The 72,089-nt window shown below is 41.2% G+C and overlaps 1 protein-coding gene across 1 annotated transcript; it reads right to left on the bottom strand.

Moving 5' to 3' along the window:
* Nucleotides 1–13,837: 13,837 nt before the first annotated feature.
* On the bottom strand, nt 13,838–67,365 carry LOC116761163 (thymidylate synthase-like). The gene is given in 7 exon segments (XM_032646934.1): nt 13,838–14,153; nt 14,155–14,327; nt 14,329–14,468; nt 31,824–31,999; nt 66,269–66,456; nt 67,019–67,105; nt 67,231–67,365. Coding segments are annotated over 7 exon segments (1,215 nt in total).
* Nucleotides 67,366–72,089: the final 4,724 nt, after the last annotated feature.

The raw sequence follows: 72,089 nt of genomic DNA, 5'->3' as shown, positions 1-72,089 counted from the left end.
TAATAGAGACTGAACATGGAACATGACCTGAGGTGCCCAGCATGAACACTATAAGGAAGAGACCACACTTCTGCCATTTCTGTTATTTTTTCCCTGGCAGCATGGTCCTGTGGGTGGAATTTTTTCCCTCATGGTAGCTGTAGTGGAGACTCTTCCCAAACTTGATGGGTGTTGAGAAGCAGGATGTGGTGGCTTAGATAGGTGGTTCTTTGAACACAGCTGTTGAGGTGGGGTCTACCCAATTCCCTGACTTCCTGATCGTGGCAGCTGTGTTCCTTTTGGTGGACTACTTTTGTTGCCTCGTTCTGGGAGCTGTTCCTGGAGGCCCAGAGAGTCAGTTCAGGTAGGCTGGGAAGCAGATGGCAAGATAGAGTTAAATGTGTTAGAGATTTACTGGGGGAAGAGCTTGTGAAGAACCAAGGGTGAGGTAGCCGGAGTGGGCAGGGAGAGCTTCAGACCACGATGAAGTTCTGACATCTAGAGGGAAGGAATGGGGAGCTTTAGACTACAGCATAATGCTGAGAAAGCCTCGGCCAGGCCGATGGGGCGTCCCTGAGCAAAGACCGCTCCTTAGAGGAACCAGGACTGGGCAGGAGGAGCCTAGTCTAGAACCCCACTGGGCTCAGTCAGGGGCTGGGAGCAGCCTGGAGAATGTGTGGCCTCCTGTGTGCACTGCAGTGAACCCTGCAAGTGGCAGCTGCCAGCTAACTACACTCCTCGAAGTCAGTTTTTCTCGAAGAGACATCTGAGCACACACTCCCTTGTCTGCCTTGCTTAGCCTGGAGCTTTGCTCCAGCTTTGCTCTCTTATCTTTCTGATGATGTTTTAGGGGAGCATCTAAATTCTTTTAAAAATTATTCTCTGTTTAAACTAGCTGGTATAATTTCTGTTATCTGCAGCTTTATACCCTGACCAGTAGTACAACCCCCAAGCTTATCAGAGTATCTGGCATATTGTAGATGATCAGTATGTATTTCTTTATGAATGAATTTAAGTGGAGTGGCTAATAGTCTTTTAAGAACAGGATATTTAATAGCCGACTGTTTGGGTTATTGCAAACAATCCTTTCAGCAGAATGTGATAGACTTGTAGAACGAGGTGTGATGCGAGGGGTGATGCGAGGGGTGATGCGAGGGAACAAAGGGGTGGGCAGCAAAGGGAGATGTGGCTGTCCCACTCCCCAGCCCACTGCTGCTGTGTTGAGCAGCAGGTCCAGGGCTGCAGGCTGTGTCTGGCAGTGAATTACAGTTGCTCCTGGTGTACAGAGCAGCTGCAGCTTGAATTCCATGCAGGAGCCGATGAAAGGAAAATTCATCGAGGGAGGTCACTTCTGAGTGGGTGGGCGGGTGGCAGAGACTGATATCTGGGTTTAGATGCAAACCCAGAATTCCGCATATATCTGAGTACATAGCTCTTCCTCTGAGATTTAAAAAACCAACTATAAGAGCCACCTCCTTTTCTGTCTCTTGCTGCCATCTCAAGGGGTCTTCCACTTTTTATTACAGCTGAGCAGCCCACTTAATTTAAAAGGAAGGATTAGGGAAATCACCCCAATTCAGTCTGCCCTTGGGAAGGCTTGATGTGTTTATAAAATCTCAGCTATTTCCTGAGAACTAGGTTTAGTAAACTTTGACTTCTACTCTCAAATTCCCAAAGAACAGTGAATATCACACAGCAAAATATTTCTGAAAGAGGTAGATGCCAACGAAGTTTTGCTGAAAAATTCCTGAAGAAAGGAGAAAACATACTTAAAACACTGAGACTTCTAAAATTAAAATTTAGTCAGCACTTGCCTAAAAACACTCACCTTTTTTGCTGAGAAAAACCACAAGAGACTTAGGGGGAAGTTGTAATTTGTCCAGATAATAAACACGAACAGGAGTGGTAATCGAAGTTTCTCCTCAACCATATCTCAGGCTAATGGAGCAGAGTGTTTTCTATTTGGACATTCTTCACTCCTGCATACCTGGAACCACCCAGGCTGATGAAAGAAACCGATCTAGTATTTAGCTTTGCCAAGTGTTTAATATTTCAACTGGGGAGCTGTGGAATCTCACTGGAAGAGGAGGACAATTTTAAGCCGGTGTCTAATTCTCAGCCTTCCTGTTTTCTTTTCCTTATGGTGACCAGGTGCTCCCTGCAGGCCAGGGCTTCTGTTCATTATCGTGTCTAATGACCACAATTCAGGGACTGTGCCCTCTGTACAAAAGCACTTAATTTAAACACTTAGGAAGATGCCATTAATATACTTCAATAAAAGTATACATATAAAATTTGGACTTTTAATTATTTATTTATTTTAGAGTTAACATTAAAAAAAATCATAAGATATCCCATGAGTGTTAAAGCCCAATTATCTCTTAAATCCCAAAGGATTTTTAGTCTTACTGTTTGTTCAAATCAGGATCTAGATAAGGTCCAGGCATTGCGATTGGTTGATGTGTCTTTAAGCCTCCTTTTATCCACAGATTCCCCCCATCCCTCTCTCTCTGTCTGTGTCTCTCTTTGCAACCTATTTGTTGAAGAAATGAAATCATTTGTTCTGTAGATCTTCCGTTGTCTGGATCTTGCTGATTGCACCCCTGTGATGTATCTCAGCCTATTCCTCTGCTCTTTATTTTCCTATAAATTGGTTGTTGGATGGAGGTTTGATCCCATTCACAGCTGCCTTTTGGCAAGACTCATTCATGGAGGGACTTATGCTTCCACCAGGACGTATATGATATCCAGTCATCTGTCTTTTTGTGATGTTAGCAGCCATTGGAGATCCCTGACTAGATTCATTAATTCATTAGGTGGACCCTGAGTTTTGTTTTGAAATAATTATAAACAGAAAGTTGCAAAAATAGTATAGAGAGTCACATGTATCCTTTATCCAACTTCCTTTAGCTATTAAGTAACATATAAACCTAGTTCAATAACAAAACTGGGATATTGACACCATCACAATAATAATACACTTTTAAATGTGCTCTGATAAGAATATTTTCCCTTTAAAAGTCTAGTGAAAGAATCATAATCAAAACTGTTCATGATTTGGTTAATTATATATGAGCTTCACAGTTTTGTTTCAGCTCAAAATACAGGTTTTTCTCTGAAAGTTAATTTATGAACCTAGGTTAAAAATACATCAAAGCTAGCTTTATTTTGGGCTGAAGGTAGCATGGCACTGTCTGATCCTGTTCCAGGAGATTTATTTGTAATTCAACAGTATAAATTTGGATTTTGGGTGTCCTGGAAAAAAATGCCAAAGGCCCACTTTCTTTCCATTAGATGCAAAAGAAACAGCTTTTCAGAGGTGAGATCACCTTCCTTTCCCTTGAAATTCAGGGAATGTACTTATATAATGACTTCATGGAAAAACAGCACACAGTTAACAGGAATGACAGAAATGTTTTTTAGTGCTTTCTGATTTACAAAGGACTTTAGTTAAATAAAGCTACACCTTAATTAGGTGTGGGAGTTTAATAGTCAGCGGAGGGCATATCTTGCTTGGAATCTGGATCCTTTCGTGATGGCAAAAGAAAACTTGGCAATTTTGACATGTTCACAGTGCTGCTTACAATAGTTTAAACATCACTATTTGTTGGGACATTTCTGAGGACTCTTTCCTCTCTACTTTGGCAATTTAAAAGTGTTCTCCAGATTTATAACTTGCAAGAGTTGGGAGAAATTTTAGAGATCACGCGGGCTACCTTATCATGTTATAGATGAAGGACTGAGGCCCGGAGGGGTGAAGTGATTCCCTCAAGCTCACCCATAGCCATTGCCTGGGTCAGCCAATGACCCAGGGCAGATGAGGAAGCAGGTGTGGAGGTACAGAGGCCAAGGAGAGCGTGCTTTATTCAGGCTCCTGCAAGGGCGCTCTAAGTTCCGTGAGTACTGGGCCATGCCCTCTGGTTCACTCCTGTATCTCTGCGGCTCACTACAGCATTTCACCCAGCAAAGGTACACATGGTTCTCAGAGTTAGAATACGTGTCTAGGATAGGATTTGTGTGTAGGGAGCGATGGGACATGAGACCAAAAAGCCTGGAAGAAACAGATCATCACACACTTTGTTCACCGTGTTAAAGGGTTTGAACTTTGTGTTGGCAGATAATAGCACTGAAGAATTTTAATATAACATAATCAAATGGCCATTTTAGAAAGGGCATTCAGAAGTAGTAGAAAGATGAACAGCTAGAGGCTGATGAGACTGGAGCAGAGACACCACAGAGCGCTATTGCTAAGGATCTGAACAAAGGCAGCAACAGGGCCCACGGAGTTTGCAGAGTTGCATTTTTAAGATGCTCAGGAGGTAGAATTGGTCAAACGGGGACTCACTGTACAGAAGTGAAGGCTGACTCCCCTGTTTCTGGTGAGGGTAGTGGCTGATGGTGTTTTATTTGCCAAGATAAGGAAGGCAGATTTGCTGGGTGAAGATGAGGAGATTAACTCTGGTGATGATGGATGTAGGTCTGGAGCTCAGTAGAGAAGTGCCAGCCCCTCAGGGAAGAGATAGTATAGTGGAAATTCACAAATTTAACTTAATGCTTTTGAAAAGTATTTTGTCTACATATTATGGACTTCAGTGTGTTTCTGGCCTTAACAAGAAACTCACTTAGTTTGCAGTTCCTTTGCGGCAATGATTAAAATAAAAGTGCTTCTCAGCAAAAGAAACCGTAAACAAAATGAAAAGACAAGCTACATACAGAATGGGAGAAAATATTTGTAAACTATGTGACCAACAAGGGTTTAATTTCCAAAATATACAAACAGCTCAAAAAAACAACCCAACTGAAAAATGGGCAGAAGAACTAAATAAACATTTCTCCAAAGAAGACATGCAGATGGCCAACAAGCACACAAAAAGATGCTCAACATCGCTAATCATTAGAGAAATGCAAATCAAAACTACAATGAGATATCACCTCACACCGGTCAGAATGGCCATAATTAAAAAGTCTACAAATAGGGCTTCCCTGGTGGCACAGTGGTTGAGAGTCCGCCTGCCGATGCAGGGGACACGGGTTCATGCCCCGGTCCGGGAAGATCCCACATGCCACGGAGCGGCTGGGCCCGTGAGCCATGGCCACTGAGCCTGCCTGTCCGGAGCCTGCGCTCCGCAACAGGAGAGGCCACAGCAGTGAGAGGCCCGTGTACCGCAAAAAACAAACAAACAAAAAGTCTACAAATAACAAATGCTGGAGAGGGTGTGAAGAAAAGGGAACCCTTTTCTCTTCGGGTGGAATGCAAATTGATGAAGCCACTATGGAAAACAGTAGGGAGGTTCCCCAAAAAACTAAAAATAGAGTTGCCATATTATCCAATAATCCTACTCCTGGGCATATATCTGGACAAAACTATAATTAAAAAAGATACCTGGGGCTTCCCTGGTGGCGCAGTGGTTGAGAGTCTGCCTTCCGATGCAGAGGACACGGGTTCGTGCCCTGGTCCGGGAGGATCCCACATGCTGCGGAGCGGCTGGGCCCGTGAGCCATGGCCGCTGAGCCTGCGCGTCCGGAGCCTGTGCTCCACAGCGGGAGAGGCCACAACAGTGAGAGGCCACCGCAAAAAAAAAAAAAAAAAAGATACCTGCACCCCTATGTTCATAGCAGCACTATTCACAATAGCTAAGACATGGAAACAACCTAAATGTCCATCAACAGATGAATGGGTAAAGAAAATGTGATATATATATATATATATATACACATGTACACGCACAATAGAATACAGTCATAAAAAAGAACAAAATCGTGCTATTTGCAGCAACATGGATGGCACTGGAGATTATCATACCAAGTGAGGTAAGTCAGAAAGAGAAAGACAAATATCATATGATATCACTTTTATGTGGAATCTAAAATATGACACAAATGAACTTATCTACGAAACTGAAACAGACTCACAGACATGAAGAACAGACTTGTGGTTGCCAAGGGGGAGGGGGTTGGGGGAGGGATGGATTGGGAGTTTGGGGTTAGCAGATGCAAACTATTATATATAAGATGGATAAGCAACAAGGTCCTACTGTATAGCACAGGGAACCATATTCAATATCCTGTGATAAACCATAATGGAACAGAATATAAAAAAAGAATGTATATATATGTATAACTGAATCACTTTGCTGTACAGCAGAAACTAACACAACATTGTCAATCAATAATACTTCAGAAAAAAATAAACCAAAGTGCTTCTACGACAACTCTGTCTCCTGATGCTTTGTCCCCAAAGTTTGGAGGAGAGGCTGAGCTGCACAGAGAGGAGAGCAAAAAGGCAGGGCCACCAGGGGACAACACCTTCAATCACACACACCACTGAAGGAGACCGCAGCGCGGGTTAGGGGGTGGTTAGCAACCCACCACCTGCCCACAGTTAAGTTGCTTGCTCCAGTTCTCATCTCCTTCTTTCCCTACCCCCCTTACTCTCCCCAAGGTTGTCTTCCAACCTTACATATAAACTTTGAGAGGAGTTCTGGAAAATACAGTTTTCTGTCTCATTACATTTCCACCCTGTTTTTTTTTTTTCGGTACGTGGGCCTCTCACTATTGTGGCCTCTCCCGTTGCGGAGCACAGGCTCCGGACGCGCAGGCTCAGCGGCCATGGCTCACGGGCCCAGCCGCTCCGCGGCATGTGGGATCTTCCCGGACCGGGGCACGAACCGGACCGGGGCACGAACCCGCGTCCCCTGCATCGGCAGGCGTACTCTCAACCACTGCGCCACCAGGAAAGCCCCATTTCCACCAGTTCTCATCTCCTTCTTTCCCTACCTCCCTTACTCTCCCCAAGTCTGTCTTCCAACCTTACATATTAACCTTGAGAGGAGTTCTGGAAAATACAGTTTTCTGTCTCATTACATTTCCACCCTTTTAAAGCTGGTTATCCATTTGATTAAATTCATCTATTTTTACTTCTATATCTCTTAACCGAATTACAAGCTTTTTGTGGGGAGGAAGTACAACTTACTCATCTTTTTGGAACCCAGCTTCCAGTTTCGTTCCTAGTTCATCTCTTAATAAATGGAATTGAAATGAAAAGTATTTTATAGTTTCACGTTTATAATTTTTTTTTACAAAATAAAGAAGTTTCTATAAGAATTATTTTAAGGACTTTTATAAAAGAAACAAGTTCCCTACTCTTTCTCATTTATTTCATATAGAACATTTTCTTACATTGTAAAGAATGCTCAGAATATAGAAATACATTCTATAAAAGCTATTTTTTGAACTATACTGTCTATTTTTCCAGTGATCGTTAGATTTGGTAACATCTTTGATTTTATACATATGGTTTTTAAAATAAAGAATGATTGCATTTGAGGCAGATTGAATTTATACAAAAGTGCCTAGGTCTCCCATGGGTGTCAGCAAGGGTGAGTATAAGAGAATGCATTTACAACAAACAATTCAAACAATAAATAAGCTGGCTTCTGAGTTGCCCAGTTAGGAAGGCTGAGGTGTGTGGAGATCAATGCTGTGTAGTCTAACATTCTTAACGAAACTTGTTAACAAGAGAAATAGGACTTTACAAGGGATTTCAGTTTTAAAGGCATGGCAATGGCCAAAGTATCTTGTCTGAGTGGTTTTGTTTTCTTCCTAGGAGCCAGAAATTGATTGGATTATAGAGAAAAATTTTTTTTTCTCCCTTTGAATAAAAAAAAAAATACAAGCCTTCTTCTAGCTCATATTCTCTTTCAGTGTTCAGTTCTCTCACTTATACAGCTTATATTTTTTTATGAAAAGTAAATTTTTAAAGAAGTAATCCATAAATTATTGTGTGTTCTTAAGAATTCAAACGATACAGAAATAAGTTCATAGAGCAACTAGAGAAGGTCCTTTTAAACACAGCCTCTTTCTAAACCACCTCTTCCTCAGCAGTGACTGCTGTGAAGGAGTTTGATGTATATTTTTCAGACCCTTTTCTGTGTATTTATGTATATACATACGCACCCAAACTTGAATTTCTTATTTTTTAAACAAGTGAGAATATTATATATATTGTTCTGCCATTTGCTATTCTTTTTGAATGATCATCTTAAATTTTTTTTCATGTTACTACATATAAATCTACCTTATTCTATTTGACCTTTGCCCAGTATTACAGAACATGTGTGGTAGACAACACAGTTATACATGCTTTGCCAGTAACCTCTTGATTTGTCCATGTAGAGGGCAGATATCTCTTGATCTCAGGGACGGTAGGCCTTTTCTCCAGCCAGTCTTGGTCCCCTTGGCAGGTATTTGTAATAGCTAGAGTGACCATGTGACACTGTCTGGACTATAAGATGTAAGGGGAAGTTGACAGAGAGGCTTCTGGGAAATCTCTTTATTCCTTGATAAAAAACGAAAGCATTGGGCTTCCCTGGTGGCGCAGTGGTTGAGAGTCCGCCTGCCGATGCAGGGGACACGGGTTCGTGCCCTGGTCCGGGAAGATCCCACATGCCGCGGAGTGGCTAGGCCCGTGAGCCATGGCCGCTGAGCCTGTGTGTCTGGAGCCTGTGCTCTGCAACGGGAGAGGCCACAACAGCGAGAGGCCCGCGTACCGCAAAAAAAACCAAAAGCATCACAAGGAGGTTACTCTCTGCTCTGGCCACTCTTCTCACATCCCCAACTTCCTGCTTTGAAGACAACTGCAATTTCTGCAGCTTGAAACTAACTTGAGACCACAAGGCCACGGGCATAAGGATGGAAAGTCAACATGCCAAGTTTATTAGTTAATTTTTCTGTCTAACAAACAACCTTGAAATCTCAGTGGATTACAAGGATAAACATTTGTTTTCTTGCTCATAGGTATGCGAGGTATCTCTGGCTCTGCTGGGCTCACCTGAGGTCGGCTGGGCGTGGCTCCAAGCTGTGTGTTAGGTTCAGGTCTGTTCTATGCATTTCCTCATTCTTCTTGCATCACTGGCTCTCTGAGGTAGTTCTTCTTATTATGGATCACAGGAGTGCAAGAAAGTGAGTAGAAACACGAGATAACTCTTAAGACCTTAGCTTAGAACTAGCACACACAGAGTTACTTCCACCCACATTCAACTGGCTGATCCAGGTTGCAAGGCCAAGTCCTACATCAGCCCTTTCTAGCACACTGCAAGGTTATACTACAGAGGAAGAGAGTGCAGAGCTGAGAACAATAATCCAGTCGGCACTCAAAGATGGAGGAGCAGAGGGATGAAAAGATGCTGGGTCCTTGGTGACAACATGGAGCAACTGAGCAAACAGTGGCATGAGTTTTATTCAGAGCTTGTTATGTGATTTAGAAAAGAGCCCTATTTATTTAAGGCACAATTTCTGCTTGTACCTGAAGACATTCCAAAATGATAAAACGCAGTTGTGTTCTAAATAAACTATTTCTTTATCGATGGGCATTTAAGCTGTTTTCAATTTTCCATTATTAGAAATAATGCTACAGTGAACGTTTTATATACAACGTGACCAAAATGTATTTCTATCAGATAGGTTCTTAGATACAGAATTGCTGAGCAGAAGAGTATTTACATTTAAAATTTTGATAGATAATATCAGATTGCTCTCCAAAAGACTTTGTCAGTTCATTCTTCATACCTTACTAATCCTGCTATTATCACATTTTAAAAAATGCTTCCAGTTTGATGGGTGAAATATAGTTCTGTTTCATTTGCACTGATTAGTGAAGTTAAATGTCTTTTCATATATTATTGGCCATTTGTATTTCTTACTGTGTGATCTGCATGTTCTTATCCTTTGCTCGTTTTTCTATTGTGTTTTCATTTTCTCTTAGTAATTAGTAGAGGATCATTTTATTTTGTTTTTAAATTTTTTCTGTTTTACATATGTGATAGATATTTTCTGTCATTTATTTGTCTTTAAAATTTTTTAAATTAAATATTTCAGAGATATAAAACAGTATATATGAAATATGTTTAAATGCCAAAGAATGACAATAGAATAAATTCCCAGGAATTCACGACCCAGTTAAAAAACTTGTACTTTCTCATTACTCATGAGGTCTCGTTCCACCCCCTTCTCTCCACATTCAGAGGGATCACAACCCTGAACTTTGAGTTTATCATTCCCTTTTTTTAAAATTTTTAAAAAATTCTATAAAATTCTTTTTTTAAAAAAATTTTTCATTGGAGTATAGCTGATTTACAATGCTGTGTTAGTTTCCGGTGTACAGCAAAGTGAATCAGTTATACATATACATATATCCAGTCTTTTTTTTTTTTTTTAAGATTCTTTTCCCATATAGGCCGTTACAGAGTATTGAGTAGAGCTCCCTGTGCTATACAACAGGTTCTTATTTGTTATCTATTTTATACATAGTAGTGTGTATATGTCGGTCCCAATCTCCCAATTTATCCCTCCTCACTCTTATCTCCTGGTAACCATAAGTTTGTTTTCTACATCTGTGATTCTGCTTCTGTTTTGCAAATAGGTTCATTTGTACCCCCCCTCTTTTTTGATTCCACATGTAAGCAATATCATATATTTGTCTTTCTGTGACAGACTTATTTCACTCAGTATCACAAACTCTAGGTCCATTTTTTATGGTTTTACTACATAAATCTCTGTCCACAAATAATATACTATTTAGTTTACATGTTTCTGACTTTTATATAAATGGAATCATAAGGGTGAGCCTGCTCTGATGACTTCTTATATTCAACATGTTTCTAAAGTTCATCCATTTTTTTGTAGCTGTAGTCCATGGCAGCACAGAATTCCATTACATGAAATAGCATAATTTATCCATTCCTCTGTTGATGCCCCTTTGAGTTAGTTCTGGCTTATACCTCAGCAAACAGTGGTGCTCTGAACATTCTTGTATGTGTTACTTGGTGCCCATGTGCAAGAGTTTCTCAAGTTTGTCTAGGAATGAAGTTGATAGGTCCTATGTTGTGTATACCTTCAGACAAACTAGGTAATGCCACAGTGATTTTTTTACCAATATACACTCCTACCAGCAGATATAACTGATTCTGTTATCCCACATCTTTGCCAACACTTGATAACATAATCTTTAAATTTTTGCAAATCTAGCAGGAGTAAAGTCATACATTATGGCTCTAATTTGCATTTTCCTAATTACTCAAGAGATTGGTATCTTTTCCTGTGCTTGTTGAAGGTTCTTATCTTCCTCTTCCATGAAACCTCTGTTCATATCTTTGCCTATTTTTCTATCAGATTGTTTGTTTTTTTCTTATTTATTTGTAATACTTATATGTATAGTCTAGATCTGAGCACCTCGTCATTTTGTCAGTTTCTTACTCTGCCTTGCCTTTTCACTCTCTTAATGGTATCTTTTGGTGAACAGAAGTTCTTTTTAATGTACTCAAACTTATCCATCTTTATGGTTAGATGTGGGTGTGTGTGTGTATACAGGTGTATGTGTACTTTACTTAAGAAATCCTTCCCTACCCTAAGGTAATAAAGATAATCTTTGAGACTTTCACCTAAACATTTTATGGTTTACCTTTTACATTTAACTTTTTAATCCATGTAGAATTGAGTTTTGTGGGTGTGGTGAGATTCCTCACCCCCTTTTTAAACATGGATAACTAATTGTGGAGGCATAATCCAACAGAAGTCCAGCTTTCTCACACTGCCCTGTGCTTCCACATCTCTGCTATAAATCACATCCCAAGCACATGGGTTTTTTCCTGGGTTTCCATCCTGTTCTAGTGGTATATTTGTCTATTCCAACACAAATGCCACAGTATATCAATTAATATAGCTTTATATGTAACTTAAAAAACAACTTCTCCCACCCAGTTCTTCTTCAGGCATACCTGAGGCTTTATGGGCTGTTTTCTCTTCCATATGTATTTTAGAATCAGCTTGTCAAGACTCATAAGACTCTTCAGAGTTTTGACTGACTTGAATCTATAAATTAAGTTGAGGAGAATTGACACCTTTATAATAATGACTCTCTTTATACATTAACATGGTCTCAATTTATTTAAGTATTTTCAATGTCTATTAATAAAGTTTATAATTTTTTCTCATAAAGATCTTTTGGTATACTTATTCCTAGGTTCGTCACATTAAAAAAAATTTATTTATTTATTTATTTTTGGCTGTGTTGGGTCTTCATTGCAACGTGCAGGCTTTCTCTAGTTATGGTGAGCGGGGGCTGCTCTTCGATGCGGTGCTTGGGCTTCTCACTGCGGTGGCTTCTCTTGTTGCGGAGCACGGGCTCTAGGTGTGCGGGCTTCAGTAGTTGTGGCTCGCGGACTCTAGAGCGCAGGCTTAGTAGTTGTGGCGCACGGGCTTAGTTGCTCCGTGGCATGTGGAATCTTCCCGGGCCAGGGCTCGAACCCATGTCCCTGCTTTGGCAGGCGGATTCTTAGCCACTGCACCACCGGGGAAGTCCTATTCACATTTTTAACTGCTGTAAGTGATACCTTTTTCAAAAAGTACACTTTTTAACTCTGCTGTTGTTGGTTTAGAAGGACGACTGATTTTACATTCAGATCCCATGTTGAGCTCTACTATTTATTCAAAAAATCTATTGATATTTTTTAAGAGAGGTTTCTATATAGATAATATATCATATGCAAATAAAGTTATGTTTCTTCCTTTCTAGTACTTAAATTTATTTCTTTTTCTTGCCGGGAAGATCCCACATGCCGCGGAGCGGCTGGGCCTGTGAGCCATGGCCACTGAGCCTGCGCGTCCGGAGCCTGTGCTCTGCAACGGGAGAGGCCACGGCAGTGAGAGGCCCGCGTATCGCAAAAAAAAAAACAAAAAAAAACTACAGTGAGGTACTACCTCACACCAGTCAGAAGGGCCATCATCAAAAAGTCTACAAAGACTAAATGCTGGAGGGGGTGTGGAGAAAAGGCAATCCTCCTGCATTGTTGGTGGGAATGCAAATTGGTGCAGCCAGTAGGGAGAACAGTATGGAAGTTCCTAAGAATAGAGTTACCATATGATCCAGCAATCCCACTCCTGGGTGTATATCTGGAAAAGATGAAAACTCTTAATTCAAAAAGATACATGCACCCCATTTTCATATCAGCACTATTTACAATGGCCAAGACATGGAAGCAACCTAAATGTCCATTGACAGATGAATGGGTAAAGAAGGTGTGGTGTATATATAATGGAATATTACTCAGCTATAAAAAGAATGAAATAATGCCATTTGCAGCAACATGGATGCAATTAGAGATTATCATACAAAGTGAAGTAAGTCAGAAAGAGAAAGACAAGTACCATATGATGTCACTTATATGTGGAATCTAAAAAAATGATACAACTGAACTTATTTACAAAACAGAGGGGACTTGCCTGGTGGCGCAGTGGTTAAGAATCTGCCTGCCAATGCAGGGGACACGGGTTCGAGCCCTGGTCCATGAAGATTCCACATGCCGTGGAGCAACTAAGCCTGTGTGCCACAACTACTCTCTAGAGCTCGAGAGCTACAACTACTGAGTCTGTGTGCCTAGAGCCCGTGCTCCACAACAAGAGAAGCCACTGCAATGAGAAGCCCATGCACCACAACGAAGAGTAGTTCCTGCTCGCCGCAACTAGAGAAAGCCCACCTGCAGCAACGAAGATCCAACACAGCCAAAAATAAAAACAAACAAACCAGAAATAGACTCACAGACATAGAAAACAAATTTATGGTTACCAAAGGAGAAAGGTGGGGGAAGGATAAATTAGGAATTTGGGACCAACAGATACAAACCACTATATGCAACATAGATAAACAACAAGGGCTCACTGCACAGCATAGGGAACCATATTCAATATCCTGCAACAACATTCAATGGAAAAGAATCTGAAAAAGTATACACAACCAAATCACCCTGCTGTACACCTCAAACACTGCAAATCAACCATACCTCAATTAAAAAAAAATAGCACTCTAAGTAGCCATTTCCATTTTAATAGTGGGATGGGGACTGTAGCCTTCAATCTGAAAGTCTTCAGCCGTGAAGTCATCAATTTTCTCAACTTTTCCAAGGATTTTGAGCTTTGGGAAAGGCCTTGATTCTCCCTGAAGCTGCATTTTCAGCAGCTCAATGTGATCCAGGTAAATGTGTGCATCTCCCAAAGTGTGTACAGAGTCACCTGGCTTCAGGCCTGTGATGTGTGCGATCATGTAGGTGAGCAGGGCATAGCTGGCGATGTTGAAGGACACACTCAGGCCCCCGTCTCCTGACCTCTGGTACAGCTGCAGGACAGTCATGGTTCATCGCATAGAAGTGGCAAAGGGCATGGCAGAGGGGCAGGGTGGTGGGGTATGAGAGGAAGATCTTTCGATTCCAAGCACGTAGAATGATTCTTCTGTCTTCAGGGTTGGTTTTGATTGTGTCAATCACCTTTTGCAGTTGGTCTACTCCTTGACCTGAATAAATTTAAATCCACATCTTTGTATTCGGCCACCAAAAGCCTCCACTGAAAGCTATAAACTAGGCCTAAATCCCCTTCTTCTCTGATGGAGAGTACCAGGCTGTCCAAGAAGTCTTGGGACCTGTAGGCATCCGAGATTTTCACTCAGGAGACCCTGGCTCTTCCTGTGACCACTAAAGTCTTTTTATTCTTAGTCACAGTTTCAATCTCCCCTTTTCTTTCTTTCTTTCTTTTTTTTTTTTTTTTTGCGGTACGCGGGCCTCTCACTGCTGAGGCCTCTCCTGTTGCGGAGCACAGGCTCCGGACGCGCAGGCTCAGCGGCCATGGCTCACGGGCCTAGCCGCTCTGCGGCATGTGGGATCTTCCTGGACCGGGGCACGAACCCGCGTCCCCTGCATCGGCAGGCGGACTCTCAACCACTGCGCCACCAGGGAAGCCCCCCCCGCTTTTATTTCTTAAACGTAGTAAACATACTTGTAGGTTTCTTCCAGTATCTGAAGTTTATAGGTTAGTTCATGTCACTTGCTGCTTCTGCTGACTCTTTCACGGTGAGTTAAAATCTTCCCGTGGTTAGGGATTTTTGACTCTTTTCATAATTTTTACCCATGGGAATTTTTGAGGCCTACATTGAAGGTGGGTTCTTTTAGGATTTTCATTTGTTTCTGCCAAATGTCTGGGGCATTACCAATGTGGGACAGTTTTATCCTGAAGTATTTATTTAAGGTTTCTCAGTCCAAGGTATTATGTGTTTGGGCTACAAACTTTCGAAAGAATCAGCTTGTGTTAAGAATTCTCGAGGGAGATGTTTCCCCCCTCTATCTAGTGACAGTATTTAGGGCTGGGCAGGCAATTTTATTTGCTGCCTCCTTTGGCTGTGGCTGGCTGATTTCTTGTTCACCCCGACATTGTGAGTGTGGCTTTTTGTGGTTCCACTTTATGGAGGGAGGGGATCTCCTATAGGACATCCGACTTTAGATTGACCCTTATGATATTTAAGGTCAGGAAATGAAGTTCAGGGACTCTGGAGTTGGGCAAATGCCCTCAGAGTAAATGTCAACTTTGGGGCTCTACTTCTCTGTGTTTCCACTTTCTCTTGATTTTTGGGTTTTGAGGATTCTTAATTTTCTTGGTGAGCCCATAAATGCCTTAAAAAAAGATGTTTTCAGTATTCCACCCAGAGTTTTTAATTGCTGTGGGCAAAGCATTGTTGGCAGAGGTAGGCTGGGCTGCTTCCCCTTACTTTGGTCGGCCTTAGCAGATAAGAATTTCTTCCTTCTGGCCCTGAGTTATTTTCCTTGACAGATTGACAAATCTCAGTGTAACATCTACATCTCCTCTGTGAATGTACATATGATCTCCTCTGATTATGAACTTTTTTCAACGCCTTTTAAATGTTTTTTTAATTTTACAATATGCCTCAGTGGAACTGACCTTACTTGGGGCTACAGCAGAATGTGTAAATGGCTTCTCTTTGGGCTACTTGGAATGCCTAAATATACTATCCTAAATGGACATTTCCCAGTGAAGCTGATTTATGAACAGAAATCAGTGTTGAGAAATGATGGCATATGAAATAAGATTTGGGGGAAATTTCATGCATATTTCTACTATGGAGAACAGCACCCTCGATTAAAACATAGGTTATCCCTTTCTATTTATTGTCTTCCATAGGATGCATACACTAGTCTCAGTAGAAAGAGATAATCCCCCCTCATTTCAATCCTTACATAACCGTTCAGGAAACTGTCTGCCATCTTGGCTGGACTGGGCAGGGGCTGAGCAGAATAAGAGAGTTTAAGGGGCTTTCAAATCTCTTTTTTTCTTTGCGGTACGCGGGCCTCTCACTGCTGTGGTTTCTCCTGTTGCGGAGCTCAGGCTCCAGACGCGAAGGCTCAGCGGCCATGGCTCACGGGCCCAGCTGCTTCACGGTATGTGGGCTTTTCCCGGACCGGGGCACGAACCCGTGCTCCTTGTATTGAGAGGCGGATGCTCAACCACTGCGCCACCAGTACAGCCCTCCAATGTCCTGAAAATCTTCGGAATAATAAAGTCACGTGGGAGAGGAGCTTCAAGATGGCGGAAGAGTAAGACGTGGAGATTGCCTTCCTCCCCACAAATACATCAGAAATACAACTACATGTGGAACAACCCCTGCAGAACACCTACTGAACGCTGGCAGAAGACCTCAGACCTCCCGAAAGGCAAGAAACTCCCCCACGTACCTGGATAGGGCAAAAGAAAAAAGAAAAGAGAGACAAAAGAATAGGGACGGGACTTGCACCAGTGGGAGGGAGCTGTGAAGGAGGAAAGGAAGCCCCTTCGTGGGTGGAGACGGGGGTGGGGGTGACGGGGGCGGGGGAAGCTTTGGAGCCACGGAGGCGAGCACAGCCACAGGGGTGTGTAGTGCAAAGCGGAGAGATTCCGCCTAGAGGATTGGTGCTGACCGGCACTCACCAGCCCGAGAGGCTTGTCTGCTCACCCGCCGGGGTGGGCGGGGCGGGGAGCTGAGGCTCGGGCTTCTGTTGGATCCCAGGCAGAGGACTGGGGTTGGTGGCGTGAACACAGCCTGAAGGGGTTAGTGCACCACGGCTAGCCGGGAGGGAGTCCGGGAAAAGGTCTGGAGCTGCCGAAGAGGCAAGAGACCTTTTCTTACCTCTTTGCTTCCTGGTGCGCGAGGAGAGGGGATTAAGAGCGTCGCTTAAAGGAGCTCCAGAGACGGGCGCGAGCTGCTGCTATCAGTGCGGACCCAAGAGACGGGCGTGAGACGCTAAGGCCGCTGCTGCTGCCACCAAGAAGCCCGTGTGTGAGCACAGGTCACTCTCCAGACCGCCCCTCTCGGGAGGCTGTGCAGCCCGCCACAGCCAGGGTCTCGTGATCCAGGGACAGCTTCCCCGGGAGAACACACGCAGCGCCTCAGGCTGGTGCAACGTCATGCTGGCCTCTGCAGCCGCAGAATCGACCCGCACTCTGTACCCGTCCCTGCACCCGGCCTGAGTGAGCCAGAGCCCCCGAATCAGCTGGTCTTTTAACCCCGTCCTGTCTGAGCAGGAACAGACGCCCTCCGGCCACCTACACGCAGAGGCGGGTCCAAATCCAAAGCTGAACCCCGGGAGCTGTGAGAACAAAGAGAAAGGGAAATCTCTCCGAGCAGCCTCAGGAGCAGCGGATTAAATCTCCACAATCAACTTGATGTACCCTGCATCTGTGGAATACCTGAATAGACAACGAATCATCCCAAATTGAGGTGGTGGACTTTGGGAGCAATGATATATATATATATATATATATATATATATATATATATATATATATATATATATTTCTCTTTCCCCATATGGATGACAGGGTCTTGGTGCTCCGCCCGGGCGTCAGGCCTGTGCCTCTGAGGTGGGAGAGCCGAGTTCAGGACACTGGTCCACAAGTAACCTCCCAGCTCCACGTAATGTCAAACTCCGAAAATCTACCAGAGATCTCCATCTCAATGCCAAGACCCACCTCCACTCAATGACCAGCAGGCTCCAGTGCTGGACATCCTATGCCAAACAACTAGCAAGACAGGAACACAACCCCACCCATTAGCAGAGAGGCTGCCTAAAATCATAATAAGGTCACAGACACCCCAAAACACACCACCAGATGTGCACCTGCCCACCAGAAAGACAAGATCCAGCCTCATCCACCAGAACACAGGCACTAGTCCCCTCCACCAGGAAGCCTACACAACCCACTAAAACAACCTTACCCACTGGGGGCAGACACCAAAAACAATGGGAACTACGAACCTGCAGCCTGTGAAAAGGAGACTCCAAACACAGTAAGTTAAGCAAAATGAGAAGACAGAAGAACACAGCAGATGAAGGAGCAAGGTAAAAATCAAGCAGACCAAACAAATGAAGAGGAAATAGGCAGTCTACCTGAAAGGGAATTCAGAAAAATGATAGTAAAGATGATCCAAAATCTTGGAAATATAATGGAGAAAATGCAAGAAACATTTAACAAGGACCTAGAAGAACTAAAGAACAAACAAACAATGATGAACACACAATAAATGAAATTAAATGTTCTCTATATGGGATCAATAGCAGAATAACTGAGGCAGAAGAACGGATAAGTGACCTGGAAGATAAAATAGTGGAAATAACTACTGCAGAGCAGAATAAAGAAAAAAGAATGAAAAGAACTGAGGACAGTCTCAGAGACCTCTGGGACAACATTAAACACACCAACATTCGAATTATAGGAGTTCCAGAAGAAGAAGAGAAAAAGAAAGGGACTGAGAAAATATTTGAAGAGATTATGGTTGAAAACTTCCCTAATATGGGAAAGGAAATAGTTAATCCAGTCCAGGAAGCACAGAGAGTCCCATACAGGATAAATCCAAGGAGAAACACTCCAAGACACATATTAATCAAATTATCAAAATTTAGTTACAAAGAAAAAATATTGAAAGCAGCAAGGGAAAAACAACAAATAGCATACAAGGGAATCCCCATAAGGTTAACTGCAGAAACTCTGCAGACCAGAAGGGAGTGGCAGAACATATTTAAAGTGATGAAAGGGAAAAACCTACAACCAAGATTACTCTACCCAGCAAGGATCTCATTCAGATTTGATGGAGAAATTAAAGCCTTTACAGATAAGCAAAAGTTAAAGAGAATTCAGCAGCACTATACCAGCTTTACAACAAATGCTAGAGGAACTTCTCTAGGTAGGAAACACAAGAGAAGGAAAAGACCTACAAAAACAAACCCCAAACAATTAAGAAAATGGTAACAGGAACACAAATATTGATAATTACCTTAAATGTAAATGGATTAAATGCTCCCACCGAAAGACATAGACTGGCTGAATGGATGCGAAAACAAGGCCTGTATATATGCTGTCTACAGGAGACCCACTTCAGACCTGGGACACATACAGACTGAAAGTGAGGGGATGGAAAAAGATATTCCATGCAAATGGAAATCAACAGAAAGCTGGAGTAGCAATTCTCATATCAGACAAAATAGACTTTAAAACAAAGACTATTACAAGAGACAAAGAGGGACACTACATAATGGTCAAGGGGTCAATCCAAGAAGAAGATATAACAATTGTAAATATTTATGCTTCCAACATAGGAGCACCTCAATACATAAGGCAAATACTAACAGCCATAAAAGGGGAACTTGACAGTAACACAGTTACAGTAGGGGACTTTAACACCCCACTTTCACCAATGGACAGATCATCCAAAGTGAAAATAAATAAGGAAACACAAGCTTTAAATGATACATTAAACAAGATGGACTTAATTGGTATTTATAAGACATTCCATCCAAAAACAACAGAATGCACTTTCTGCTCAAGTGCTCATGGAACATTCTCCAGGATAGATCATATCTTGGGTCACAAATCAAGCCTTGGTAATTTTAAGAAAATTGAAATCGTATCAAGCATGTTTTCTGACCACAATGCTATGAAACTAGATATCAATTATAGGAAAAAATCTGTAAAAAATACAACACATGGAGGCTAAACAATACACTACTTAATAACCAAGAGATCACTGAAGAAATCAAAGAGGAAATCAAAAAATACCTAGAAACAAATGACAATGAAAACACTATGACCCCAAACCTATGGGATACAGCAAAAGCAATTCTAAGAGGAAAGTTTATAGCAATACAATCCTACCATAAGAAACAAAGAACATCTCAAACAAAAAACCTAACCTTACACCTAAAGCAGTTAGAGAAAGAAGAACAAAAAACCCCCAAAGTTAGCAGAAGGAAAGAAATCATAAAGATCAGATCAGTAATAAGTGAAAAAGAAATGGAGGAAAAATCACAAAGATCAATAAATCTAAAAGCTGGTTCTTTGAGAAGATAAACCAAATTGATAAACGATTAGCCAGACTCATCAAGAAAAAAGGGGAGAAGACAAAGCAATAGAATTAGAAATGAAAAAGGAGAAGTAACAACTGACACTGCAGAAATACAAAGGATCATGAGAGATTACTACAAGCAACTATATGCCAATAAAATGGACAACCTGGAAGAAATGGACAAATTCTTAGAAATGCACAACCTTCCGAGACTGAACCAGGAAGAAATAGAAAATATGAACAGACCAATCACAAGCACTGAAATTGAAACTGTGATTAAAAATCTTCCAAAAACAAAAGCCCAAGGCCAGATGGCTTCACAGGCAAATTCTATCAAACATTTAGAGAAGAGCTAATACCTATCCTTCTCAAACTCTTCCAAAATATAGCGGAGGGTGGAACCCTCCAAACTCATTCTACAAGGCCACCATCACCCTGATACCAAAACCAGACAAAGATGTCACAAAGAAAGAAAACTACAGGCCAATATCACTGATGAACATACATGCAAAAATCCTCAACAAAATACTAGCAAACAGAATCCAACAACATTAAAAGGATCATACACCATGATCAAGTGGGGTTTATCCCAGAAATGCAAGGGTTCTTCAATATACGCAAATCAATCAATGTGATACAAGAATAAAAACCATATGATCACGTCAATAGATGCAGGAAAAGCTTTGACAAAATTCAACACCCATTTATGATAAAAACCCTCCAGAAAGTAGACAGAGAGGGAACTTACCTCAACATAATAGAGGCCATATATGACAAACCCACAGCCAACATCGTCCTCAATGGTGAAAAACTGAAACCATTTCCTCTAAGATCAGGAATAAGACAAGGTTGCCCACTCTCACCACTATTATTCAACATAGTTTTAGAAGTTTTAACTGCAGCAGTCAGCGAAGAAAAAGAAATAAAAGGAATCCAAATCGGAAAAGAAGAAGCAAAGCTGTCATTGTTTGCAGATGACATGATACTATATGTAGAGAACCCTAACGATGCTACCAGAAAACTACTAGAGCTAATCAATGAATTTAGTAAAGTAGCAGGATACAATATTAATGTACAGAAATCTCTTGCATTCCTATACACTAATGATGAAAAATCTGAAAGTGGAATTAAGGAAACACTCCCATTTACCACTGCAACAAAAAGAATAAAACACCTAGGAATAAACCTCCCTAAGGAGAAAAAAGACCTGTATGTGGCAAATTATAAGACACTGATGAAGGAAATTAAAGGTGATACAAATAGATGGAGAGATATACAATTATCTTGGATTGGAAGAATCAACATTGTGAAAATGACTATACTACCCAAAGCAATCTATAGATTCAATGCAATCCCTATCAAACTACCACTGGCATTTTTCACAGAACTAGAACAACCAATCTCACAGTTTGTATGGAAATACAAAAGACCCCGAATAGTCAAAGCAATCTTGAGAACGAAAAACGGAGCTGGAGGAATCAGGCTCCCTGACTTCAGACTATACTACAAAGCTACAGTAATCAAGACAGTATGGTACTGGCACAAAAACAGAAATATAGATCAATGGAACAGGATAGAAAGCCCAGAGATAAACCCATGCACATATGGTCACCTTATTTTTGATAAAGGAGGCAAGAATATACAATGGGGAAAAGACAGCCTCTTCAATAAGTGGTGCTGGAAAAACTGGATAGCTACATGTAAAAGAATGAAATTAGAACACTCCCTAACACCATACAGAAAAAGAAACTCAAAATGGATTAGAGACCTAAATGTAAGGCCAGACACTATCAAACTCTTAGAGGGAAACATAGGCAGAACACTCTATGACATAAATCACAGCAAGATCCTTTTTGACCCACCTCCTAGAGAAATGGAAATAAAAACAAAACTATTCAAGTGGGACCTATTGAAACTTAAAAGCTTTTGCACAGAAAAGCAATCCATAAACAAGATGAAAAGACATCCTTAAGAATGGGAGGAAATATTTACAAATGAAGCAACTGACAAAGGACTAATCTCCAAAATATACAAACAGCTCATGGAGCTCAATATCAAAAAGCAAACAACCCAATCCAAAAATGGGCAGAAGGTCTAAATAGACATTTCCCTAAAGAAGATATACATATTGTCAACAAACATGTGAAAGAATGCTCAACATCATTAATCATTAGAGAAATACAAATCAAAACTATAATGAGACATCACCTCACACCGGTCGGAATGGCCATCATCAAAAAATCTAGAAACAATAAATGCTGGAGAGGGTGTGGAGGAAAGCGAACCCTCTTGCAGTGTCGGTGGGAATGTTATTTGATACAGCCACTATGGGGAACAGTATGGAGGTTCCTTAAAGAACTAAAAATAGAACTACCATATGACCCAGCAATCCCACTCCTGAGCATATACCCTGAGAAAACCATAATTCAAGAAGAGTCATGTAGCAAAATGTTCATTGCAGCTCTACTTACAATAGCCAAGACATGGAAGCAGCCGAAGTGTCCATTGACAGATGAATGGGTAAAGAAGATGTGGCACATATATACAATGAAATATTACTCAGCCATAAAAAGAAATGAAATTGAGTTATTTGTAGTGAGGTGGATGGACCTAGAGTCTGTCATACAGAGTGAAGTAAGTCAGAAAGAGAAAAAAAATACCATATGCTAACACATATATATGGAATCTAAAAAAAAAAAAACAGGTCATGAAGAACGTAGGAGCAGGATGGGAATAAAGATGCAGACCTACTAGAGAATGGACTTGAAGACACGGGGAGCGGGAAGGGTAAGCAGGGACAAAGTGAGAGAGTGGCATGGACATATATACACTACCAAATGTAAAACTGATAGCTAGTGAGAATCAGTCGCATAGCATAGGGTGATCAGCTCGGTGCTTTTTGACCACCTAGAGGGGTGGGATAGGCAGGGTGGGAGGGAGGGAGATGCAAGAGGGAAGAGTTATGGGAATATATGTATATGTGTAGCTGATTCACTTTGTTATAAAGCAGAAACTAACACACCATTGTAAAGCAATTATACTCCGGTAAAGATGTTAAAAAAAAAAAAAAAAAGAAAGAAAGTCAAATGGGAGGACCGAACTGAACTCTCAGGTCCAGTGATGGGGAATGATGCTGACACGTGGTTACCCTAGACTTGAATTTGTTGGGAGGGGATACAGGAGTTTAGATCTCAGACATTTCAGAAACTTTCTTTCCTTTTTTTCAGATTTAAAGCCAAAACTATATAAATTGATGAAATTTTCTCCATCGAGAACTGATCAAGGCTATTTTAAACGGTGGGTTAGATCCAAGGCAATTTGCTTAATATTGTCATTATCTATATGAATTGCTGATCTTTCTTCTGTTTTTTAAGTTCCTGTTACTTTTGAATGTTAATTATTGAGATTGCTTCAGTTTGTGTATGTGAATGCATATGTTAGATATGTACGTGTGTGTATTATTTTGGGATGGTATCCATTCTGCCCTCCTATATTTCTTTCTTAATCTTGATTATAATCTGCAAGACAGATTACCTGGAAGCAGTTTCCATCCATCTTACTCTGGTTCATTCATTCGAAAAATATTTGAGTGCCTCCCTTGAGCCCAGTGCTGTGCTATGTGTTCATTCAAATTTATTTAGGTCAATAATTATTGTACACTCTATATTTGGTAGATACTACCTGGATGAATAATGCACCCTCCCTGGACCCAAGAAAATCAGTTTTGTTAGATAGAAACATTTAAATTTTAGGAAAAATAATTTGGCAGTTTTGCATCGATAAAATATGGAGATAGCTTCTTTAACTTGCTGCTTGTGAAAACCTCATCTTGTGTATTTATAGATTCTACTTAATCCAAGTGAACTAGGAAAATGTTACTTTTAAAGCATTCTCTTTTTTATTTTACCTCTTTCTGAAACACTTTAGGGTCTAATGTCTCCTTTCCCTTTAGCATTTAGCAAATAAAACATAAGTATGATTTCCCATATACATAAATGATCCATGCCAAAAATGAAGGAATTTTATCTTGTGTCCTCATAGTGGGGAATGTTGTAGGTAGTCATATTTTCCAAGATCCTGCAAGGATTTGACAAGACATAAAGGAACAAGGCCCAGGTATTTGCTGGATAGCTTAGGTTTACTTTAAATATAGAAAAATACCACCAATAGAAAAGAAGTGGGGAAAACTGAAATCTAGAATTTTTTTTTTTTTTTTTTTTTAGGACTGCAGTGTTCTTATTTTCAAAGATACTTAGTAATGTGAATGAAGCAACATGATACTGCCTGCTAGAGATTGTAAGGAAATCTGCTGGAGTGATCGAGATAGAATTATGAGTCGTTCATAACTTATTTGTTTTTAAAAAAGGATGCTTTCAGATTATAATACCAATAGTAATCATAAATTGTACCACTGAGTGTTTAGTGTGTGCCAGGAACTTCTCTAAGTATATTGTTAACTCTAATCTTCATGGCAATCTGCTATGAAGTGTGTATTATTATGATCTGCATTTTACGGATAAGAAAATGGAGGCACAATAAGGTTAAGTAATTTGTCCAGGTCACAACAATGGTGAGACAAGATTCGAACCCGGAAGGACTGACTCTATAAAGTCCGTGGCCCTAAGCTTTACTACCTCCTTGTTTGCCTTTTGATTACAACAGTATGAACATTTGCACTATCCATCTTGTTTTCCATAATATTTTTAATCTTTTAATTCACTTAGAAAATCTTATTTTTTTTATAGATTGTGAAAATGCCACCCAAGACATTGCCCAATATATTAAAAGATTAGTGGAGTCCAAATTTACAAATTGCAAGATGGGATATTTTTATTGATGGCGATTTGCATTCTGAAATAGTTATACTGTTTGCATATATCTAAAAAGTATTAAAAAAGGAGAGAGAGAGAGAGAGAGAGAGAGAGAGAGAGAGAGAGAGAGAGAGAGAGAGAGAGAGCTTCATATACACACAAAACTCCACAGTGATAAATTGGATAATTCACAGTGATGTCTAATCATCTTAGGGAATGGACTGTTTTCTTCTAGTCTTTGAATGTTCATACTGATATTTAGAGTAGTATATCCTCATTGACCCCTTCCATTAGATGGTGGTCTAAAATTATGCTTCCGTTGCTCTTCTGTCCTCCCTCGGGAAGCGAAAGATGATGAATTCAGCATAAAGCTGGACCTCACTGTATAAGTACGTAGCCTGACTGCTGGGCGCATCAGGATAACTTTCATGATACACAGAGGTAACACAATGGAAATCACAGTTTAGAAATCCAATTTATCTTGCTGTGAATAGAATTGCCTCCAATCCTGATGACAATTAGTTTTGTTCCATAACACTGTTATAGAAATGTGACATTGAAAAACTACTTGTAATCTACTGAAGCATTCGTCTACCATGAGTTCATGCCATGGAGGGAAAAAATCCCCATATAAGTGTTAATTCCACTTATGTGAAAAAACATAAAAGGGTTTTTTACAAAGAGCGGCCACAAGGTCAGGGTATAACTGCTGAGGTAATGAAGTGAAGGCTTCCCTGAAACTTCTAGTTGCTTATACATTCTATTAAAGCTGCAAAATTCTGCTGATTCTTTTTTCTCAAAATCACTGGGGTTGCGGCTCAGTCACATTATGGATTAAGCGGGGAGTGATGCCAGCCTTTAATGTTTCCTGGAACTGCATAGAGCCTGCCACTGATGCTCTTGGCTGGCCTTGGCTTTCCTCTTTGGTTCCAGCATCCTCCTCCTCTTCTTCTGACATTGCCGGTCAAGTCCATTCAGTACTTATACTATTGTGTCGAAAATCCTCAAATTGCACTTTCACATTCACTGTGAGAATAAAATGCCCCCTGGTATAGAGTACTCTAGAAAAAAAAAACCAACCCTGAAATATGGGTAACTTATTTGCTTCTGTAGGCAAACACGCATCAAAAGAAAAATCTGTAGTTTGATAAGATTGGACTCAGACATCTTGCAACTCAACTGTATGTGTGTTTGTTGATCACTACAGGAGCTTGGAGAGATCTGGAGCAGGGCTGACTTGGGTGGGAATCCAGTGCCACCATTTACCAGCTGTGTGGGCTGGTGCATATACTTATTTGGCAAATAGTTCTGAATTTGAGTTTCTTCATTGGTAAACGGGGGATAATAGCTATCTTGCATGGTTATTGTGGAATTAGATGTTATGTATACAGTGTGCTTAGTATATCCTAAGTGTTAAGTGCTAGCTGTTATTATCAGGCTATGTGACTTTGTTCCCACCCTTAAGGAGATTGTTCTGGAAGAAGAGAGAAAGCATGCACATAAATACCTGTGCTTCAAGGCAGAAGGAATGAAGGCCACGAAGGAGCCTCAAAATGTCTTGATGTGAGTGCTATGGAGAGAGCCTATTGGCTGGGATATGGCAACAACCTCTTAACTGGTCTTCCTGACTGTTGTCTTGCCCCCTCCAATTTACTCTTCATAAAACAGCCAACGTGTCCTTTCTTAAATGCAGATCCTCCTATGGTTTCACATTCCCTTTGAGATAAAGTGTTCAGTATATGAACTCTGCTTAATTCTCCAACTTTCTCTCTTTCCCTCTACCTTTCTCATTCCTAAAACATACATTGCATGAGCTAGCTCTACTAAGTTTTTTTTTTAGTTCTGTAGTAGTCAGCGTTCTCCAGAGAAACAGAACCAAATATGTATACGCACATACTCACACACATTTATTTTTATATACACACACATACATGCAACATGCAGTTGACCTTGAACAATGCGGGAGTTAGGGGCGCCAACCCTTGCACAGTCAAAAATCCAAGTACAACTTCACAGTCAGTCCCCTGTATCCTCAGTGCCAAATCCCCAATTTAAGCAACCTCGGGCTGTTTAGTGCTATAGTATTCATTGAAAAAAATCCCCATATAAGTGGACCCATGCTGTTCAAACTCATGTTGTTCAAGGGTCAATTGTGTATGTATGTGTATATAAATATAAATATAAATAAATATATATAAAATAAATGATGATGATGATGATGATGATGATGAATTGGCTCACATAATTATAGAGGCTGAGAAGTCCTCAGATCTGCAGTCATCAAGCTGGAGATCCAGGAGAACCAGTGCTACAGTTTCAGTCTGAATCAAAGGCTGGGGAACTAGGATAGCTGATGGTGAAAGTTCCAGTCTGAGGGCAGGAAAAGACTAATGTCCAAGCTCAAAATGTCAGGCAAGTGAAATTCCCTTTTACTCAGCCTTTTTTGTTCTATTTAGGTCTTCAGTTGATTGGATGAGGCTCTCGCACATTAGGGAGGGCAGTCTGCTTTACTCAGTCTATCAACTCAAATGTCAATCTCATCTAGAAACACCCTCACAAACATAGTAATGTTTGGCCAAATATCTGGGCACCTCATGGCCCAATCAAGTGGACACATAAAATTAACTATCACAAGTTTTAAGAACATGGCTTGTTCTCATTTACTGCTGTTCTTTTGCACTTGCTGTTCCCTATGCCTGGACTGTTCTTGGTCTCCCGACCCCTAGCTCATTCCTACTGGATCTTCAGGTCTCAGTGTGCAAGTCACTCCTTCCAGACTGGGGTAGGTCCCTCTCCTGTGGTACTCTCCAGCTTCCCTATCAGAGCTTGCTTCTCTGTGCACTGTAATTTCCTGTTTACTTGTCTCTGTCACAGAGAACTTGTCAAGAGCTTGTTTTTATTGCTTCTATAATATATCTCCTGTGTCTAATGCAGGATCCAGCACATTGAAGTCACCCAATAGTTGTTCATTGAATGAATGAATAGATTTAGGGAAGGAGGTGGAAGTTGATGTGGGTCTTAGGGGAAGGAAGATTTCATAAGAAGTATAATGTCCAATTTGGGAAAAACAAGTACAGGGAATACCAAAATATTCACCAGGGAATTAAGACTTCAGATGTTTGTAGAGAGATTCTGAAAGCCAGCAGTCATTTTCTATACCCAAAATAATTGTAGTCATCATAAAGTAGTCTCCAGGAGGCAAGGGGCTTTGTTTTTCATCATATTTTAAGAAACTTTACTCTTAAATTTTTATGTATGAAAAATTAGAAGATATAGAAGTTGAAAAATAGTGTAATGAAGCTCTGTATACTCACCTTAAACAATTATTAACATTGCCACATTTACTGCTGCTCCTTTTTTTTTGGCTGAAGAATTTTAAAGCAAATCCTGGACAATCTGATATTTTTTGCCCCTAAATATTTAAATGTGTTTATACATATATTTATTTATTTATTATTTATTTATTTTTGGCTGCACTGGGTCTTCGTTGCTGTGCCCGGGCTTTCTCTAGTTGTGGCCAGCGGGGGGCTACCCTTCATTGTAGAGCACTGACTTCTCACTGTGGTGGCTTATCTTGTTGTGGAGCCCGGGCTCTAGAGTGCAGGCTCAGTAGTTGTGGCGCAGGGGCTTAGTTGCTCTGCGGCATGTGGGATCTTCCCGGACAAGGGCTCAAACCCGTGTCCTCTGCATTGGCAGGTGGATTCTTAAACACTGCGCCACCAGGGGAACCCTAAATGTATTTATATATCTTTAAAAATAAGAATATCTTCTTCTTAAAAAAAAATTAATTTTTGGCTGCATTGGGTCTTTGTTGCTGTGCACGGGCTTTCTCTAGTTGCAGCAAGCAGGGGCTACTCTTTGTTGTGGTGCACGGGCTTCTCATTGCAGTGGCTTCTCGTGTTGTGGAGCCCGGGCTCTAGGCACGGGCTTCAGTAGTTGTGGCTCACGGGGTCTAGAGTGCAGGCTCAGTAGTTGTGGCGCATGGCCTTAGTTGCTCTGTGGCATGTGGGATCTTCCCGGACCAGGGCTCGAACCCGTGTCCGCTGCATTGACAGGCGGATTCTTAACCACTGTGCCACCGGGGAAGTCCCAAGAATATCTTCTTAACCACTGTATCACATAATAATGGCATAATAGCCCCCCCCAAATTAGCATTATTTCCTTAGTGTCATTTAATATCCAGTCCATGTTTGAATTTCTCAAAAATGTCCTTTTTTATTTTAACAAGTGGTTTGTTTGAGGTAGAATGCAAATAAGGCAAACACATCTGATTGTTATGTCTCTTGAGTCCTTTAAAATCTTTAACAGTATCCTTACCCACCCTTTTTACTCATGTCATTGACTTGTTGAAAAGTCCAGGTTAGTTGTCATGGAGAATAGCCCTCATTCTGATTTGTCTGATTGTTTCTGAATGGTAGATTTTAACCTGTTCTTCTTTCCCTTGTATTTTCCATAAACTGGAAGTTAAAGTCTTAAGTTCAGGTTCAACATTTTGACAAGAATATGTCATAGGTGGAGTTGGGTACTTCATATTATATCAGGATGTACATACTGTCCTCTGGTTTTAGGGGTGCTAAGAGTGGTCATCTGATCCTTCTGTTGTAAAGTTGCATGTTCCCCCTTATAATCAGTGAGGCGTTACTTTGGTACCCCATGGATATCTGGTTATCATTATCCTTTTACCTAATTGTTTTGCCAACTATTGATGGTTGCCTGAACAATGATTCTATTAAGGGTTGCAAATGCTATAATCCCTGCTATATTTATCAGTTGGAATTCTTCTGAAAAGAAGAGTTTTCTTTCATCAATTAGAGCTATTTGGTATTCCAAAATAAAGTCTTTTTTTTAAAGACAGGCAAGATAAATTCTAAATTTATTCTCTTCAAAGGGCTTTTTAAAAAGTTTCATCATGGATTTTTATATATTCATTGTGTTTCAACCAATTGCAATCATTATTCTCTTTGATGTTCAAATTGTGCCATTTCTGGCCAGTCAGAGTTCCCTTAAGTTGGTTTCTGTGACTTGTTGACAAGTCCCTTTAAACTTTGATGGTTTCCTTGCTTTCTAGAGCAACAAAATGTTCCAAACTCATCTTGTATTATTTCCTGCCCTAGGCCTGGAATCCACTTTTCTCCAAGGAGTCCTGGTTCTTTTTAGTGGTTTGTAATATTTGAGTCCCAAATATGGTCAGTAGGGGTGCTCATTACTGGGCTGTTGTGGCTTTCAAGCCTAGTAATGTGCATTGAAAAAGCCCATGAGTTCATTCTGAAATTTCCAATTCAAATTTAACTTTGTAGAGTTTTTACTTAAAAAATTACACATTTGGATCTTTTCTGAAAACCTTGATTCTTAATAACAGCAATATACTTTTCTATAGCATTTTCATACTATATATATGAATAGTTAAAAATGGCTACACCAATATTACTACCAGCAATCAGATTACTAAATAGAAGTTAAGGGATTTTTTTCTTTTTGTCTTTAGAATATATTTCATTAAATAAGTATGGCCAAATACTGTGTTTTAAAGCCATTTAATTATTTATTTTCTCTGTGTGGTAAATTATCTTTTCTAATGACTTATACACCACTACTAATGAGTCTTCATTATACTTGAATTCTAATAGAATTAGTTCCTGGGGGGAGGGGCACTGGAGATTAGAGTTGCATTCTAAATCAATTAGTTAGAACAACGCAAAAGCAGAGAAAAAATCTGTTACGTAAGTATGTGGTCACACAACAGATTCAATCTTACTGAGCCTTGTCAGGGAGTGGAGAACAGCAGATGTAGAATTTTCCTGCCAATGTGAATTATTTGGCTTCCTGGGTAATATCAGACTTCTGCAGGTTTCTTAATACACACCAAACCATGGATTCTACCAGATTTCCTTTCACCTACTTGTTTTCCAGGTCATGTTGGTGTAAGCGTGTACTGAACAAAAGGTTGGGAATGTGGTTAGGTTAGAAGCAAAGAAGGCAGTTGTCTTTCACTAGTGTTGAAAGTGGGAATGAAGAAGATGCCTGGTGATTTTGCTGCTCCAATGGTGTACCCTTTGAGTACAGCTAGGGTAGGAAGAGTGAGAGAGAAGTCAGATGAATTTTAGGGAAAAAGAGATGGAAAGAAAGGAAGGAGGTGTAGGAAGATAAAAATTACAGTAGTACTTCTCTACTGTACCAGACACTGGCTAGACAATTTAATTAGTTTAAGTAGTTCTCAGAACTCAGATCACTTTCACACTGTCTCTTTAAAATGGACCAGAGGGTGTATATTGCCAATACCATTTTAGCAAAAGTTTTTAGCGTCTTCTTGGGTCTGGTATAACATAGTGATCTCTTTTAAACATTTTCTTAGACTAGATATATACTTTGGGTTGAGGCTGAGACCAAGTCTCTCATTCAATGTTTTTGTAAAGAAATAATTAGGAACATCAGTATTATAATCACTTTCATTTTATTTTCCCAAGCCCCTAGCCTAGGGTCTGGCACATAATAAGTGCTCAATAAATGTTTGTTGAATGATTGAATTGCCCAAGTACTTTTCAAACCCTTCCAACCCCAAGATGGAAGGGGGAACTAAAAATATACTCATGAAAATTTTATCCAGGCACACAATTAGATAAAGAGATATACCGATTGGAAATGCTGTAAATGTTGAAATAAGTGTATGCTCTCTACTAAAGTAAAAGGAAATATCACAAAAATCTGTGGATAATATAATAAGCTTTCAGTGCTAAAAGGAGCCTTGGAAATCATCCAAATCCTCGTTTTGTAGATAAGGACCCTGAGGATCAGACATGATTGTGACTTGCACAGGGCCTCACCCTGGTAAGGGGCAGAGTCAGCTGGACCTGGTTTTCTGATTCCTCCATTCAGGTACATACTCCAGCCTAAGATCACTCCTAATGTCCAGGCGAGGACAGAGAGGAAGAACTGCCTTTCACATTCACTGAACTCCATATAACTAGTTTGAGAACCCTCGGAGAAATCAGGCCATTTCCTGAGATGAGAATTAAGTCCATAAGTTATGCAATTCAGAAAATAAATGAGAAAATACAGCAGATCAAAATAAGCTGGTTTAAACTGAGAACCACGTACAGAATAGTCTCTCAATAGACCAGATAGATCCTGCAATATTAGAGACATTTTTGCAACGATGACATAAAACTATTGGGATGTCTGGGAGAGAGTTAGTCTTCCATCCCACCAAAAGGTTGAATAGAATGACTGGTTCTATTTTCAGTTTCCCTCATTTTCATTATGTGTTCGGGATGGACAATCACAATCTTAGTTATTTCTGTTTTGGGTAAAGGTTGGAGGACAAAACTAATGATGTCATCAGAGGAAGCACACAGAGAGTATTTACCATCCTGGAGCTCAGTCAACCGAAAAATTTGCTAGCACATCACTCCTAGGGTGATGAGCTTGGTGGGAGCTGAGAGTAGCAATGAGTTGTGCCAGCTACCCACTGAGGGTGACAGTTTAAAAACACTGGACTGAAAAATGTCATAAATTTGAAAAACAATGAACTGCCTGGTATCAGGGTTTAGAGATTGATGGGACTGGTGCCTGGAAAGCCAGAAAAAAGGAGTGTAGAAATCCACACCATTTTAACATTCAAAATGTCCCTTGCAAATGATTCACTAACAGCCATGTAGTTATATATGTATGTATGTGTATATACACGTATACATACACGCATACATTATTTATATTGTTTTCTCTCTGTGTTTAAAATGCTCAGGGGCTGAAACTTGTTTGGAAATGTTCAGTCAAACGAAATGGTTCCTTTTGCAATATGCAGTTAGTTTTCGTAGCTCAAACTGCCTTTAACTTTCTTTTCCCTTTCTCCCTGTGTAATTAAAGGTGAAGGGCAAGCAGGAGAGAGAGGGTTTTAACTTATTCTGGTGCTCTCCCAGCGGAACTGCTGCATGCAGGCTTAAAGGCTCTGTGTTGCACGACATAGATTATGGTGCGATGGTGCTCCCACCGCCCAAAGTGGTGCAGTGGGGCTGCCAGTCTAATGTAGCCGGAGGGGGATTTGGGGTTTGGAAGTGTATCAGTTAGCTATTGCTGCTTAATAACTCCAAACTTTGTGGTTTCAAACAAAAGCCATTTATTATATTTCATGAATTTGGTGCTGCTGATCTTGATTATGTGATCAGTTGGTGGGTAGGTAGGCTGGTGGCTGGTGGGCCTAGGATGACCTTGACAGGGACAGTTCATCTGTCCTTCCTGTGTTTGTCACATTTCTCCAGCAGGTTAGCTCAGGCTTGTTCTCATGTTAGTGGCAGTTCATGTATAAGCGTTTCTTTAGCTTCTGCTCAGTCATATTTGCTGCTTTCTCATTCTCCAAAGCACATCACATGGCCAAGTCCAGAGTCAAGGTGAGAAGGCAACTACCAAAGGGTGTGGACACAGGGAGGTGTGAAAAATTGGGACTCAATGCAATCAGTTTAACGAAGTGAGTTAGCAAACAAAAGGCTCAGGAGAGACTGCTGTGGATGCCAACAGTCATTAATGTTCAAGTCAGTCATGTTTTACTTTGGAGTTTGTGTTTATTCGTTTATTCATCCATCCAACATTTATTAGGGGACTGTCATGTTTAGACACTGTTCTAGAGGCTGGGACAAACTTTGTATTTAAAATGGTTACCTGACAGGACAGGATTTTCTTTGCAACTGTCACCTTCTATTTCTTTTCTCATCTTAGGTATGAAGGGGGTCTTTTGTAGATTGGAATGAAGAGGTAGAGATTTTTATTAATGTAGTAATAAGTTTGCTCTAAGATATTGTCAATGTAAACCGAGGAAGATTTGAAGGTCCTGAAGCCTCTTTACACAGGAATGTTGGCCCACTTGTGTGGAGCTGGGACTTGGAAGGATGGGAAGGGGGTAGAAAAGGACCAATGAGATGCAGTGGGGCAGAGAGAGAGGGAAGAGGGAGGAAATCCAGAGAGAGAGAGTGGAACTTCAGATGCTTATCTGAGGTAGACGGAATTAACTGAAGGATGACATTATGGGAAAGCAAAGACGTTTTGCATCTTCCTCTGGGTTCCGTGTGTGTTCATACTCAGCGAATGCTTTTCTGTTATATGTTGTCGTGATGTGATCTCCCAGACACTATGGGATTAACTAAGGCATTTCATTATGTGGGAATATTGAAAAGTTAATCATTTAGCTTGCTCTGTTCTTCCCCTCACATCCCCTTACACCTACCGAGACTTCCCTTCATCCTTATCACTTGCCAGTCACCGTCAACTTTCTTTGGCTTTAGGGGTCTCCCCCTTAACCAGGACCTTGATTATTAGTCATTTTAATTTGCCTCTGTAGAATTCTAGAATTCTCATCTACTTGATCGTTATTCTTCAACAACCTTCACACATCCTAGCTTCCAGCAGATTATCTTGATTCTGCTTTCATTTTTTCATTGGACATTTAGGGAGCTCCAATGATCATGTGAGGCAGGGTGGCTACAGACAATACTATGCAAATAATAGCAATTGAGTGCTTATTATGTAAGCACTCAGTAAGCATTACTATTCTAAGCACTTTTGCTTATATACACTCAACCTCACAACAACGATGATTATCCTCATTATAGATGAGGAAATGGAAGCACAGAGAGGTCAGATAACTTGCTCGAAATAATGGAATTGGTGGCAGACCTGGGATTTGAATCCAAGTGGTCAGGCCCAACCACACTCGATAAAATAAGGGCCACTCCTGACTGCAGGGAGTGACAGTGCCTTCGTTTTCTCTTCCTTTCTTCTCTCACCATAACCTCTCATTGCTTCCAACATTTTCTGCCTTCATCCATTCTTAAGAAAAGCTCCATTTATATATATGATGTTTTAATTCCTGTCTCTACCATTTCCTTCCCTCCTGTCCTCACCTCCTACGAGACCTCGCTCTTTTCATTAGCTTGGCTTTTACTTCTATCTTCTCTCAATTCATCTCTGCTAGTTCCTTCCCCTCAGTCAGCAAATATACTTAGCATTAGAAAACAAACTATCCTCTAACTTGTTACTTTCTTGAATGACAAAAAAAAAAAAGTTGAACCTTTAATAATCCACCACTTGATGGAATCTCTCTCCTGGGGCCTCTGAAGATCACATCAAAGCTGACCATCTTTCCTCAGTCATGCTCCCTCCGTCACGTCTCTGAATATACGTTCCTGCTTCTCTGATTGTGTTTTCCTGTTTCCATAACTGTTTTTATTCCTTCTCTTCTTACCTATCAGTGGGCATTGCCCAATGTTCTGTGCTGTGAGTTTTTTCCTAATCTTGTTACTTTCTCCCTCAGAGATAATGTGGTCATATAATTTATTGCCCAAACTGGGAAATTGTTGTCTGGGACAAATGTGAAACTGGATGTGATGGCAGCGCAGTAGGAGCAAACCAGGATGGCAGTCTCTCTCAGTTCCACATTTCCAACCCCTTACTGCTGGTCTCTATGTATGTTCAGGGCTTCAAGCTCCACATATCCTAAACCACACCCTTCATATTTTTCCTTCCTTTTCTAACCAACTATTCCTGATTTCATTACTTTTGCCATCTTGCAATGACTGAGACTTGAAAACTTGGGTCATTTCTGAATGTTTCCCATACACACTGTCAATGACATCAGTGTCTAGGTCTACTGATTTGGCTTTTGTGTTTCCCCGTCTTATTCCTTCCTTTCCATTAAAAAAAAAAAAAAATTCTTTCTTTATTTTTTGGCTGTGTTGGGTTTTTATTGCTAGGCATGGGCTTTCTCTAGTTGCGGCGAGCGGGGGCTACTCTATGTTGTGGTGCATTGGCTTCTCATTGCAGTGGCTTCTCTTGTTGCGGAGCATGGGCTCTAGGCGCGTGGGCTTCAGTAGTTGTGACACGCAGGCTCCGTAGTTGTGGCTCATGGGCTCTAGAGCGCAGGCTTGGTAGTTGTGGCACATTTGCTTAGTTGCTCTGTGGCATGTGGGATCTTTCCAGACCAGGGCTCGAACCCGTGTATCCTGAATTGGCAAGTGGATTCTTAACCACTACGCTACCAGGGAAGTCCCCTTTCCTTTCCATTTTCAGTGCTACTATTTTAGTTCAGGCCTTTATCACTTCAAGCCAGTACTATTTTTGTAGCCTAATCCCAAACAAACTTTTTAAACTGTGTCTTCTACTTATCCCAGAACTCTGTGCATATCTAATCCAGACCCTTTACTGTCTGCTGTCCTGAATAGAATACTTTGGCTTTCAGTAGTTTGATTATGATGTGTCTAGGTGTGAATGTCTTTGAGTTTATCCCACTTGAAGTTTGTTGAGTTTCTTGGATGTGATTAATGTTTTTTTCTTCAAATTTGGCCGTTATTTTTACAAATATTGTATCTGCCCTTTTCTCTCTGTTTTCTCCTTCTGTGGCTCATATTATGTGTGTATTGGTATGTTTGATGGTGTCCCTCAGTCTCCGAGGCTCTGTTCATTTTTTCTTTATTCTTTTTATATCTGTTCCTCAGACTAGATAATTTCTTTTTTTAAATGTTTTACTTTATTTTATTTAATTTTAAAAATTGAAGTATAGTTGATTTACAATGTTGTGTTAATTACTGCTGTACAGCAAAGTGATTCAATTATACATATATATATATATTCTTTTTGAAAATGTATATTCTTTTTCATTATGGTTTATCAGAAGATATTGAATATAATTCTCTGTGCTATACAGTAGGACCTTGTTCTTTATCCATTCTATATGTAATAGCTTACATCTGCTAACCCCAACCTACCACTCCACCCCTCCCACAACCCTCTCCCTCATGGCAACCACAAGTCTGTTCTCTATGTCTGTGATTCTGTTTCTGTTTCATAGATATGTTCATTTGTGTCATATTTTACTTTTTAAAAGTTCTTATTTATTTTTACTTTTTATACAGCAGGTTCTTATTAGTCATCCATTTTATACACATCAGTGTATACATGTCAATCCTGATCACCCAATTCATCACACACCCCCAAACCCCCCTGCCGCTTTCCCCCCTTGGTGTCCATATGTTTGTTCTCTACATCTGTGTCTCAGTTTCTGCCCTGCAAACCGGTTCATCTGTACCATTTTTCTAGGTTCCACATATATGCGTTAGTATACGATATTTGTGTTTCTCTTTCTGACTTACTTCACTCTGTATGACAGTCTCTAGATCCATCCATGTCTCAACAAATGACCAAATTTCGTTCCTTTTTATGGCTGAGCAATATTCCATTGTATATATGTACCACATCTTCTTTATCCATTCATCTGTTGATGGGCATTTAGGTTGCTTCCATGACCTGGCTATTGTATATAGTGCTGCAATGAACATTGGGGTGCATGTGTCTTTTTGAATTATGGTTTTCTCTGGGTATATGCCCAGTAGTGGGATTGCTGGATCATATGATAATTCTATTTTTAGTTCTTTTTTTTTTTTCTTTTGCGGTACGCGGGCCTCTCACTGCTGTGGCCTCTCCCATTGCGGAGCACAGGCTCTGGATGTGCAGGCTCAGTGGCCATGACCTCACAGGCCCAGCCGCTCTGCGCCATGTGGGATCCTCCCGGACCGGGGCACGAACCTTTGTCTCCTACATCGGCAGGCAGACTCTCAACCACTGTGCCACCAGGGAAGCCCATGTTTTTAGTTCTTTTAAGGACCCTCCAAAGTGTTCTCCATAGTGGCTGTATCAATTTACATTCCCACCAACAATGCAAGAGGGTTCCCTTTTCTCCACACCCTCTCCAGCATTTGTTGTTTGTAGATTTTCTTTTTTTTAAAAAAAATAAATTTATTTATTTATTTTTGGCTGTGTTGGGGCTTCGTTTCTGTGCGAGGGCTTTCTCTAGTTGTGGCAAGCGGGGGCCACTCTTCATCGCGGTGCGTGCGCCTCTTACTATTGTGGCCTCTCGTTGTGGAGCACAGGCTCCAGATGCGCAGGCTCAGTAGTTGTGGCACACGGGCCTAGTTGCTTCGTGGAATGTGGGATCTTCCCAGACCAGGGCTCGAACCCATGTCCCATGCATTGGCAGGCAGATTCTCAACCACTGAACCACCAGGGAAGCCCCGTTTGTAGATTTTCTGGTGATGCCCTTTGTAACTGGTGTGAGGTGATACTTCATTGTAGTTTTGATTTGCATTTCTCTAATAATTAGTGATGTTGAGCAGCTCTTCATGTGCTTCTTGGTCATCTGTATGTCTTCTTTGGAGAAATGTCTATTTAGGTCTTCTGCCCATTTTTGGATTAGGTTGTTTGTTTTTTTAATATTGAGTTGCATGAGCTGTTTATATACTTTGGAGATTAATCCTTTGTCCATTGATTCATCTACAAATATTTTCTCCCATTCTGAGGGTTGTCTTTTCGTCTTGTTTATAGTTTCCTTTGCTGTGCAAAAGCTTTGAAGTTTCACTACATCCATTTGTTTATTTTTGTTTTTATTTCCATTACTCTAGGAGGTGGATCAAAAAAGATCTTGTTGTGATTTATGTCAAAGAGTGTTCTTCCTATGTTTTCCTCTAAGAGTTTTAAAGTGTCCAGTCTTACATTTAGGTCTCTAATGCATTTTGAGTTTATTTTTGTATATGGTGTTAGGGAGTGTTCTAATTTCATTCTTTTACATGTAGCTGTCCAGTTTTCCCAGCACCACTTACTGAAGAGACTGTCTTTTCTCCATTGTATATCCGTGCCTCCTTTGTTATAGATTAGTTGACCATAGGTGCATGGGTTTATCTCCGGGCTTTCTACCATCTTCCATTGATCTATATTTCTGTTTTTGTGCCAGTACCATATTGTCTTGATTACTGTAGCTTTGTAGTGTAGTCTGAAGTCAGGAAGTCTGATTCCTCCAGCTCTGTTTTTTCCCCTCAAGACTGCTTTGGCTATTTGGGGTCTTTTGTGTCTCCATACAAATTTTAAGATTTTTTTTTCTAGTTCCATTAAAAATGCCATTGGTAATTTGATAGGAATTGCATTGAATCTGTAGATTACTTTGGGTAGTATAGTCATTTTCACAATATTGATTCTTCCAGTGCAAGAACATGGTATATCTCTCCATCTGTTGGTATCATCTTTAATTTCTTTCATCAGTGTCTTATAGTTTTCTGCATACAGGTCTTTTGTCTCCCTAGGTAGGTTTATTCCTAGGAATTTTATTCCTTTTGTTGAAATGGTAAATGGGAGTGTTTCCTTAATTTCTCTTTCAGATTTTTCACCATTAGTGTATAGGAATGCAAGAGATTTCTGTGCATTAATTTTGTATCCTGCAGCTTTACCAGATTCATTGATTAGCTCTAGTAGTTTTCTGGTGGCATCTTTAGGATTCTCTATGTATAGTGTCATGTCATCTGCAAACAGTGACAGTTTTACTTCTTTTCCAATTTGTATTTCTTGTATTTCTTTTTCTTCTCCAATTGCCATGGCTAGGACTTCCAGAACTATGTTGAATAATGGGCATGAGGAGTGGACATCCTTGTCTTGTTCCTGATCTTAGAGGAAATGCTTTCAGTTTTTCACCATTGAGAATGATGTTTGCTGTCGGTTTGTCATATATGGCCTTTATTATGTTGAGGTAGTTTCCCTCCATGCCCACTTTCTGGAGAGTTTTATCATAAATGAGCATTGAATTTTGTCAAAAACTTTTTGTGCATCTATTGAGATGATCATATGGTTTTTATTCTCCAATTTGTTAATATGGTCTGTCACATTGATTAATTTGCGTACATTGAAGAATCTTTGCATCCCTGGGATAAATCCCACTTGATCATGGTGTATGATCCTTTTAATGTGTTGTTGGATTCTGTTTGCTAGTATTTTGTTGAGGATTTTTGCATCTATGTTCATGAGTGATATTGTATCACAATTGTATGTAGTGTCCTTCCTTGTCTCTTGTAACATTCTTTATTTTAAAGTCTATTTTATCTGATATGAGTATTGCTACACCAGCTTTATTTTGATTTCCATTTGAATGGAATATCTTTTTCCATCTCCTCACTTTCAGTCTGTATGTGTCCGTAGGTCTGAATTGGGTCTCTTGTAGACAGCATATATATGGGTCTTGTTTTTGTATCCATTCAGCAAGCCTGTGTCTTTTGGTTGGAGCATTTAATCCATTCACATCTAAGGTAATTATCAATATGTATGTTCCTATTGCCATTTTCTTATTGTTTTGGGTTCATTTTTGTAGGTTCGTTTCTTCTCTTTTGTTTTCCACTTAGAGAAGTTCCTTTAGCATTTGTTGTAGAGCTGGTTTGCTGATGCTGAATTCTCTTAGCTTTTGCTTGTCTGTAAAGCTTTTGATTTCTCTGTTGAATCTGAATGAGATCCTTGCTGGGTAGAGTAATCTTGGTTGTAAGTTTTTCTCTTTCATCACTTTAAGTATATCATGCCACTCCCTTCTGGCTTGTAGAGTTTCTGCTGAGAAATCAGTTGTTAACCTTATGGGAGTTCCCTTGTATGTTAGTTGTCATTTTCCCTTGCTGCTTTCAATAATTTTTCTTTGTCTTTAATTTTTGCCAATTTGATTACTGTGTGTCTTGGCATGTTTCTTCTTGGGTTTATCCTGTATGGGACTCCCTGTGCTTCCTGGACTTGAGTGGCTATTCCCTTTCCCATGTTAGGGAAGTTTTTGACTCTGATCTCTTCAAATATTTTCTCAGGTCCTTTCTCTCTTTCTTCTCCTTCTGGGACCCCTGTAATGCGAATGTTGTTGCGTTTAATGTTGTCCCAGAAGTCTCTTAGGCTGTCTTCATTTCTTTTCATTCTTTCTTCTTTAGTCTGTTCCGCAGCAGTGAATTCCACCATTCTGTCTTCTAGGTCACTTATCCGTTCTTCTGCCTCAGTTATTCTGCTATTGATTCCTTTTAGTGTAGTTTTCATTTCAGTTACTGTATTGTTCATCTCTGTTTTTTGTTCTTTAATTCTTCTAGGTCTTTGTTAAACATTTCTTGCACCTTGTCAATATTTGCCTCCATTCTTTTTCTGAGGTCCTGGATCATCTTTAGTATCATTATTCTGAATTCTTTTTCTGGAAGGTTGCCAATCTCCACTTCATTCAGTTGTTTTTCTGGGGTTTTATCTTGTTCCTTCATCTGGTACATATCCATCTGCCTTTTCATCTTGTCTGTCTTTCTGTGAATGTGGTTTTTGTTCCACAAGCTGCAGGACTGCAGTTCTTCTTGCTTCTGCTGTCTGCCCTGTCTGTGTCATATCTTAGATTCCACAAATAAGTAATATCATATGGTATTTGACTTTCTCTTTCTAAGAGAAATGCCATCTAAATGACATTCTTAGTACTTAACATCTATCTATCTATATACATATATATATATATATTATATATATATTTTTTCAGTATGCGGGCCTCTCACTGTTGTGGCCTCTCCCATTGCGGAGCACAGGCTCTGGATGTGCAGGCTCAGCGGCCATGGCTCACGCGCCTAGCCTCTCCGCGGCATGTGGGATCTTCCTGGACCGGGGCATGAACCCGTGTCCGCTGCATCGGCAGGCGGACTCTCAACCACTGTGCCACCAGGGAAGCCCCTCAATATATATTTTATATATATTTATTATATTATTTTATTTTTTGCATATCTGTATCTCCTCTACTAAAATGAAAACTCTTTGTGTATAGTAACAATGTCCTGCACCCTCTGAATCCTCAAAAATTCAATATTATAGGCAACCTTCTAAAACTTTGCTGAATGAATCAATAAATAAGAGCATTGTTTTCATGGGCAATAAGCTCTTAATTCCACACGAGGACTGACCAAGTAAAACTACTGGAATTTGGAAACTCATTGGTAAGTTGAAAATTGCCAGCAGCTGCTTTCTTAATTAAGAAAGCAGTTAGTTTTGTAGAGATTTGAACCTAGAAAAATGACTCTAATTGTTTTCACAAATTATTTTCTTGAAAAGTGCTAAGTAGTAAAACCCTAGTGAAATGTGTAACTGAAGAAACTTTCATCTTAGATGCTTTGGGAGAAAGGAGGGAAAACATTGAACTGCAGAAAGATATATGTGCTATTCGTTATTCAATTCTTTTTCACTCGAGATGATGGTTTTAGGTGAAATGTCAGCAGCTTTGTCATCATTCATCTCTTGAGTCTCAAAGCTGATAATTTATATACTTTCTACTTTCCCTGGCATATGACCATTTGCCTCTTGTGCATAAAACAGGCGTGGGTTGCCAGGACTAGTGACTCTGGCTCAGACAGATGGTGAAGTTATCCCTGGTCTCAGATGGTCTTTGTGGTCTGTGGTGTGAGGTGGTTTCCTGGTTGGTAAATTGACATTCTCTTGCCCAGAGAAACTATGAGATGTTAAAGGAGTCTTGTGGGAGAGAAAGGTGCTATAGGATGTTAAAACATATGGGCACCACTCTAGTTCACTGCCAGAGCAAAATAGATTAAGTGAGCTCAGCAAGTTTCCAGTAGAATTCAGTTAATTGTCCTGCCCCACATGAAAGAAGCTTATTAGAAATTTGTTAGGTGATCATAGATTCTCTCTCTTAGTGCACTGTAGAGATTAGTTTTGGCTTATTTAAAAAGAGGTCTTTTCCAAACTTGTTTAACTGTTGGACCATATTTTCTTGGAGCATCTCTTGGGGTTGGTGTTCCACAGACTACATGTTAGGAAATGCTGTGGTCGAGATACATGAAAATGCAGAGTTTAGGTTGCTTTCTAGAACACTCCACCAAAAGCCTTTCAAGCCAAGATCCAGGAAATTTCCTTTTCCTCTTTATTTCCTTTTCTCATTTCCTTCTCTAATCATTCTTCAAGTCCTTGCCAAACAGAAATTCTGATTCAAGCACTTGATAAATACCATGACAGTTAAAGAGAAGTAAGACAAGTTATTTGTTTGGTCTGGGCCTCAGTTTATTCATGTGTAAAGCAAGAAGGTTGGATTATGATTATTAGTATCTCTGCCAGCTCTTTAATTCTGTGCTTTTTTGATTCAGAAAGCACGATCCCTGACCCCAAGCTACTAACTCTCTAGCTTGGGGTAAAGGCTAATGCAAATGACATAACTAGCAAGCAGTTCACAATGGCACATATCTCTGTGCCAAATAGCGTGGTGCAGATTAGAGGGGCTATACAAGTGCAGACAGGGGAAACCAGTGGGGCCAGAACACTTCTAACTCTCTCTGTTTTTTTCTTGCTCAACAGAGCCCCTAAAACAATGATTTAATGAGAGTGTGTTTTGTTATGGAGATATAAAATGCATTTACTACATGGAAAGCCTTTGTTCCATGTCTACTTAGGCTCAGTTAATGACAGTGCAGAGGTTAGCTACAATGTGAGATTAATGAAAACACCTCTGTTGATAATTTAATACTTATTAAAACAATCATTAGGTCACCAATGCTTTTTGCAGAACCTGAAGACTTGAGCTAAAAGATGTTCTAGGCTGAAGGCATGAATAGGATCCTAGAATGTTAGAGCTAGAAGAGTCCTGAGGAAGCACCGAGGTAAGGGGTCAGCAAACTTTTTCTGTGTAGGACCAGATAGTAAATGTTTTAGACTTTGCAGGCTGTCAGATCACTGCTGCAGCTATTCAACCATACTGTTGAAGTGCAAACTCAGCCATAGACAGTATGCAAATGATTGTGCATGGCTGCATTCTGATAAAACTTTATACACAAAAACAAGAAGCCTGTGGGCTCTAGTTGAAGATGAAGACCAGAGTAGTCTGGCGTTTGATCAAGATCATATGGACTGAATTGTGTCCCCCACCCTCCAGTTCACGTGCAGAAGCCCTAACCGCCAATGTGACTATATTTGGAGATAGGGACTACAGGGAAGTAATTAAGGTTAAATGAGGTCATAGGGTGGGTCCCTGACACAAAAAGTTTAGTGTCCTTGTAAGAAGAGACACCATGGAGCTTGATCTCTTTCTCTCTCTTTCTCTCTCCACCATGTGAGGACACGGCGAAAAAGTAGCTGTGGAATAATAGAAAATATAGTTGTGCCTGCCCCTGGTTCCTGTCACAGAGCTCCTAATATGCCTTGGAATTTTTCCGGGTGATAGGAGCATCTTTTGTTCTAATGAGGCTACTCTTGGTGGGCTCCTGGATGGGGACTTGTCACCAGAAAGAGCAAGCCATGATTAGAAGCTTGGAACTTTCAGACCCATCCCTCATTCTCCGGAGAAGGAACAGGGACTGGAAATTGAATTAATAAGCGATCATGCCTATGTGATGACGCCTCCATAAAAATCCCCAAAGTACTGGGTTCATAGAGCTTCCAGGCTGGTGAAAACATCCACGTGCTAGGAGGGTGGCACAGCCCGACTTCACAGGGAAAGACCCTTGCAGATCTCACCCATGTATCTCTTCATCTGACTGTTCATTTGTATCCTTTAAAATATCATTTGTAGTAAATTGGCAGTAGTAAGTAAAACAGTTTTTGGAGTTCTGTGAGTTACTCTAGCAAATTCTCAAACCTGAGACGGGTCATGGGAACTTCCGATTTATAGCCAAGTCAGACAGAGGTCATGGGTAACCTGGGGACCTACTACTTGTGATTGACATCTGAGGTGGAAGGCAGTCTTGTAGGCCTGAGTCTTTATCCTGTGGGGTCAGTGCTAACTCCAATTAGTGTCAGAATTGAATTGTACTGAACTGTAGGACACTCAGCTGGAGTTGGAAAATTGGTCAGGGAAAAACCCCATGTATCTGGTATCTGAAATGTTGAGAACATGAGAGTAAAGGAAAAAACAGTGAATTTCCTCGACAGTGGCTATCTACAGGCCAGGAAGAGAGCTCCCACCAGAGCCTGACCATGCTGGCAACCTGATCTTGGACTTCCAGACTCCAGGACTGTGGGAAAATAAATTTCTGTTGTCTAAACCACTAGGTCTGAGTATTTTGTTATGGCAGCCTGAGCTGACTAACACACACAGCAAGTTTGGAGCAGAGTGAGGGCTGGTGTTGAGATCTGATGGCATTCCAAGCAGCTTTGGGTAGAGAAGAAAGAATATATTATCTTAGGTTTGAAAAGGAAAGTGATAATTTTTTTCCATTTCACCATTGTATACTTTGGTCCAATATACAAATCAATAGATTAAAGAATTAGATCTTCATTTTGGAAAGCTAAAGTGTTGAGTAGGATATAAAATCTGTTAGGAGATTGAAGAAAGCATGAGTGAGGATTTAGACCACATTTCCTAACTTTGCCTCCGAATTAATCTCTCCCTTCTCTGGGTACTTCTGTTATTCATGTGCTTCTCACACCTTGTCCGTTACTACATGTGTGTTTTCATCTCCAGATCTTCTTGATGATAGGGTCACATTTAGTTACTTTACATTACCATAGCATCTAGTTTGTGCTATGCATAGAATGTGAATGCAATAGAATAATCATGGGTGTTACAACACATTCATTCAGTCAACAAATATTTGTTGGACATGTATCAGGTGCCCAGCTCAATATTAGATGATGACGGTGATGGTTAACTAAGAAGACACCACCCTTACCCTCATGGAGCTCATAGACTGGTAGGAAAGCTTGATCCAATAATATAAGCATTCAATTTAAAATACATTCACAAACTTTGATGAATGATTTAAAGGAAAGGTACAATGCAGCAAAGCTATAAAATAGGGAAACCCCCTAAACTTGACAGCTATGTGCGAAAGAATCATACTGGACCACTTTCTCACACAAGATACAAAAATAAACTCAAAATGGATTAAAGACTTAAATGTAAGACCTGAGACCATAAAACTCCAAGAGGAAAACAGAGGCAGTACGTTCTTTGACATTGGTCTTAGCAATATTTTTTGGATCCATCTCCTCAGGTAAGGGAAACAAAAGCAAGTAAACAAATGGGACTATATCACAGTGAATAGCTTTTGCACAGTGAAGGAAACTATCAACAAAATGAAAAGGTAGCCTACTAAATAGGAGAAAATATTTGCAAACGATATATCTGATAAGGGTTAATATCCAAAATATACAAAAAACTCATATAACTCAACATCAAAAAAAACAAAGAACAAAAAACGTGATTAAAAAATGGGCTGGGGCTTCCCTGGTGGCGCAGTGGTTGAGAGTCCGCCTGCCGATGTAGGGGACACGGGTTCGTGCCCCGGTCCAGGGGGACCCCACATGCCGCGGAGCGGCTGGGCGCGTGAGCCACAGCTGCTGGGCCTGCGCGTCCGGAGCCCGTGCTCCGCGGCGGGAGAGGCCCGCGTACCGCAAAAAAAAAAAAGGGCTGAAGACCTGAATAGATGTTTTTCCCAACATCCTTACAGATGTTGTAAGGAGACAGAAAGTAGAATGGTGGTTGCCAGAGATTTGGGGGAGGGAAAATGAAGAGTTTGTGTTTAGTGGGTATAGAGTTTCAGTTTTGCAAGATAAAAATAGTTCTATGGATGTTTGGTGGTGATGGTTGCACAGCGATGTGAATGTAGTTAATACCACAGAACTGTAAAAATGGTTAGTATGGTAAATTTTATGTTACATGTATTTTATCACAGTTAAAAAAAAGAAAGTTATACCCGTGACTGAGGAAGCAGGGGGTCACCCACAGCCCTAAGAGATGGTGTGTCCCATGCAATATTTGGGACGTACTTACACTAAAAAATGATTTGTTATTCATCTGAGATTCATATTTAATTGTCATGCACTTCTTATTTGCAAACTCTGGCAACCCTACCCAAGAAGCCACACTTGCCACTTGAACCAGAACTTGCTTTGAGTGATGAAAGCTAGCAATAGCATTCTAAGAAATGTAAAATACCAGAGAACGCTGTCTTATCCTTTTTCACCTGTGTTACTTCCCTGCGTTAGCCAGCTACTTAACGCTGAGAATGATGACGTACGTAAAAGGAAAGACCAGGCAACCTAGAGTTCCTATTCCTTTCAGTCCTTCCTTAGTCATCAGTTAGCCTAAGGTAGAGGGTTGGTTGCTAGAATATGCATGTATCAAGAAGTGAAATAAAAACAATTGAATTAGTTTTGTGCAGTGTTTCCACTGTTTTCATAAGAGCTAAATGAATATACAAGCTATGAGAAAATAAAATAGGGAAACCCAAGAAAACTTTCCTAAGGAAATGGTGTTTTGTGGTGAGATCTGAAAAATGAGTAGGCTTTAATCAGGTGAAGGAAAGATATGGGGTGTAAAAATAAGGGCAGAGACCTTAAGATGAAAGGAAGCATGTTGATTTGAGGAATTGATTGGGGCTGGGATGGCTGGAGCACAGATACACAGATGAGTCTGGAGTGAGTAACATGGCCTGGCCACTCAGAACCCCGTGGGCTGGATTAGTGGTTGTCCTAAGCATATCAAGAAGCCACTGCAGAGCTTTAAGCACCTTTAAGACTGTTCAGGCTGCAGTGTACCACAGGAGAACAAAAGTGACTGTGAGAAGGCCAGTTCAGAGATACTTGCTGTACGATGGTGCTTTGAATCAGAGATCTCAGTGGTTGAGCTGGAGAGAAGCAGATGGAATTGAGGGTTTTAGGAGGACTTGATGAGGGTTAAATAAGGAGCTGACAGTGTGCAAGGTGTTGGGTAATTCCTAAGTACCTGGCTTGTGAAACTTGAGAAGTGAGGGTGTTGGTCCTTGGGTGGAGGACACTAGGAGAGAGCTGGGTTTCAGAGAGGACAGGTGGGAGTGGGTTGTGATTGAGATTGGGGCACTTGTGGAGGTATTGGTTAGGCAGCTGGGATTGTGGACCTTGGTTACACTCGCCCTAACCACAATTAAAATTTGTGATCTCTTTCAAAGGTAAAGGGAAAGCAAAAGTATTTTGGATGAAAAATGAATACAGAAGGACTAACTCGCCTGCCTCTGATTTATTATCCTGGGCAGATACCCCGGAGCTGTGTCTGTTAGGAAATCCCAGTGCTGGGGGTGGCTTGAAGTAAAATGATACAGACCAGGATCATCCTTTGTAAGTTTTATAGATGAGATGGTAGCTTCTTCAGACCGTGATACCACAACCTTTGGTATCTTCCCATCCATGTTTAAAAATCTGAGCTTCCTTCTTACAAGATCTTGCATGACTTGGCCTCAGTCTACGTCTCTAATGTCATCTGGCTTTCCTCTCCCTAGATTCTAGCCAGGCTGGCTCTCTGCTTGTTCCTTTCATGAACCAAACTTGCTCTGCCTCAGGCATTTTGAACTTGAGTTCTCTTCTTGGTGTGCACCTCCCTTGCTCTGTTAATGACAGCTCCTTCTCTGCACGAGATTTAAGTTTAAATTCCTCCCCCTCAGTGGAGCCTTCCCTGTTCATCCAACCTAAACACTTGTGCTCATCACTTTCTATTCCATTACCCTGTTTTATTTTCTTCATTTATCTCACACTCGCCGAAATTGGGTTTATGTATTTTCTCATCTATTTCTCCCTATTGAATGAACTCTTATGAGAATGGCACTGGGTCTACTACCTTGTTCAGTGCCTTCAGACCTATCACAGTGTCTGTTAAGGTGGAGGTGCTCAATACACTTCTGCTTAGGGAATGAGTTCTATTAGGCATTGGGAAAACACAGATAAATGTTGAGTAGGAATCTAAATCTTGAGGGCTGCAAGTGTCAGACTTTGGAGAAACATTGGTGCTCTAGAGAAGGGTAGCGTGTGGGGGATAAGTTCTGTGCAGAGATACGAAGGCCAAATAGTTCTGAAAAATCCACTAGAAACATTCTTAGCCCTCCTCAGACTCACTGACCTATATTAACCCAAATCCCCTTCCCTATGAAAACGTAGGGAAGCACCTCAAACACCACAGCTTGAAGGCTACTACCTGGTATACCTGGTACTGCTGTTGCCAGCAGGTATGTTGTATATAGAAACAATGTAAGCTCCCTTTTTGAGAAAGAAAATATAAAATCAGAAGCATGAGTCTCCTTTAAGAGGAAAATCATCTTTAATTAAAGGAAAGCTAGTAAACAGTCTGCTTGGACCTAAAATTGCTTAGTTTCTGCATGCTATTAAATTGGATTTATGATCTAATAAAGCAAACAAAGGGCTTTGGATAGCTGAACAGTAAACTAAGATGAAAAATTTTGAGAAATATTAAAATCGATTAAACCCTCTGTTCTCTACAATAAGGGACAGATTTCTTCTCTGGATTTTTCTTCCATGCAATATAAAGAGATAGAGACTGTCTTGCTGTCAGATTGTCTTGCTACAAGACTACACTTCTATGCTTGTAAAGCTTATTTTAATCATTGCAGAAAATCATAAAACATGGCAGGTTTAGGGAATAATCACAGGTTAGAAATTTTACCCACTTAATCAACTCAGATATAACTGAACCTAAAATAAACTTTCTAGCAACAATGTAGAGAATGAATCCCCCAAATGAAGAGCTGGTTCTGATCTGAATCCTGAATAGCATCAGTCAGTGACAGCCCGCTGCACTTGCCCCTAGTATCGGCTGGGGTCATCTCCAGGGTCATACCCCAGATAGAACTTGGAAGGTCACTGCCAACGTCTGCCTCTCTGATCTTTTAGCTCATTTTTTATATGCTTAAGTCCTTGATCAACCCTCTTATGATTGAGATATTCTTTTAAAAACACCATTATTTTTCTGAACATAAAAGTTACATGTATATATTGTAGGAAGTATAGGAAAATATAAAGGAGATAGAAATCCCTGCATCATATCATCAAAGGGAAAAAAAGGTTAATATTTTGGGGTATTTTTACCTGGGCTAAGTTGTTTTATTTTTTTAGAAAATTTGTCTTATAATGTGTTATTTCCTGCTTTTTCTTTTTACTTAACATATCATGAACATTTCCCCATGACATAAACTGCTTTTTTGTGAAAATAATATTAATGGCCCCATAAATATTCCATTGTATAGATTACCATTCCCCTATTTTTTTAATTTAATTAATACATTTATTTATTTATTTATTTGGCTGCCTTGGGTCTTTGTTGCTGCGCGCGGGCTTTCTCTAGTTGTGGTGAGCGGGGGCTACTCTGTTGTGATGTGCGGGCTTTTCATTGTGGTGGCTTCTCGTTGCAGAGCAAGGGCTCTAGGCGCGTGGGCTTCAGTAGTTGTGGCACATGGCTCAGTAGCTGTGGCTCATGGGTTCAGTAGCTGTGGCTTGCAGGTTCAGTAGCTGTGGCTTGCAGGCTCTAGAGCGCAGGCTCAGTAGTTGTGGTGCATGGGCTTAGTTGCTCCGCAGCATGTGTGATCTTCCCGGACCAGGGATCGAACCTGTGTCTCCTGCATTGGCAGGTGGATTCTTAATCATTGTGCCACCAGGGAAGTCCCTCCCCTACTTTTATTTATTTATTTTTTATAATTTATTAATTTATTTTTGGCTGTGTTGGGTCTTCGTTTCTGTGCGTGGGCTTTCTCTAGTTGCGGCGAGCGGGGGCCACTCTTCATCGCAGTGCGCGGGCCTCTCACTGTCGCGGCCTCTCTTGTTGCGGAGCACAAGCTCCAGACGCGCAGGTTCAGTAGTTGTGGCTCACGGGCCTAGTTGCTCCGCGGCATGTGGGATCTTCCCAGACCAGGGCTCGAACCTGTGTCCCCTGCATTGGCAGGCAGATTCTCAACCACTGCACCACCAGGGAAGCCCCCCCTCCCCTACTTTTAGACGAGTGGATTGTTTCCAGTCTCTTCCCTCTCTATCTTGTTTCCGCCCTCCCTGCCTTCCTTGAATTTTGTAAATCTCAATTAAGCTGTTAATTCTTTTCAAGATGGCAGATTGAGTTATATAGTTAAGTCATAACTTGATAATCTTTAGTAACATACCACATTTTATTAATTACTAATAGTCACAGAAAAATGAAAAAAATGTAGAGTTGGGAGAGATGGTTGAGTAAGTATTGCCAAATACCAAACTTTTATTTTCAGTGAAGGTAAGGTTTAGTTTTAGGACCAACATTATACAGAGAAAGGTTTCACTGTCATTTAGACTAGTTTCCATTCGGACTACAAAGTGCTTCCGGCTCTATCACATAAAATGAGATGCGTTTACGGAAACTTCTTGGTTTGCAGCTTCAAATCTGAGTTGCTCTTGGCATTTGTCTCCTTTCCTGCCAGGCAGAGGTGCTCTGTACAGTTTCTGCTCTGCACCACTGGCTACGTGATTCTGTTCCTCTCAACATGTTATATTCTACATCAAGTTCTGGTAGCCCATGTGATTCTTTGCTTCCTTGTATTCTTTATCATGGTGCCATTTTGGACAAGAATCCTTCAAGACCGTGAGTAATATTTTTCTTATGGACATCAAACAGATAGTGGGGCATCTGAACCGAGGCCTGTTACCTTTTCCCAATCAGTGAAATCCTGGATGTGCTTATCGAAGTGAGATTCACTCGTCTAGCTAGGTGAATAGTTGCCCACTGGATTTAGCAGCTGATTCTCCTAGATGATCCATATTCTTTTAGTTACAGGGATAAGCAACAGAATGTTGTGTTGGTGGAGAAGGTGGTTGCAGTAACGACGGGGATATTTTTGAGTAGAAAATACACGATAAACCCAGTGTAAAGCATGGAAGGTCTGGATTCCAGGTTTAGGATGAAGCTGGGAAAAATTCTCAGGGTTCCCTCATGAGGAACTTTTCTTCCATGTTCAGGAAGAGGTGACAAAGGATCAGATGTGATAGCCCCTTGGTCTTCTTTACTCCTTTTCCAGGGAGAGCTGCATTATTCAGAGAGGAGCTGCAGTAGCAGTGGCAGAAAGTGCCAGGTAGGTCAAAATAGTGAGAGTCCCAGCGGTGAGTAGCCTCGGTGCACTGTGGTCCAGATGGCAGAGCTAGTCAGCTGTACTGCTAAGGAGGTGGCTTCTAATTTGTTTTTATCAGTAATTTTTTATGAACAGCTTTGTTGGATTAGAGTTCTAGAAGTATTTGGGAAGATGTAAATGCTCAATCACTTTTCGTATGAAAACTCAGTTTCTTTTTTTTGCGGTACGCGGGCCTCTCACTGTTGTGGCCTCTCCCGTTGCGGAGCACAGGCTCCGGACGCGCAGGCTCAGCGGCCATGGCTCACGGGCTTAGCCGCTCCGCGGCATGTGGGATCCTCCCGGACCGGGGCACGAACCCACGTCCCCTGCATCGGCAGGCGGGCTCTCAACCACTGCTCCACCAGGGAAGCCCTGTTTCTTTTTTTAAACTGTGTTGGTGGAAGTCACACAGTCAGTCCTTGGAAGAGTCTGGGAGAGTTCAGGCCAGTGGCCGGAGTTCACAGAGTCTGTGAGGACAGCACTGGGGTCCAGGCTGCTTCTCTGCATCAGTAGTGACATGTTAGGCTGAGGTCTCTGCTTGCACCTAACATTTCCCTTTAGGAAACATCTTGCCTCTCTCAGGCTTTCAGGTCTCATTGCTGCGAGTTCAGGAAGAGGCAGTGTAGTCAGGGTGGAAACAGGTACTTGGGGTCACCTCAGGAGTGGGCAGTAGAGGGCTGTGTGTATGGTGGCGGGTGGTGGCATCCTCACAGGATTGATTTTGTATATTGATGGAAGTCCTGGCTGACCACGTTATTATTCATGGCAACAATTTTAGGTAGTTAATTATTTATTACATCCTTTCCCCCTAGTGGATGTAATGGAACAAGAATTTTTATATCAGGGCTACACAAGTGTTGTCCTTTTACGTTTTGTAATGGAAGGCACTTTTGCCAGTTTAAAGATAATTGCTATCATTAAATATTGATAGAGACTTTTTTTTTTTTAAGTTTCTAGAAGTAAAAATGAAGGGAACAACTCTGGGAAATATAATCAATGTGCCCTGGACTTTTCATCCAATGAGACCTGGACCTCAAGGAGTAAGAAAATTATGTGGAAGGAGGATGCCTTCCTATTTGTTTTTTAACAACAGACCTCCCAGGTTCTAATTATTGCCTGACATGTGAGCCAAAGGAGACATTTTACAAGGCAAAATATATGAAAGAACTAGCAGTTTACTACTGATATCAAACCAGAGTATAACTGTGTGTCTCCTATAACCGAGGGTACGCTGCCCTGAAAAGAGTTTAGAGGGAAGTTGTTAGGTGTAAATTGGCCTCAGCAATAGAAGCAAGGCTAATTAGAAGGCAAAGGCCTCTGACATCACTATGCAGAATGGAGTCTCAGGCTTGAACAACTAAAACAATGGCAGGCTCTGGACAGATGAAAGCAGAGGAAATTGTGAGCGGGAATGGACCTTGTCTTTAGCAGTAGAAGGAACAGAGCAGTCAAACCCTGGAGCCCTGTCCTGTAGGGCTTTGGCTGCCTTGAGAAACGCACGTGCTCTACCTTTTTCCTCCTGTCCCAGGTTACTCTCCAATGGCATTTACTTTTATACGAATAAAATGAAGTTGCTCATTCACTTTCTCTTTCCAAAAAGGATTTGAAGAAGTTAATGGAACATCAAGGGTGAACTCAGATGGAGGAAAATAACTTACAAATAGGTAATGTGGAGTCTCAAGCGGGAGATTGTGCCTGTGGGATGAGGGAGGGGACGGGTTTGCCTAGTAGCAATGGCGATGGCATGCTCTGGTGGCTGTGGGGAGCTGTTTAACAGAAGATTGCTGCATGTGTGTGTGTGTGTGTGTGTGTGTGTGTGTGTGTGCGCGCGCGCGTGCGTATGTGTGTTTGTGTATGTGTAGGGTGGTCATTTTAACCTCCTACTACTAGGTCAGCCTGCAGCCACTGTTAAGGCTTCACAGATTTGGAGGGGTTGTGTGTTTCATTTGGGGAAATTTAAAGGTCTCCCTTAACATTTAGCCACCCCTGGAGCCCCCAGTCTGGTTATGAATGTTTCAGTGGGTGAATGGCAGAGCTCTTTGGCACTGGCAGCTGGAACCTTGCACACACACACTTCTTCCTTCCTCTGATTGTGTTAAGTCAGCGTAGCCCTCGGACCCCATGGCTGGCAGTCTGGGGACATCCCCCCGTTGGTTTTGTCAGGGCAGTATTGGGATTTTTTGGTGGCATCTTTTACCAGCTCTCAAAATTTTCTCAGATACATCTTGATGAGATGAGACCTAGAAGAAAAAGGGAAATCTTATTGGGATTGAACAAAAAATACAACATTTGAAATAACATTGTGAAATAAAATTGGCTGTAGCAATGGAGAACTTAGGACTGTGGATAGTGGTATGTTAAAATTCACATGCCTCACAGATGTGCAAAGCAAATGGAGTTTCTTTGTTTCCTAAAACTGATGTAATCTTCCTTTACCAGACCACACTTAAGCTGGGTGGGGATAGGTAGTGGGAAGTGTGGAAATTAACTTTAAACTTGTCAATTTATGCTATCTCTGTACCTTTGGGTTTAAATAGTCTCTCTTGGATGACTAAGTCCCCTTTGGGTAAATATTCAGTCTTTTAGATGCCCATCCCCCCTGCCCCTCCCACTCTAAAATGGTACCTAGATAGATGGAAGGGTAGGGTGTGTGTGACCTCGTGTTAGCAGGGGAGAGATGGGAGTTTCAGACCCATGCAGTGTCCTTTGGTTCCTCATTGATCTTCACCGGGCCATGGCTGATCTGTCTGTTCCCTGTGCTACTGTTGGAGAGGCCCTATCTGCTCATTTGGAGGTCAGATCCCCAATATTGAGTTCCTGCTTTAGGCTCTGATCATGAAGCCCTTGACTGCAGCTACCAATTTGTCCTAATTGCAGCTCCTCACAGATCCCCTCTGGTCTCCGAACCCCTGTTCTGGAGCAGGTGAGAGGTCCCAGATCTCTTGGATACCTTCTTTTTTTTTTTTTTTAAACTTAAAAAAAAATTAATTAATTAATTTTTGGCTGCGTTGGGTCTTCGTTGCTGTGTGCGGGCTTTCTCTAGTTGCGGCGAGTGGGGGCTACTCTTCGTTGTGGTGCGCAGGCTTCTCACTGCGGTGGCTTCTCTTGTTGTGGAGCACGGGCTCTACGCACGCGGGCTTCAGTAGTTGTGGCTCACGGGCTCTAGAGTGCAGGCTCAGTAGTTGTGGCGCAGGGGCTTAGTTGCTCTGCCGCATGTGGGATCTTTCCGGACCAGGGCTCGAACCCGTGTCCCCAGCATTGGCAGGCGGATTCTTAACCACTCTGCCACCAGGGAAGCCCTTGGATGCCTTCTTAAAAAAGTTTTTTTTAATTGAAGTATAGTTGATTTACAATGTTGAATTAGTTTCAGGTGCACAGCAAAGTGATTCAGTTATATATATATATATATATTTGTTTTTCAAATTCTTTTCCATTCTAGGTTATTCCAAGACACTGAGTATATAGTTCCCCGTGCTATACAGTAGGTCCTTGATGGTTGCATGCCTTGCTCAAGCCTTGGGCAGCCAGGAGCACTGCCAGGGCTCCTCTGTCTAGGCTCCTCCCTCTACCAGGGCTGCACTTTTTTCCCATGCTGCTTAGGATGAAGCCCTCCCTGTAGCCTCACAGTCTTCCCAAGCTCTGCCCAGGAAAGCACACCAAATCACAAATCCTACCAAAAGCTCCAGTGCTTCACTGTGTCTGTCTGTGTGGATGTTTCTAACATGCCTCCTACTCCCAGAGCCCCACTTCAGAGTGGACAGTGAAATCACGGGCATTGGATCTCTCCTCCCCGTATTGCCCTGGGATTTGGAAGTGGAAAGCTTTCCATGTTCTCTTCCTGTCTAGAAGGGCCTTTCTGCACATCATATTCTCCTGCTTCCTGATGTGGCGTTGACTTTCGCCTCCTGTTGCACCATCATAACGGAGTGGCTGCCAGGGAACAGGACCCATACATCAGTGATAGTATCACAAATATTTTCCCAGTTATGTGCATATTAGGAGACAGTGGGGAGCCCCTGGCATCCTTACAGTTGTTGTGGAAGTTTTCTGTTGTAACAGTTGTTGGGAATGGAAGAGGAGTGGTGGTTGATCAAATACTATGTATGGTTTTACTAAACATTAAAATCATAAATGTGGGAACCGGAAACCTTTTGCCTCTGCAAATTGAGCATCCACAGTTTTGTGTTAGAAACTGCTATTAAAACTCCCTGCTTTCAGAACTTGGCTGCTGTAAAGGTCCTGAAAAAAAATTGCAGTTTGGCTGGAGATGTTCATGCTTGGTTTCAGCACATTCACAGAACATTCACAGGAAATAATTGCAAGTTCACACAATATGATCTGTGTGGGTGTGATTCAGATCAGCTCTCAAGAGCACAGAATGAAGGCTCTCAGCCATTTATGCAAAGAAACATTAAAATAATGATAAAAGGATCCAGTATGATTGAGGGGAGTGGAAAAGAATTAGATATTAAGGCACAAGTTTTTATCTTTTTGGGAATCAAAAGCTGCTGGGCACATCAGTAGATTTGAACTTCTATTGAGAAGTACTCTTAGGGTTTTAAGGACTTGAGTCGTGTTAGTTTTGTTTGCTGAATCCTGGTCATAATAACATTTCATTTTGTGGGGAAATAATAGGAGGCAGGAACAATGAAGGAGCACAGAAGGGGGCTTACTCTTTATAAAAAAAAAGTGCGAAAGATTTGAGACTTGATTCTCACCAAATGGGGAAGAAAGTATCTTTGTGCAGCCAATCCTGTGTCCCGAGAGCCCTCTGAGTACCAAACCTTGATCTGAACACTGTGAGGGCTAAGTGGGAAGGTGGAAGATGGGACCTGACCTTGAGATTCATATAACCTATTCTGGGAGGTAGAACAATCTTTTTTTTTTTTTTTTTTTAAACATCTTTATTGGGGTATAATTGCTTTACAATGGTGTGTTAGTTTCTGCTTTATAACAAAGTGAATCAGCTATACATATACATATGTTCCCATATGTCTTCCCTCTTGCGTCTCCCTCCCTCCCACTCTCCCCATCCCACCCTTCCAGGCTGTCACAAAGCACCGAGCTAATATCCCTGTGCCTTGCGGCTGCTTCCCCCCAGCTATCTACCTTACTACGTTTGTTAGTGTGTATATGTCCATGACTCTCTCTCGCCCTGTCAAAACTCACCCCTCCCCCTCCCCATACCCTCAAGTCCGTTCTCCAGTAGGTCTGCGTCTTTATTCCTATCTTACCCCTAGGTTCTTCATGACATTTTTTTCCCTTAAATTCCATATATATGTGTTAGCATACGGTATTTGTCTTTTTCTTTCTGACTTACTTCACTCTGTATGACAGACTCTAGGTCTATCCATCTCATTACAAATAGCTCAATTTCATTTCTTTTTAAGGCTGAGTAATATTCCATTGTGTATATGTGCCACATCTTCTTTATCCATTCATCCGATGATGGGCGCTTAGGTTGTTTCCATGTCCTGGCTATTGTAAATAGAGCTGCAATGAACATTTTGGTACATGACTCTTTTTGAATTTTGGTTTTCTCAGGGTATATGCCAAGTAGTGGGATTGCTGGGTCATATGGTAATTCTATTTGTAGTTTTTTAAGGAACCTCCATACTGTTCTCCACAGTGGCTGAACCAATTCACATTCCCACCAGCAGTGCAAGAGTGTCCCCTTTTCTCCACACCCTCTCCAGCATTTATTGTTTCTAGATTTTTTGATGATGGCCATTCTGACTGGTGTGAGATGATATCTCATTGTAGTTTTGATTTGCATTTCTCTAATGATTAATGATGTTGAGCATTCTTTCATGTGTTTGTTGGCATTCTGTATATCTTCTTTGGAGAAATGTCTATTTAGGTCTTCTGCCCATTTTTGGATGGGGTTGTTTGTTTTTTTGTTATTGAGCTGCATGAGCTGCTTGTAAATTTTGGAGATTAATCCTTTGTCAGTTGCTTCATTTGCAAATGTTTTCTCCCATTCTGAGGGTTGTCTTTTGGTCTTGGTTATGGTTTCCTTTGCTGTGCAAAAGCTTTGAAGTTTCATTAGGTCCCATTTGTTTATTTTTGTTTTTATTTCCATTACTCTAGGAGGTGGGTCAGAAAGGATCTTGCTGTGATTTATGTCATACAGTGTTCTTCCTATGTTTTCTTCTAAGAGTTTGATAGTTTCTGGCCTTACATTTAGGTCTTTAATCCATTTTGAGCTTATTTTTGTGTATGGTGTTAGGGAGTGATCTAATCTCATACTTTTACATGTACCTGTCCAGTTTTCCCAGCACCATTTATTGAAGAGGCTGTCCTTTCTCCACTGTACATTCCTGCCTCCTTTATCAAAGATAAGGTGTCCATATGTGCGTGGGTTTATCTCTGGGCTTTCTATCCTGTTCCACTGATCTATCTTTCTGTTTTTGTGCCAGTACCATACTGTCTTGATTACTGTTGCTTTGTAATATAGTCTGAAGTCAGGGAGCCTTATTCCTCCAGCTCCTTTTTTCGTTCTCAAGATTGCTTTGGCTATTCGGGGTCTTTTGTGTTTCCATACAAATTGCGAAATTTTTAGTTCTAGTTCTGTGAAAAATGCCAGTGGTAGTTTGATAGGGATTGCATTGAATCTGTAGATTGCTTTGGGTAGTAGAGTCATTTTCACAATGTTGATTCTTCCCATCCAAGAACATGGTATATCTCTCCATCTATTTGTATCATCTTTAATTTCTTTCATCAGTGTCTTATAATTTTCTGCATACAGGTCTTTCGTATCCTTAGGTAGGTTTATTCCTAGATATTTTATTCTTTTTGTTGCAATGGTAAATGGGAGTGTTTTCTTGATTTCACTTTCAGATTTTTCATCATTAGTATATAGGAATGCCAGAGATTTCTGTGCATTAATTTTGTATCCTGCTACTTTACCAAATTCATTGATTAGCTCTAGTAGTTTTCTGGTAGCATCTTTAGGATTCTCTATGTATAGTATCATGTCATCTGCAAACAGTGACAGCTTTACTTCTTCTTTTCCGATTTGGATTCCTTTTATTTCCTTTTCTTCTCTGATTGCTGTGGCTAAAACTTCCAAAACTATGTTGAATAAGAGTGGTGAGAGTGGGCAACCTTGTCTTGTTCCTGATCTTAGTGGAAATGCTTTCAGTTTTTCACCATTGAGGATGATGTTTGCTGTGGGCTTGTCATATATGGCTTTTATTATGTTTAGGGAAGTTCCCTCTATGCCTACTTTCTGGAGGGTTTTTATCATAAATGGGTGTTGAATTTTGTCGAAAGCTTTCTCTGCATCTATTGAGATGATCATATGGTTTTTCTCCTTCAATTTGTTAATATGGTTTATCACATTGATAGATTTGCGTATATTGAAGAATCCTTGCATTCCTGGAATAAACCCCACTTGATCATGGTGTATGATCCTTTTAATGTGCTGTTGGATTCTGTTTGCTAGTATTTTGTTGAGGATTTTTGCATCTATGTTCATCAGTGATATTGGCCTGTAGTTTTCTTTCTTTGTGACATCCTTGTCTGGTTTTGGTATCAAGGTGATGGTGGCCTCGTAGAAGGAATTTGGGAGTGTTCCTCCCTCTGCTATATTTTGGAAGAGTTTGAGAAGGATAGGTGTTAGCTCTTCTCTAAACGTTTGATAGAATTCACCTGTGAAGCCGTCTGGTCCTGGGCTTTTGTTTGTTGGAAGGTTTTTAATCACAGTTTCAATTTCAGTGCTTGTGATTGGTCTGTTCATATTTTCTATTTCTTCCTGATTCAGTCTTGGCAGGTTGTGCATTTCTAAGAATTTGTCCATTTCTTCCAGATTGTCCATTTTATTGGCATAGAGTTGCTTGTAGTAATCTCTCATGATTTTTTTTATTTCTGCAGTGTCAGTTGTTACTTCTCCTTTTTCATTTCTAATTCTATTGATTTGAGTCTTCTCCCTTTTTTTCTTGATGAGTCTGGCTAGTGGTTTATCTATTTTGTTTATCTTCTCAAAGAACCAGCTTTTAGTTTTATTGATCTTTGCTATTGTTTCCTTCATTTCTTTTTCATTTATTTCTGATCTGATTTTTATGATTTCTTTCCTTCTGCTAGCTTTGGGGTTTTTTTGTTCTTCTTTCTCTAATTGCTTGAGGTGCAAGGTTAGGTTGTTTATTCGAGATGTTTCCTGCTTCTTAAGGTGGGCTTGTATTGCTATAAACTTCCCCCTTAGAACTGCTTTTGCTGCATCCCATAGGTTTTGGGTCGTTGTGTCTCCATTGTCATTTGTTTCTAGGTATTTTTTTATTTCCTCTTTGATTTCTTCAGTGATCACTTCATTATTAAGTAGTGTATTGTTTAGCCTCCATGTGTTTGTATTTTTTACAGATCTTTTCCTGTAATTGATATCTAGTCTCATGGCGTTGTGGTCGGAAAAGATACTTGATACAATTTCAGTTTTCTTAAATTTACCAAGGCTTGATTTGTGACCCAAGATATGATCTATCCTGGAGAATGTTCCATGAGCACTTGAGAAAAATGTGTATTCTGTTGTTTTTGGATGGAGTGTCCTATAAATATCAATTAAGTCCATCTTGTTTAATGTATCATTTAAAGCTTGTGTTTCCTTATTTATTTTCATTTTGGATGATCTGTCCATGGGTGAAAGTGGGGTGTTAAAGTCCCCTACTATGAATGTGTTACTGTTGATCTCCCCTTTTATGGTTGTTAGTATTTGCCTTATGTATTGAGGTGCTCCTATGTTGGGTGCATAAATATTTACAATTGTTATATCTTCTTCTTGGATCGATCCCTTGATCATTATGTAGTGTCCTTCTTTGTCCCTTTTAATAGTCCTTATTTTAAAGTCTATTTTGTCTGATATGAGAATTGCTACTCCAGCTTTCTTTTGGTTTCCATTTGCATGGAATATCTTTTTCCATCCCCTTACTTTCAGTCTGTATGTGTCTCTAGTTCTGAAGTGGGTCTCTTGTAGACAGCATATATAAGGGTCTTGTTTTTGTATCCATTCAGCCAATCTGTGTCTTTTGGTGGGAGCATTTAGTCCATTTACATTTAAGGTAATTATCGATATGTATGTTCCTATTTCCATTTTATATATTGTTTTGGGTTCGCTACTATAGGTCATTTCCTTCTCTTGTGTTTCGTGTCTAGAGAAGTTCCTTTAGCATTTGTTGTAAAGCTGGTTTGGTGGTGCTGAACTCTCTCAGCTTTTGCTTGTCTGTAAAGGTTTTAATTTCTCCATCAAATCTGAATGAGATCCTTGCTGGGTAGAGTAGTCTTGGTTGCAGGCTATTCTCCTTCATCACTTTCAGTATGTCCTGCCACTCCCTTCTGGCTTGTAGGGTTTCTGCTGAGAGATCAGCTGTTAACCTTATGGGGATTCCCTTGTGTGTTATTTGTTGTTTTTCCCTTGCTGCTTTTAATATGCTTTCTTTGTATTTAATTTTTGACAGTTTGATTAATATGTGTCTTGGCGTGTTTCTCCTTGTATTTATCCTGTATGGGACCCTCTGTGCTTCCTGGACTTGATTAACTATTTCCTTTCCCATATTAGGGAAGTTTTCAACTATAATCTCTTCAAATATTTTCTCAGTCCCTTTCTTTCTTTCTTCTTCTTCTGGAACCCCTATAATTCGAATGTTGGTGCGTTTCATGTTGTCCCAGAGGTCTCTGAGACTGTCCTCAGTTCTTTTCATTCTTTTTTCTTTATCCTGCTCTGCAGTAGTTATTTCCACTACTTTATCTTCCAGGTCACTTATCCGTTCTTCTGCCTCAGTTATTCTGCTATTGATCCTATCTAGAGTGATTTTAATTTCATTTATTGCATTGTTCATCGTTGCTTGTTTCATCTTTAGTTCTTGTAGGTCCTTGTTAACTGTTTCTTGCATTTTGTCCATTCTACTTCCAAGATTTTGGATCATCCTTACTATCATTATTCTGAATTCTTTTTCAGGTAGATTGCCTATTTCCTCTTCATTTGTTAGGTCTGGTGGGTTTTTATCTTGCTCCTTCATCTGCTGTGTGTTTTTCTGTCTTCTCATTTTGCTTATCTTACTGTGTTTGGGGTCTCCTTTTTGCAGGCTGCACTTTCGTAGTTCCCGTTGTTTTTGATGTCTGTCTCCAGTGGCTAAGGTTGTTTCAGTGGGTTGTGTAGGCTTCCTGGTGGAGGGGACTAGTGCCTGTGTTGTGCTGGATGAGGCTGGATCTTGTCTCTGTAGTGGGCAGGTTCACGTCTGGTGGTGTGTTTTGGGGTGTCTGTGGCCTTATTATGATTTTAGGCAGCCTCTCTGCTAATGGGTGGGGTTGTGTTCCTGTTTTGCTAGTTGTTTGGCATAGGTTGTCCAGCACTGTGGCTTGCTGGTCGTTGAGTGAAGCTGGGTGCTGGTGTTAAGATGGAGGTCTCTGGGATATTTCCACCATTTAATATTATGTGGAGCTGGGAGGTCTCTTGTTGACCAGTGTCCTGAAGTTGGCTCTCCTACCTCAGAGGCAGAGCCCTGACTCCTGGCTGGAGCACCAAGAGCCTTTCATCCACACAGCTCAGAATAAAAGGGAGAAAAAGTAGGGAGAATTAGTAGAAGTATGAGTAAAGAAAGAAGGAAAGGAGGAAAGGAAGGAAGGAAGAAAGAAGCAAAGAAGGAAAGAAAGGAGGGAGGGAGGGAGGGAGAAAGGAAGGAAGGAAGGAGGGAAAGAAGGAAAAAAGACAGAAAGAAAGATGATACAGTAAAAATAAAATAAAGTATAATATAGTTATTGAATTAAAAAATATTTAGAAAAAAAAAAAAAAAAGGGACGGATAGAACCTTAGGACAAATGTTGGAAGCAAAGCTATACAGAGAAAATGTTACACAGAAGCATACACATACACCTTCACAAAAAGAGGTAAAGGGGGAAAAATCATAAATCCTGCTCCCTGAGACCACCTCCTCAATTTGGGGTGACTCGTTGTCTAAAGGAGGGAAGGAAGGAAGGAAAGAAAGAAAGAACGAAGGTAAAGTATAATAAAGTTATTACAATTAAACTTAATTATTAAGAAAAAGAATTTTAAAAAAAAATCATGGACGGATAGAGCCCTAGGACAAATGGTGGAAGCAAGAGTATACAGACAGGATCTCACACAGAAGCATACACGTACACCTTCACAAAAAGAGGAAAAGGGAAAAAAATCATAGATCTCGCTCCTAAATTCCACCTCTTCAATTTGGGATCATTCCTTGTCTATTCAGGTATTCCACAGATGCAGGGTATATCAAGTTGATTGTGGAGCTTTAATCCGCTGCTTCTGTGGCTGCTGGGAGAGATTTCCCTTTCTCTTCTTTGTTCTCACAGCTCACAGGAGCTCAGCTTTGGATTTGGCCCTGCCTCTGCGTGTAGGTCGCTGGAGGGCGTCTGTTTTTTCGCTCAGACAGGACGGGGTTAAAGGAGCCGCTGATTCGGGGCCTCCGGCTCACTCAGGCCGGGGGTTGGGGGATGGGGGTAGGAGGGGCACTACGTGCGGGGCGGGCCTGCGGCTGCAGAGGCAGCGTGACGTTGCGGCAGAGGCCGGCGTGATGTTGCACCAGCCTGAGACCCGCCGTGCGTACTCCCGGGGAAGTTGTCCCTGGATCCCGGGAACCTGGCAGTGGCGGGCTGCACAGGCTCCGCGGAAGAGGGGTGTGGAGAGTGACCTGTGCTCGCACACAGGCCCCTTGGTGGCGGCAGCAGCAGCCTTAGCGTCTCCCGCCCGTCTCTGGGGTTCGCGCTTTTAGCCGCGGCTCGCGCCCGTCTCTGGAGTTCCTTTAAGCAGCGCTCTTAAACCCCCTCTCCTCGCGCACCAGGAAACAAAGAGGGAAGAAAAAGTCTCTTGCCTCTTCGGCCGGTGCAGGCTTTTCCCCGAACTCCCTCCCGGCTAGTCGTGGTGCACTAACCCCTTCAGGCTATGTTCAAGCCGCCAACCCCAGTCCTCTCCCTGAGCTCCGTCCAAAACCAAAACCCGAGCCTCAGCTCGCAGCCCCGCCCGCCCCGGCGGGTGAGCAGACAAGCCACTCGGGCTGGTGAGTGCCGGTCAGCACCGATCGTCTGTGCAGGAATCTCCCCGCTTTGCCCTCCGCACCCGTCGCTGTGCACTACTCCGCGGTGCCGAAACTCCCCCCTCTGCCTCCCGCAGTCTCCGCCCGCGGAGGGGCTTCCTAGTGTGTGGAAACTTTTCCTCCTTCACAGCTCCCTCCCACTGGTGCAGGTGCCGTCCTTATTCTTTTGTCTCTGTTTTTTCTTTTGCCCTACCCAGTTACGTGGGGAGTTTCTTGCCTTTTGGGAGGTCTGAGGTCTTCTGCCAGCCTTCAGTAGGAGTTCTGTAGGAGTTGTTCCACGTGTGGATGTGTTTCTGGTGTATCCGTGGGGAGGAAGGCGATCTCCGCGTCTTACTCTTCCGCCATCTTCAAGGTCCCCGAGGTAGAACAATCTTACGTGGAAGTATGACTTCACAAAACTAAATACAAGTTAACACCAATTAAGAGGTGCCCAAATGAAAACAGAAATCTGAAAACATGAACCTGGAAGACTAGAATCATGTATATAAAACAGCTATATGTATGACTAGTGATCAAATATACGATAAAGACATAAATATATAGTTCAATTTAACCATACTTATAGCTCGCATCTGAGTTGTACTTGACAGTTTTCAGAGCATTTTCAGATACTTATTTTCACATTTTTCACATACAGTTGCTACAGCATGGACTCACCACTGCTGTTCTCCACCACTAGAACCGTGCCTAACATGTAGCGGGCACTCAGTTTTTTTTTTTCTTAATGACTTAAAACAACAAACATTTATCATCTCACACACCTTCTTTGTGAGAGGCCTCACGACGGCGGCTAGCTACCTTCAGGCTGAGCAGTGCAAGAGACAGCAATGATTATTTGTTGAATGAATGAACCATATAGTTTGAAGGAGCCTCAGAGGTATTCTGGATCCTCCTCCAATTCAAGCAGTTCTCTTCACTGGTAGTATTTAAACATTTCCAGTGACGGTGAGCACATGGCCTCTTCAAGTGGCCCATTCCATCGTCAATAATGAAATCAGCTACCACGCTGGACATTATGCTAGGTCATCTTCCTATCACACTGTGCTCCCTCTTGTCAAATACCTCTGATTATAAGAAAGCTCTTTCTTGCTTTGAATTGAAATCTGCCTCTTACCACCTTCCTCCAACTGTATTCATTTTGTTCTCCTAAGCTTTAGATGGGGTGCCCATCAGGACACTTTAGAGAAAAATTAAGAGTTTTGAAAGTGAAAGGAGCTACAAATAATTAAAATGAACGTGTTTTGATGTGTTTTCTAATTCATTAGCAAAGTTTTTTTTTTTTGGATTTTATACCAACTTTATTAAACATTTTTCAAGTTCAATTACTGTAACCATGTATATAAAGTAAAAAATTAGTAAATTTTACCATTATAGTTACATTTTTGTTGGTGGAATGTTGCAACTTATTTGGACATAATTATAAATTATGTTATACTGTAATCAATGCCAAGTCATTTCTGCTCCATAGGTTGTACCTATATATTTTTTGTTGTTTGTACTAGGAAATATATCAGACTTATCAGAACAGCCATTGACACAGCATGATTAGGACACATGGATTTTAATCAAGGTTTTCTTTTCAGCTGCTCTCTCCATGGGTTCCTTAATTTAGTAAGAATATTGCTTTGACCATGACACTGTACTCTGAAAATTATATTTCCACCATAGAAATTTTAATATCCACTGTTGAACTTCTTCTTGAGATGAGTAGAAATATTGAAAATATTAGAGCTATTTTTGGAATTAACTGATTTTCTCTTTGAAACTTCAGTCCTGATCCTGATGGAACACTGACAGTTTTTAACTGTGAAGTTTTTTTGCTTACAGAGTCAATCCATGCAGCCTTCTCTTTATTTTTGGTATATGCACAGAAACATTTGGAATATAAAATAAGTGAAATTAATTTAGAAGAACAGTCATTTGATCTAGATCAAAAGTTGTGTCTCACAGAGTGATATATAAATAAATCGTGTGCAGTTGAAAGTGTTAAACCTTTATCTTTGGGCACAGTCTTCTGAAAATAACTTTTGAAGTAGACGCTGACTCTTTTCAGAGATTCGTGTCTTCAGGTTTTCATGTGGAGAGTGACATCACTATAGCCCCCATGGTGGATGGTAACTCTTAACATTCTTGAAAAATAGAAATTTAGTACTTATTATTTTATTAATAAGCACTTAAAAATTCATTGCTGCGAAAGGTTTATTACAAAATAAAAAAGCATTACCAAATAATAAAACTCCCTACAATAAATGGCAAAAACACTGGAGTAGGGTGTTTAGACTACTTTCTGTGTTGTAGTCTATGGCAGGACAGGCCAGAGTCCGCTTTAAATTTCCCACATTTCCCACTCTTTGGTGCGGTGGTCCCCAACATTTTTGGCACCAGGGACCGGTTTCGTGGAAGACATTTTTTCCACTGGCGTGGGTGCAGGTGGGGGTGGGGAATGGTTCGGGTGGTGATGTGAGCGATGGGGAGCGATGGGAAGCGGCAGATGAAGCTTCGCTCGCTCGCCTGCCCGCCACTCACCTCCTGCTGTGTGGACCGTTCCTAACAGCCCCAGGGTCCAAGGCCTGGGGCTTGGGAACCCCTGCTTTGGTGAACTGGGGGGTGTGCCGTCTTTGTGCATCCAGACATCTCAGGGGCCAGTCCACCAAGCTGCCAGTAGAGGGAGCAATGCTGAATCTGTCTTCCACACCTGAGATGGGTAGTTTCTCCTGTGTTTGTATACGAATGTCGTTTATCATATGGGTGAGTGAGCACCCTGCATGCTGTTCTTGAAAGGGAGGTACTGGTTACATTGTCTCTGGAAAGAGTCTGGAAAAGAGCGATGGGTTGTTAATCATCTTTCAGTTGGAAACCATGTGTAAAAGTTAGATCTCTGTTCATTGCATATAGGTCTTACACAAAGTTAAATGAAAATTAAGGCGGAAGGCGGAAGTACAAAGTGGAAGTCTACCAAACCCATTCTGAGTTATCTTCATGCAGCTTTAATAAAAATGTTTCCAATAGGACGAAGGCTAAACTGGCCCTGGGTCAACAGACAAAGCCAGTACCGTCCTAGGGACAATGAGAGTTATGTTCATTCTAGTTAAGGAGAAGTAACTGCTCTCCTTCACCATGGCTTAGCCCTTCTCATGTTCGAAGCTTCCTTCTTTGCTTCAATTGACCTCTTTTCTGAGCTAAGCATCCTCAGTTCCTTCCTCTGTTCATCCTATGAAGGAGATGCCTGTAATGTCCTCTCTCTGGGTGAAGGGTAGGACTATTCAGTGTCCTTACTTTTACTTCATGTTTGATGAGCTGATCAACCACCTGTTCCCACCTATGTGGGTCAACTCCTCTGGCACTGCCCTTGGACATGATGGGCTACGAGCGGTATATAGGAAAAAGGAATTCCGGGACAAGATAGGCAGCTATTTCATGCTCCCAGTTCTGCCCAGAGGACAGACTGTGTTTCTCTGCTTCCTTCCCCCCACCTCCATTCATTTTACCTGTCCTGTACTGTCTTCTCTGCCAGCCTCTTCTATACCACTTGCTTCTTTGGAAGCTCGGCTTTGAATCTGGGTCTGTCCTAAGTTATCTAAAAGCCAGGGGAGAGGATGACGAGTTGGCTTCTTCTGTCTCATCACGGTGGTCTGGCTCGCCTCTATTCTTCCTTTAACCTATGACATTCACATGCTTTCTACACCTGGCAGTTCTTATAAAATTCGTGTGCACATAACTTGTTACCTTAAATGAGCACTTTTTTCATGGTAGAGGAAGAAGAGGAACACATTATCCTGGAGTCAGAATTGAACTTAGTTCTCAGACTTTGTCTACTGCTTATTTCCGCAAAACGCATTATTTGTGCCCTTATAGAACTGCTGGTTGCTCTTTAATTTAGATGCCTGTTGTATAGACCATCAGGCACGAGGAACACACCCTCACGTCTCCTTCTAGAGAACCTCCCTAGATCTCCTTTCCCTACCTCACCTGTGCTCATTACATTGCTGCCCACATTGCTCCAGGCAGAGGGTGAAAACATTGGAGGGAGATGTCAAGGCGGTGAGCGCAAGGCTGGACAACTTTGCAAAGCGATCAGTCAGAGCAGAAGATTGTAGATTGTGGTGTACGTGATTCCTGTCCCACCCTTCACCCATAGAAATGGTGCAGGGTTTAGACTTGCTAATGGGCTCACAGAATGCTATTGCTGGTCAGAATCTTTGCAATCATATGTGTCCAATCCTTTCATTTTACAGAAGAGAAATCAGAAGTTCAGGGAGATGTCAGTCTGGGAGTAGAATATGTGTCTCTTGACTCTGCTCATCACAGGGTCTTCTTATTCATGGGTACCTGGCATAGTAAGAGTTGGGGGACAGAAGAGAAAAGAGCAGGGATTTTGGAAAAAGCATTGGTCTGGGAGTCAGGAAATTTCTGTTCTAATACCATTTCTGTAATCACATATCTGCATGATTTTGGGAAGTCAATTTCCTTCTTTAAGCATCAGTAACCTTATTTATGAATTGATAATGTCTAATGTCTCTTCCATCTCTAAAGTTCCACTGTGTGGTTGCTTTTCTTCTAGCATATGCTGAGACTTACTATGGGTTAGGTCCTGTGCTAAACACATATTTAACCTGTAAACGATTCTGAGGTACATTCTGTTATTATCCCATTTTACAGATGAGGAATCTGGAAAACAGAGGTTAAATAAATTGCTCAAGTTTCCAGAGCTAATAAGCGGCAGAGTTTGGAACATAACTCCAAAGCACACCCAGTGAGTGGAAGATAAATGTATGCATGTGTGTGTGTGTGTGTGTGTGTGTGTGTGTGTGTGTGTGTGTGTGTACACGTAAAGGAGTTCCTGAATCTGCTGTATTTACTGGGGCACCAAGGAGGTGTTTAGTATTAAAGGCTGAGAAACATTGAATTGAGTCCTAGGAGCAAATGTAAGGTAATAGGTTTTGGGTAAATATGTTGCCCACTGATGCCAGTTGAAGTCTTTGTGCAGATTGTTGAAAATGAAAGCGTTTTCTTATTGAGCTACCGGACACATGCCTCATAGCTCTTAGTTCATTCTGGCTTCATAAAATGCCTTTGTTCGCTGTCATTTGCAATTACATTTCCCTGATTACCTCCTCAAGTTAAAGTATTTTTCTCCACTTTCATAAAAAAGAGGCTAAAAATAATAGGCAATATTATAATAGTCAATTCATCATCAGAGAATTGATTTAAGATCTATTATGACAGGCAAGCAAAAGTGAAATTTTAATGAAGACTCTTGAACAACACTTTTTCCTCTTTGATTCTTTAATAGACTGACAGTTTGTCATTTTTAAAAGGGTTTGTATTTTGCACTGTCGTTATGCTGGGTATAGTGCCATATATTCTCTCTTATGAGGTGACGTCTTGAACAGAGCAATACTCCAGGTTTCCCATCTCCCAAGGGAAAATGTGTATAGCATTACTTCTTGAAGTGCATGGTTTTTATATAGCAGTAATCCTCAAACATTTTTCTTTATTGAAGAATAATTTACATGTAGTAAAATGCACAGATCTTAAGTTCAGTGATTTCTGGTAAGTACATACACCTGGGTTATCATTCAAATCGCGATACGAAACATTTTTTTAATCTTTGAAAGTTCCCATGTGCCCCTTTTTAGTCAAATCCTCCCACTCAAGACAACCACTGTAGATACATTTTTTTTTTTTTTTTTTTGTGGTATGCGGGCCTCTCACTGTTGTGGCCTCTTCTGTTGTGAAGCACAGGCTCCGGACGCGCAGGCTCAGCAGCCATGGCTCACGGGCCCAGCCGCTCCACGGCATGTGGGATCTTCCTGGACCGGGGAACGAACCCGTGTCCCCTGCATCAGCAGGCGGACTCTCAACCACTGCGCCACCAGGGAAGCCCATAGATACATTTTTTTCGGCCTGTTGTTTGACTTCATATAAATGGAATAATTAGTCAACATATTGTTTTGAGATTCATCCATGTTGTTCCATGTATTCATAGCTTTTCCCTTTTTATTCCTGGGTAATATTCATATCCCATTGTATGAACATACCACAGTTTAGTTACTTGCCTATTGGTAGATGTTTGGGTTGTTTCCGAGTATTATGAATAAAGGTGCTATGTGTAACTGTGTGTAACTGTGTCATGCATGTTCATTTCTCTTGGGTATAAACCTCGGAGTGAAATTGATGGGTCATAGGGTGTGTAAGTATTTAACAGTCCTCAAACTTTTGCATCCCGGTCCTACCTATGAAAAACAGTCTAAGAGATTTGCTAATGTAACATGTATCTCTCTGGGCTATGATGTTCCTGATATTCAAGAGCTGATTTATTTTGGGGGGAGGTTAACTTCGAGTCCACTCAGATCATGAAGACATCCCTTTACCTAGACAGCTGTTTACCTTTTGATTAAATGATACTTAATAAATTTATCAGTAACTTGTTTAGAGTCTAAGATATCTAAGTCCTGAATGCTGGGAATACAAAGGTGTGTGATCCCTACTCTGCAAGAGCTCACGGTCAGATGGGGAAGACAATCGTGTGAACAAACAACTGTAGCCTCACGAAAATGCTGCAATGGCTAGTGTGTCGGAGGAGCGTTTATCTCTACCTGTGGAGATCATGAGAGGGTTTACAAAGGAGGAGACATCTGAGCTGAGTTTTGAAGGATGTCTAGAGGTCCAATAGGTGGCAGGGATGTGAGCCATTGCAAGGGGTGGGAACATACAGCTTGACACACGCGGGGAACTGCACGTTTGAATGACTTATATGGACTTCCAAAGGTGGGCAAAGGTCAGATTGTGAGAGGTTTTGCAAACTCTTTAGACTCATGATTATAGAAATAGTGATTTTATCAAAGGAAAACAGTATCACAAATTACTGTTGGAGGCACTGGTAAAGAGAACCCTTTACAAACCCAGACTTTTGAATTTCCACCACGTCACTTTGGATTACCCAAGGTGTCAAGAAACTTTATGTTCTATGGCCACATTGGGGGCTCAGGCAAAAGGTCCCCTCTTTTGGGATCACTGGTCTCCATGAGAACAATCCTGCCTATGTCTCCACCTCCAAGGAGGCTCCAAGGAGCCTTTTCCTGAGTTATCCTCTCCTACTCACATCCTTGATATTAGCAGAGAGTGTGAATAAGGGGATCCTTGTCTCCAACCCTTACTGACACTACCACAATTTTCCTTTCTTCCCTACCTTCTCCAGAACAATAATAGCTCCCTTTCCCCCTTGCCAACTAAGGAAAGACAAAATCTCTTTCCAGGTTATTTTCTTTTTCCATTTTCTTGTGTTCAGTCATTAAATCTGGCCAACCTCCCACTCTCAGCCCCCAGGAGGTGTGTTCATTTCCCAGGTTTGCCAGGCCATTCGAGAAGTCGGGTCTCTGCAGCAATTCATTGGGGATTATAAAGACAAAACCCACAGCTCATTAGCAAAACTGCTACCCAACTCCTATTGGGTTCTTTTGGTGACACCTTCCTCTCTGCTTCTGTCCTGTCTCCACTGCGTTGGCTGCCAGTTTGAGAAAGAAAGGGTGTTAAAGGATGACCTCTGAAGTGGACATCCTTCTTATTGCCTTTCCTGGGGTGACCATTGTACAGCCTGAAGCAAACCTGGGAATCTTCCACAAGGTCAGTGAGGCATAGATGGTGCTGACTTGTTCTCTGTCTCCACTGAGGACCCAACGAAGGGAAGTGGCTCAAATTGTTGTAGAAAGTGTTATATAGGGCCATGTAATCATCTACCCAAGAACAGGGTAAAATTACCTCCTCAAGGGAATCCTGGAGCTTAAAAATACATTTCAATGATAATTGCAGAGCATTTATTTACTCATTCATTCATCAGATATTTTTTAAGCTCCTGTTGTGTGTCAAGGGCTTTTCTAAAAAGGAAACAGAAATCAGTAAGATTTGATTCCTGCTCTCGTAGAGCTCACAGTCTAGCTGGAGATACACATGCACACACAGGTAATACCTCACAACATGTTGAGTCTTATTACAGAGTCATGTACAGCAGGGGGCCCCAACCCCTGGGCTGCAGACTGGTACTGGTCCATGGTCTGTTAGGAACCGGGCCGCATAGCAGGAGGTGAGCGGTGGGCAAGCGAGTGAAGCTTCATCTACCGCTCCCCATAGCTCCCCATCTCTCGCATCACCTCCTGACCCATCCCCCCATTGCTCACATTACCACCTGACCCATCTTCCCTGCCCTGTCGGTGGAAAAATTGTCTTCCACAAAACCGGTCCCTGGTGCCAAAAATGTTGGGGACTGTTGATGTACAGCATACCTAAGAAGGAGCACAAAACCACCTGGAAGGTTTAAGCAAGTCTCCCAGAGATGGTGATACTGAGT

This window comes from Phocoena sinus, chromosome 10 (assembly GCF_008692025.1).
Source record: "Phocoena sinus isolate mPhoSin1 chromosome 10, mPhoSin1.pri, whole genome shotgun sequence".
Classification (NCBI taxonomy): Eukaryota; Metazoa; Chordata; class Mammalia; order Artiodactyla; family Phocoenidae; genus Phocoena; species Phocoena sinus.
This window is presented reverse-complemented; position numbering and strand designations above follow the sequence as displayed.